Raw genomic sequence first — 72,089 nt, forward strand, 5'->3', positions numbered from 1 at the left:
TGAACTGAACCAGCCACATAAATACCATGGCTACAGGAGCCGATCAGAGGCTAGGAATTCTGTGTCTCCCTAGAGTCTGTCCACCATCTACAAGGCACAAGTCAGGAGTGTGATGGAATACTCTCCACTTGCCTGGATGGGTGCAGCTCCAACAACAGTCAAGAAGCTCAACACCATCCAGGACAAAGCAACCCGCTTGATTGGCACTCCATCCACTACCATTCACTCCCTCCACCACCGATGCACAGTGGCCACAGTATGTACCATCTACAAGATGCACTGCAGCAACTCAAGACTCCTTCCAAACCCACAGCCTCTACCACCTAGAAGAATAAGGGCAGCAGATGCATGGGAACACCACCAGCTGCAAGTTCCCAACCAAGTCACACACCATTCTGTCTTGGATCTGTATCGCCATTCCTTCACTGTCACTGGGTCAAAATCCTGGAACTCCCTTCCTAACAGCACTGTGGGTGTACCTACAGCCCAAGGACTGCAGCGTTCAAGAAGGCAGCTCACCACCACCTTCTCAAGGGCAATTAGGGATGAGCAATAAATGCTGGCCTGGCCAGCGACACCCACATTAAAAAAATATACAGACTCAACCAGTCTATAGAACATAGAACATAGAACAGTACAGGCCCTTCGGCCCACGATGTTGTGCCGAACCTTTAACCTACTCTAAGATCAAACTAACTACCTACCCTTCATTCTACTATCGTCCATGTACCTATCCAAGAGTCGCTTAAATGTCCCTAACGTATCTGCTTCTACTACCACCGCTGGCAGCGCATTCCACGCACCCACCACTCTCTGTGTAAAGCACCTACCTCTGACATCTCCCCGAAACCTTCCTCCAATCACCTTAAAATTATGCCCCCTGGTGATAGCCCTTTCCACCCTGGGAAAAAGTCTCTGACTATCCGCTCTATCTATGCCTCTCATCATCTTGTACCCCTCTATCAAGTCACCTCTCATCCTTCTTCGCTCCAATGAGAAAAGCCCTAGCTCCCTCAATCTTTCTTCGTAAGACATGCCCTCCAGTCCAGGCAGCATCCTGGTAAATCTCCTCTGCACCCTCTCTAAAGCTTCCACATCCTTCCTATAATGAGGCGACCGGAACTGAACACAATATTCCAAGTGTGGTCGAACCAGGGCCTTATAGAGCTGCAGCATAACCTCGCGGCTCTTAAACTCAATCCCCCTGTTAATGAAAGCCAACACACCATACGCCTTCTTAACAACCCTATCAACTTGGGTGGCAACTTTGAGCGATCTATGGACATGGACCCCAAGATCCCTCTGTTCCTCCACACTACCAAGAATCCTGTCTTTAAGCCTGTATTCTGCATTCAAATTCGACCTTCCAAAATGAATCACTTCACAGTTTTCCAGGTTGAACTCCATCTGCCACTTCTCAGCCCAGCTCTGCATCCTGTTAATGTCCCGTTGCAACCTACAACAGCCTTCCACACTATCCACAACTCCAGCAACCTTCGTGTCATCGGCAAACTTGCTAACCCAGCCTTCCACTTCCTCATCCAAGTTGTTGATAAAAATCACAAAGAGCAGAGGTCCCAGAACAGATCCCTGCGGAACACCACTGGTCACTGAGCTCCATGCTGAATACTTTCCATCGACTACCACCCTCTGTCTTCTATGGGCCAGCCAATTTTGTATCCAGACAGCCAACTTTCCCTGTATCCCATGCCTCCTCACTTTCTGAATGAGCCTACCATGGGGAACCTTATCAAGCAGGGTGCAGTGAGAGAGATAACAGCTAAACAGACCAAAGACTTTGTTGTCAGGGAGAGGGGGTCATCTTGACTGAACTGCTCATTGGGAGAGGCAAAAAGAGCCAAGCGCAGTAAAATAAAAGAAAGCTTTGCATTTCTTCATGCCTTTCATGAGCTCAGAATGTCCCAAAGTGCTTTACAGCCAATGAAGTATGTTTTCTGGAGTGTTGTTACTATTATAATGTAGGAAATGCAGGAGCCAATTTGTGCACAGCAAGCTCCCACAAACAGTAAATTGATCATGACCAGATCAGTTTATTTATTTAGTATTTATTTATTTAGAGATACAGCACTGAAACACGCCCTTCGGCCCATTGAGTCTGTGCCGACCATCAACCACCCATTTATACTAATCCTACACTAATTCCGTAGAAAGCGCTAGACTGTGAGGCGTGGAGAAATGAACAGAGAAACTGCCCTTGGGCAGGTCACCACATCATGTGTGGGACTGGAGAAGGTGTGAGCTGGTGCTTGGGGTGGAGATCCCTATCAGTCCTCACCAATCATGTCTACCTACATTTTGTCGTCACATTCTCAGGCCACTGGAGCCTTCTCCTCTTAGCCAGATTTTCCATGCTTCCCTCCCCTTCTGTTATTCAGCTGTAATCATTCAAATCTCTCTAGACACATCATTTGTTTCTTTGCATCATTATTCTTTTTGTCATTTAATCTCTGGTGCCTTCCACCATATCTCCCACTCCTTTTCACTGACTACTTGTATAAAAACTGTTAAATCTCTAATATCTTGCAGTTCTGATGAAAGGCGATCAATCTGAAGTGTTAACTCTGTTTCTTTTCACAGATGCATCTGTACGGAGTCCGTCTGTATGGAGAGGGCAACTCACATAGAATGCACTGCTTGAAAGAGAAGCAATGGTGCCTGGGGTACAGTGATAATATGGGCACCAGGGACAGAATATTAGTGTCGACAACAAGGGCATGGTGATAGTGTCAACACCAGGAGCATGGTGCTAGTGTTGACACCAGGGGCACAGAGACAGTGTGGGCACCATGGGCACGGTGATAGTGTTGACACCAGGAGCACAGAGACAGTGTGGGCATCAGGGGCACGGTGCTTCTTTTTATTCGTTCATGTTATGTGGGCGTCGCTGGCTAGGCTAGAATTTATTGCCCATTCCTAATTGCCCTTGAGAAGGTGGTGGTGAGCCGCCTTCTTGACCTGCTGCAGTCCATATGGTATAGGTAGAGTGCTGTTAGGAAGGGAGTTCTAGGTTTTTGACCCAGCAAAAGTGAAGGAACAGAGATATATTTCCAAGTCAGGATGGTGTGTGACTTGGAGGGTAACTTGCAGATAGTGGTGATCCGATGCGTCTGCTGCCTTGTTCTTCTAGGTGGTAGAGGTTGCGGATTTGGAAGGTGCTGTTGGTGCGTTGGTGCATTGCTGCAATGCATCTTGTAGATGGTACACACTGCTGCTACTGTGCGCCAGTGGTGGAGGGAGCAAATATTTAAGTTTGTGGAAGGGGTGCCAATCAAGCGGGCTGCTTTGTCCTGGATGGTGTTGAGCTTCTTGAGTGTTGCTGGAGTTACACTCATCCAGGCAAGTGGAGAGTATTCCATCACACTCCTGACTTGTGCCTCACAGATGGTGGACAGGCTTTGGGAAGTCAGGAAGTGAGCTACTCGCCGCAGAATTCCCAGCCTCTGACCTGCTCTTGTAGCCACGATATTTACATGCTGGTCTAGTTACGGTCAATCGTGACACCCAGGATGCTAATGGTGGGGGAATTCAGTGATAGTAATACAGTTGACCGTCAAGGGGAGATGGTTAGATTCTCTCTTGTTGGAGATGGTCATTGCCTGGCACTTGTGTGGCGCAAAAGTTACTTGCCACTTATCAGCCCAAGCCTGAATGTTGTCCAGGTCTTGCTGCATGTGGACACGACTGCTTCAGTATCTGAGGGATTATGAATGTACTGAATACTGTGCAATCATTAGTGAACATCCCCATTTTTGACCTTATGATTGAAGGAAGGTCATTGATGAAGCAGCTGAAGACGGTTGTGCCTAGGACACTACCCTGAGTAACTCCTGCAGTGATGTCCTAGGACTGCGATAATTGGCCTCCAACAATCACAACCTTTGTGTTATATATGACTCCAATGTGGAGAGTTTCCCTCTGATTCCCATTGACTCCAGTTTTGCGAGGGCTCCTTGATGCCACACTCGGTCAAATGTAGCCTTGATGTCAATGGCAGCCACTCACCTCTGGAATTCAGCTCTTTTGTCCATGTTTGGGCTAAGGCTGTAATGAGCTCCGGAGCTGAATGCCCCTGACAGAACCCAAACTGAGCATCGGTGAGCCGGTTATTGCTGAATAAGTGCCGTTTGATAGCACCATCGGCGACACCTTCCATCACTTTACTGATGATTAAGAGTAGACTGATGGGGCAGATTTTGGCTGGATTGGATTTGCCCTGCTTTTTGTGGACAGGACATATCTGTGCAATTTCCCACATTACCGGGTAGATGCCAGCATTGTCGCTGTACTGGAACAGCTTGGCTAGAGGCGTGGCTGGTTCTGGAGCAAGTCTTCAGTATTACAGCCGGGATATTGTCATGGCCCATACCTTTGCTACATCCAGTGCCTTCAGCACTGATAGCACGTGGAAGGAATCGAATTAGCTGAAGACTGGCGTCTGTAATGCTTGGGACTTCAGGAGGAGGGAGATGGATCATCCACTCGGCACTTCTGGCTAAAGTTGTTTGCAAATACTTCAGCCTTATCTTTTGCACTGACCTGCTGGGTTGTGCAGTAATTGAGGATGGGGATGTTTGTGCAGCTTCCTCCTCCAGTTAGTTGGGTTTAGTTGTTCACACCATTCACTGGCTGTGGCAGAATTGCAGAACTTGGATCTAATCTGTTGGTTGTGGGATCACTTTTCTCAGTCTATCACATGCTGTGTCCGCTGTTTCACATGCACATAGTCCTGTATTGTAGCTTCACCAGGTTGGCACCTCATTTTTAGGTATACCTGGTGCAGCTCCTGGCATGCTCTCCTGCACTGCTCATTGAACCAGGTTTGGTGCCCTGGCTTGATGGTAATGGTAGAGCGGGAGATATGCTGGGCCGCGAGGTTACAGTTTGTGGTTGAATACAATTCTCCTGCTGCTGATGGCCCACAGCGCCTCATGGATGCCCAGTTTTGAGTTGCTAGATCTGATCTGAATCTATCTTATTTAGCACGGTGGTAATGCCACATATCATGCTGCAGGATATTCTCACTCATCAGGACCAGCGGGCAGTTCAAAACAGCGGTGGCAGAGAGAGAGAGCGAGAGCGAGCAGGACCAGTGCGCAGTTCAAAACAGCAATCCAGTCCAGGCTGCCAGAGTGATCTTGTTCTGAGGAGAGAAAAAAGTGTGACATCACTGGAAAACAGGTAGGTGATTGGCTGGGTGAGACTTCAGAGCTACAAACAGCGCGAGAAAGGAGAGAGAGTGGGGAGGCACAGGTAGCTAGTCAGTGAGTATCTGGTGGGTATATTCTTACTTTTGTATTTATCTTTTTCTGCTGATTTGTATTTTTTCTCTAACATTTAAGTCTATCTACTAAGTAGAAGTTAAAATGCCATAGTCGGTAGGTGGTTACTCGTTTGTTCATTCTATTTATAACAATTTTATTGTGTTTATTTAACTTCCATTTTTAGTGCAGTAAATAAAAAAATTGAGGCATGGCAGGGCTGCTCACACCCGTCAAATGCACATCCTGTGCCATATGGGGACTGCAGGACCCTACCCATATCCTGGACAACTACATTTGCAGATTGCCACCAAATGCAAAAACTCGAGTGCCGAATCATGGAACTTGAGGAGCAGCTGGTGTCACTGAGGTGCATTCACGAGGATGAGAGATACGTAGATAGCACATTTCAGGAAGTGGTCACTCCGCAGATTAAGAGAGCGCAAGCTGAGAGGGACTGGGTGGCTGCCGGACAGACAAGAAGGACAAGGCAGGTAATGCAGGAGACCCCAGAGGGCATCCCACTTTCTAACTGATATTCAGTTTTGAGTACCAATGGGGGAGAGGGTTCCTCTGGAGAATGCAACAAGAGTCATGACCAGAGCATCATGGGTGGCTCAGCTGTGCAGGGAGGGAGGAGAAAAGACAGGAGAGCAATAGTGGTCGGGGATTCTATGGTTCGGGGAACAGACAAGTGTTTCTGTGGTCGCAGACGTGATTCTAGGATGCAAGGGTCATGGATATCACCGAGCGGCTACAGAGCATTCTGGAGGGCGAGGGTACATAGCCAGAGGTCGTGGTCCACATTGGTAACAACGCTATAGAAAGAAAAAGGGATGAATCCCTGCAGGCTGTGTTTAGGAAGTTAGGAAAGAGATTAGCAAGCAGGATCTCAAAGATAGTAATCTCCGGTTTACTCCCAAGGCCATGTGCTAGTGAGTGTAGAAATAGGAGAATGCACCAGATGAATGCATGGCTGGAGAAATGGTGCAGGAGGGAGGGCTTCAGAGTTCTGGGACATTGGGACCGGTTCTGGGGAAAATGGGACCTGTACAAGCCGGATGGTCTACACCTGAACAGGACCGGGATGAATATCCTTGCGGGAAAATTTGCTAGTGCTGTTGGGGATGGTTTAAACTAGATTGGCAGGGGATGGGAACCTAAGGGCAGTTTCAGATAGGACAAATTCAGAGCAGGGAACGGGAGGCAGAAAATTAGTGAGTGACTCTGAAAGACAGAAGAAGCGAAGGTTAAAAAGAGCGCAGCACAGGAATTTGGCAGTGTTAAAAGGTATTTCCTTGAATGCAGAGTCTAGCAGATAGACACATGACAGCATGATATCATTGCCATAACGGAAATTGGCTTAAAGAGGGGCAAAAATGGCAGCTCAACATCCTTGGATATAGTGTTTTCAGGCAGGATAGAGAGAGGGATAAAAAAGGAGGGGGTGTAGCGTTACTGGTTAAAGAATCATTACAGCTGTGAGGAGGGATGATATACTAAATGAATCATCAAGCGAGGCCATATGGGAGCAGCTCAGAAATAAAGACGGGGGCAGCCACACTACTAGGAGTGTACTACAGACCCCCAAATAGTGAGAGGGAGATAGAAGAACAAATATGTAGGCAAATTTCTGAGTGCAAAAACAAAAGGGCAATAATAGTTCGGGATTTCAACTACCCTAATATCAACTGGGATACAGCAGTGTGAAGGGCACAGAGGGCACAAAATTTTTGAACTGCATTCAAGAGAACCTTTTTAGCCAGCACATAACAAACCCAACAAGAGGGGGCACAATTCTAGATTAATCTTAGGTAATGAAGCTGGGCAACTGGATGAAGTAGCAGTGGGGGAACCTTTTGGAGATAGTGACCATAATACAGTTAGACTTAGTATTATTATGGAAAAGGACAAAGATAGAACAGGAGCAAACGTTTCAAATTAGGGGACGACAAATTTTATGAAACTGAGAGGTGATCTGGCGAAAGTGGACTGGATACAGCTACTTGAAGGAAAATCAGTGGCAAACCAGTGGGTGGCATTCAAAAGTGAGATTCTACGGGCACAGTGTAGACATGTCCCCACAAAGAAAAAGGGTGGTATGGCCAAATCTAGAGCCCCCTGGTTATTCAGAAGCATACAGGATAAGATAAAGCAGAAAAAGAAAGCTTATGACGATCACAAAAATCTTAATCCTTTAGAAAGCCTAGAGGAGTATAGAAAGTGCAGAGCTGAAGTAAAAAAGGAAATTAGAAAAGCAAAGAGAGGATGTGAAAAAATATTGGCAAAATCAAGCAAAACCCAAAGATGTTTTATTGGTACATTTAAGAGCAAGAGGATAACTAAGAAAAGGGTAGGGCCTATCAGAGATATACAACGGAATTTATGCATGGATGCAGATGATGTGGGCAACGTTCTTAATGAGTTTTTTTTTGTCTGTCTTCACAACGGGGAGGGATGATGTAGACATTGTAGTTAAAGGGGAGAACTATGAAATATTACATATGATAAGCATAATGAGCGAGGAAGTACTAGAGGGTCTGACATTTTTGAAGGTGGATAAATCATCAAGGCCGGATGGATTGTATCCCAGGCTGTTAAAGGAAGCCAGGGAGGAAATAACGAACGCTCTGAGGATCATCTTCAAATCCTCACTAGATACAGACGAGGTACCAGAGGATCGGAGTTTGCGAACTTTGTACTATTGTTTAAAAAGGGTGAGAGGAATAGGCCAAATAATTATAGGCCGATCAGTCTGACCTCAGTGGTGGGCAAATTATTAGAAGCAATTCTGAGAGAAAGGATAAACTGTCACTTAGACAGGCATGGATTAATCAGGAACAAAAACAAGAAATGCTGGATTCACTCAGCAGGTCTGGCAGCATCTGTGGAAAGAGAAGCAGAGTTAACGTTTCGGGTCAGTGACCCTTCTTCGGAACTGACAAATATTAGAAAAGTCACAGATTATAAACAAGTGAGGTGGATTAATCAGGGATAGTCAGCATGAATTTGTTAAAGGAAGGTCATTTCTTACTAGCTTAATTGAATTTTTTGAGTAAGTAACGAGGAGAATTGACGAGGGTAGTGCATCGGATGTCGTCTACATGGATTTTAGTAAGGCATTTGACAAGATCCCACATGGCATTCTGGTCAGAAAAGTAAAAGCCCATGGGATACAGGATAATGTGACGAGTTGGATCCAAAATTGGCTCAGTGACAGGAAACAAAGGGTAATGATCGACGCATGTTTTTGTGAATGGAAAGCAGTTTCCTGTGGCATTTTTCATGGCTCAGTATTGGACCCCTTGCTGTTTGTGGTATATATTAACCATTTGGACTTAAATATGGGAAGTATGATTGGGAAATTTGCTGATGACACAAAACTTGGCTGTGTAGTTGATAGTGAAGAGGATAGCTGTAGATTCCAGAATGACATCAATGGTTTGGTTGAGTGGGCAGAAAAGTGGCAAATGGAATTTAATCTGGAGAAGTGTGAGGTAATGCACTTGGGGAGGGAAAACAAAGTAATGGAATACACAATCAACAGGAGGATATTGAGAGGGGTAGAATAAGTGAGAGACCTTGGAGTGCATATCTACAGGTCCCTGAAGGTGGCAGGACAGGTAGATAAAGTGGTGAAGAAAGCATATGGACGCATAGTATACAAAAGTAGGGCTGTAATGCTGGAACTGTATAAAATGCTGGTTAGGCCACAGCTGGAGTATTGTGTACAGTTCTGGTCACCACATTACAGAAAGGACAAAATTGCTCTGGAAAGAGTGCAGAGGAGATTTACAAGAATGTTGCCAGGGCCTGAAAATTGCAGCTATGAGGAATGATTGGATCGGCTAGGGTTGTTTCCTCAGAACAGAGGAGGCTAAGGGGTGACTTAATTGAGGTGTACAAAATTCTAAGGGTCCTAGATAGAGTAGACAGGAAGGACCTGTTTCCCCTAGTGGAGAGGTCAATTATCGGGAGCACAGATTTAAGGTGATTGGAAGAAGGATTTGAGGGGACATGAGGAAAATCTTTTTCACCCAGAGGTTGGTGGGTGTCTGAAGTGCTGTAACCTGCAAGGATCTGGACCAGGCGCTGGAAGGTGGAATTTTAATGCGCGGCTAGTTTTTTCAGCTGGCGCAGACACGGTGGGCTGAATGGCCTCTTTCTGTGCTGTAACATTTCTATGGTTTCTATCCAATACTGTCATGGGCAGATGCATCTTTAACAGGTAGATTGGTGAGGTCGACATCAAGTAGGTTTTTCTCTTGTGATGGTTCTCTCACCACCTGCCACAGGGCGCCGAGCAGCTATGTCTTTCAGGACTCATCCAGCTCGGTCAGTAGTGGTACGACTGAGCCACTCTTAGTGATGGACATTGAATTCCCCCACCCAGATTACATTCTGTGCCCTTGCTCTCCTCAGTGCTACTTCCAAGTGGTGATCAACATAGAGGAGTACTGATTCATCAGCTGAGGGAGGGCAGAAGGTGGTAATCGGCAGGAGGTTTCCTTGCCCATATTTGACAAGATGCCATGAGACTTCATGGGGTCTGGAGTCAATGTTGAGGACTCCCAGGGCAACATCCTCTCGACTGTGTACCACTGTGCCGCCACATCTGGTGTATCCGTCCTGCCGATGGGACAGGACATACCCAGGGATGGTGATGCAGGTGTCTGGGACACTGGCTGGAAGGTGTGATGCGGTGAGTATGATTCTATCAGGCTATTGCTTGACTAGTCTGTGGGACAGCTCACTGGACTTGGCACAAGTCCCCAGATGGTAGTGAGGATGGTTTTCTAGTGTTGACTATCACCATGCACATGGTAACCATACTATGACTGTGCCTCTGGTGGCCATGCTGTATCTGTCTGTGCCCCTGGTGTCAACACTATCACCGTGTTCCTGGTGTTGCCAAGGGAATGAGAACATAGTGGTAATGTTACTGGACTAATAATTCAATGGCCAGGACTAATGATTCATAGACATGAGTTCAGATCCCAGCATGGTGACTGGTGGAAATTAAATTCATTTAATTAATAAATCTGGAATAAAATGTTAGTCTCAATAATTGTGATCATGAAATCGCCAGATTGTGGTTAAAAACCCATTTGGTTCACTAATGTCCTTTAGGGAATTAAATCTGCCGTCCTGACCTGGTCAGATGTATGTGAATCCAGGCACACAGCAATGTGGTTGACCCTTAAATAGCAAGCCCCTCAGTTGTATCAAACTACTACAAGAAAGTCAAAAAAAGAATTTTAAGAAGCAGATGGGCCACCTGGTATCGACCTAGGCACCAGATACGACAGCGGTCGAAGAGATCTTCTTAGTTCTTGGACTCTGTTCATTTGGACCTGACCTCAGAGGGGTGGAGGAGGAGGAGGAGGAGGGGTCTCTCGACTGTGCAGGGTGGCGAAGTACTCACGGGTGGCCACGTTGCCCAGTGATTAACTGGTCGACCTTGAACTGTTAGGATCATATAGCCCAGAAAGAGGTAATACAACCCATTGTGCCTGAGCTATATCTTTGAAAGACCTATGCAATTAGTCCCACTCCTCTGCTCTATCCCCAAAGCCTTGAAAATGTTTTCATTTTCGAATGTTTGTCCAATTCCCTTTTGAAAATTAGCATTGAATCTGCTTCCACCGCTTTTTCAGACAGCGTATTCCAGATTGTAACAATTAGCTGTGTGAAAAAAAATTATTTTGGCAATTGTCTTAACACTGTGTCCTTTGGTTACTGACCGTACTGCCAGTGGAAAAAGTTTGTCTTCATTAACTCTATCAAAACCTTTACAATTTTGAAAAAAGGTTTTAACTTGATTGAGCTTGACCTGCTTTATCAAAAACAAACATTGCAACACTGCTGGTGAGACCGGGGAAGTGCACAATATCAGCGAGACTCTGGTGTCGACACTAACAGCACCTTACTGTCCACACTTCCACCATGTTGCTGATGTCGATACTATCACCGTGTCCCTGGTCACAGTATCACTGTGTCATTATTAGCACTATCACCATGTCACTGTCGCACTGTCGGCACTATCACCATGTCCCTCTCGACACTATCACCATGTCACTGTCGACACTATCACCATGTCACTGTCGACACTATCACAGTGTCACTGTCGCACTGTTGGCACTATCACCATGTCATTGTTCACACTATCACCGTGTCACTGTCGACACTATCACCATGTCCCTCTCAACACTATCATCATGTCAGTGTTGACACTATCACCGTGTCACTGTCGACACTATCACCATGTCAGTGTTGACACTAACACCGTGTCACTGTCAACATTATCACCGTGTCACAGTCAACACTATCACCATGCCCCTCTCAACACTATCACCGTGTCCCCGGTGTCGACACTATCACCATGTCATTGTTGACACTGTCACCGTATCACTATCGACACTATCACCATATCCCTCTCGACACTATCACCATGTCACTGTCAACACTATCACTGTATCACTGTTGACACTATCACCGTGTCCCGGTGTCGACACTATCACCGTGTCCCGGTGTCGACACTATCACCATGTGCCTCTTACATTACCACCATGTCACTGTCGGCACTATCAACATGTCACTGTCGACACTATCACTGTGTCACTGTCGACACTATCACCGTGTCTCTCTCGACACCATCATCGTGTCCCTGTTGACAGTATCACCGTGTCCCTCTCGACACTTTCAGCATGTCCCTGTCGACACTATCATCGTGTCCCTGTCGACACTATCACCGTGTCCCTGTCGACACTATCACCTTGTCCCTGTCGACATGATCACCGTGTCCCTGTCGACACTATCACCGTGTCACTGTCGACACTATCACTGTGTCAATGTCGACACTATTACTGTGTCACTGACAACACTATCACCTTGTCCCTCTCGACACTATCACTGTGTCAATGTCGACACTATCAACGTGTCACTGTCAACACTATCACCATGTCAATTTCGACACTATCAGCATGTCCCCGGCGTCAATACTATCACCACATCCCCGGTGTCAAACACTATCACCATGTCCCTCTCGACACTATAACCGTGTCCCCAGTGTTGACACTATTTCCGTGTCCCCAGTGTTGACACTATCACCATGTTCCCGGTGTTGACACTATCACCGTGTCTCCGATGTCGACATTATCACCATGTCCCTCTTGACACTATCACCGTGTCTCCGATGTCGACATTATCACCATGTCCCTCTTGATACTATCACCATGTCCCTGGTGTCAACACTATCACCATGTCCCTCTCGACACTATCACTGTGTCCCCCGTGTCCACACTATCACTGTGTCCCTTTTGACACTATCACTGTGTCCCTGGTGTCGACACTATCACCGTGTCCCTGGTGTCGACACTATCACTGTCTCCCCGGTGTCGACACTATCAACATGTCCCTCTCGACACTATCACTGTATCCCCAGTGTCGACACTATCACCATGTCCCTCTCGACGCTATCACCATGTCCCCAGTGTCGATACTATCACCGTGTCCCCGGTGTCGACACTATCACCATGTCCCTCTCGACACTATCACTGTGTCCCCAGTGTCGACACTATCACCACGTCCCTCTCAACACTATCACCGTGTCCCCTGTGTCGACACTATCACTGTGTCCCCCGTGTCCACATTATCACCTTGTCCCCAGTGTCGACACGATCACCGTGTCCCTGGTGTTGACACTATCACCATGTCCCTCTTGACACTATCACCATGTCCCCGGTGTCAACACTATCACCATGACCCTCTCGACACTATCACCGTGTCCCCGGTGTTGACACTATCACCATGTCCTTCTCGACACTATCACAGTGTCCCCTGTGTCAACACTATCACTGTGTCCCCCGTGTCCACACTATCACTGTGTCCCCAGTGTCGAAACGATCACCGTGTCCCTGGTGTTGACACTATCACCATGTCCCTCTTGACACTATCACCATGTCCCCGGTGTCAACACTATCACCATGACCCTCTCGACACTATCACCGTGTCCCCGGTGTTGACACTATCACCATGTCCTTCTCGACACTATCACCGTGTCCCCGGTGTCGATACTATCACCGTGTCCCTGGTGTCGACACTATCACCATGTTCCTCTTGACGCTATCACCATGTCCCCAGTGTCGATACTATCACCGTGTCCCTGGTGTCGACACTATCACCATGTTCCTCTCGACGCTATCACCATGTCCTCAGTGTCGATACTATCACCGTGTCCCTGGTGTCGACACTATCACCATGTTCCTCTCGACGCTATCACCATGTCCCCAGTGTCGATACTATCACCATGTCCCTGGTGTTGACACTATCACCATGTCCCTGGTGTCGACACTATCACCATGTCCCTCTCGACGCTATCACCGTGTCCCCGGTGTTGACACTATCACCGTGTCCCTGGTGTCGACACTATCACCATGTCCCCGGTGTCGACACTATCACCATGTCCCTGGTGTTGACACTATCACCGTGTCCCTGGTGTCGACACTATCACCATGTCCCTCTCGACGCTATCACCATGTCCCCGGTGTTGACACTATCACCATGTCCCTCTCGACACTATCACTATGTCCCCGGTGTTGACACTATCACCACGTCCCTCTCGACACTATCACCGTGTCCCCTGTGTCGACACTATCACTGTGTCCCCCGTGTCCACATTATCACCTTGTCCCCAGTGTTGACACTATCACCGTGTCCCTGGTGTTGACACTATCACCATGTCCCTCTTGACACTATCACCATGTCCCCGGTGTCAACACTATCACCATGACCCTCTCGACACTATCACCGTGTCCCCGGTGTTGACACTATCACCATGTCCTTCTCGACATTATCACCGTGTCCCCTGTGTCAACACTATCACTGTGTCCCCCGTGTCCACACTATCACTGTGTCCCCAGTGTCGACACTATCACCATATCCCTTTCGACACTATCACCGTGTCCCCGGTGTCGATACTATCACCGTGTCCCTGGTGTCGACACTATCACCATGTTCCTCTCGACGCTATCACCATGTCCTCAGTGTCGATACTATCACCGTGTCCTGGTGTCGACACTATCACCATGTTCCTCTCGACGCTATCACCATGTCCCCAGTGTCGATACTATCACCATGTCCCTGGTGTTGACACTATCACCATGTCCCTGGTGTTGACACTATCACCATGTCCCTGGTGTCGACACTATCACCATGTCCCTCTCGACGCTATCACCGTGTCCCCGGTGTTGACACTATCACCGTGTCCCTGGTGTCGACACTATCATCATGTCCCCGGTGTCGACACTATCACCATGTCCCTGGTGTTGACACTATCACCGTGTCCCTGGTGTCGACACTATCACCATGTCCCTCTCGACGCTATCACCATGTCCCTCTCGACGCTATCACCATGTCCCCGGTGTTGACACTATCACCATGTCCCTGGTGTCGATACTATCACCGTGTCCCTGGTGTCGACGCTATCACCATGTCCCTCTCGACACTATCACTGTGTCACCAGTGTCAACACTATCACCATGTCCCTCTCGACAATATCACCGTGTCCCCGGTGTTGACAATATCATCATGTCCCTCTCGACACTATCACCATGTCCCCGGTGTTGACACTATCACCAAGTCCCTCTTGACACTATCACCAAGTCCCTCTCGACACTATCACCATGTCCCTCTTGACACTATCACCAAGTCCCTCTTGACACTATCACCAAGTCCCTCTCGACACTATCACCATGTCCCTCTTGACACTATCACTGTGTTTCTGGTTCTGAACTGACAAACGTCTAAATCTAAATGAGACCATTCAGAACCTTGGTGTCATATTTGACCCTGAGAAAAACCTCCGACCATATATTCACCCCATCATTATGTCTGCCTATTTCAAACTCGATAACATTGCCCGAGTTCGCCTCTGTGTCAGCTCATCTGTTGCTGAAACCCTCCTTCCTTTGTTTGTTACCTCTAGTCTTGACTATTCCAATGCACCCCTAGCTGGTCTCCCACATTTTACCCTCTGTATACTTGAACTCATTCAAAACTCTGCTGCCCGTGTCTTAACTGGCACCTAGGCCTGTTCCCCTATCATCCCCTGTGCTCACTGACCTACATTTGCTCCCGGTCAAGCAATGCCTCGATTTTAAAATTCTCATTCTTGTTTTCAAATCCCTCCATGGCCTCGCCCCTCCCTATCTCTGTAATCTCCTCCAGCCCCACAACCCTCCAAGAAGTCTGCGTTCCTCTAATTCTGTCCTCTTGAGCATCCCTGATTTTAATTGCTCCACCAATGGTGGCCGCGCCGTCAGATGCCTCGGCCCTAAGCTCTGGAATATCCTCCCCACACCTTTCGGCCTCTCCATCTCACTTTCCTCCTTTAAGATTCTCCTTAAAACCTACCTCTTTGACCAAGCTTTTGGTTATCTGACCTAATATCTCTTCATGTAGCTCGATGTCATAATTTGTTTTATAATGCCTCTGTGAAGTGCCTTGGGATGCCTTATTACAGTAAAGGTCCCAAATAAATATAAGTTGTTATTGTTGATTCCATCTGCTGAGTCCCAGACAGAGATACAACATAGTAAAGTTTTACACGCAGCTGGCTGAGAACTGATGATCCCGTGTTCCTACCGACACTGTGCTCTTTAATAAGGGCAAGGGATGCGTGTGTATGTGAGTAATTTTGTGATAGTGAGTATCTGTGTGTGTGACTGAGTGAGTATGTGTGAGATAGTGAGTATCTGTGTGTGTGACTGCGAGTATGTGTGAGATAGTGAGTATCTGTGTGTGTGTGTGTGTGTGTATGTGTGTGACTGAGTGAATATGTGTGAGATAGTGAGTATCTGTGTGTGTGACTGAGTGAGTATGTGTGAGATAGTGAGTATCTGTGTGTGTGACTGCGAGTATGTGTGAGATAGTGAGTATCTGTGTGTGTGTGTGTGTATGTGTGTGACTGAGTGAATATGTGTGAGATAGTGAGTATCTGTGTGTGTGACTGAGTGAGTATGCGTACATTAGTGTGAATGTGTGAAATGCAGGGCAGTCTGGCAGATCCTACGTTTCTGTGTCTAATGGTTGTGCGAGTTGAAAGGCAGGAATTGGGAGCGGGTTGAGATACAGAGATGCCGAGCTAACTGTCCAGAGCCAGGACTTCACCCAACAACCACTCAGTAACTCACAGACCCTGAGGGGGAGGGGACACAATCACCAACAAATGCTTAGCAACAGGCAAAGTCACTATAAGAAATAGGAGCAGTAAACCATTCAGCCTCTCAAGCCGGCTCAACCACTCAACAAGGTCATGGCTGATCTGATTGAGGCCTTAACTCCACTTTTCCGCCTGCTCTCCAACACCCTTGACCCCTTTGTGTTGAGTGTGGCTACAAGATCATGTTAGTCATGTAAAAGCTATGATGTAACACGCCAGTTGATTCAGAGTGTTTCGCGATCTTGAAGAAACACCTGTACAGTGAACATCTTGATGTAATAGCTGCTCCACTCATTACTCAATAAAGAACCCACAATATTGTGTTACTGAAACCATCTGAAGCGCGAGTGGGAGAGTACAGTCTATACTAACGCAGAGTTTCAAGGAACACACAAAATGGTGGATTTCTGAAGGCCAAAGACGCAGCACCGCTGGGTTTTTAGAAGAACTAGACACATTACATGCTGATAACGGTGTTAGGATTCGAAGAGAACACATTTCTTTTCCTCATGGGAGATCAAACCATGTTGCAAGCCACTTTTTTTTCTGAAGTCTACTCAGCGCTGGACTGGATCTCCAAAACCCCAACCCTTCCAACTTTCTTACCTTCGAAGCAGTGCAGTCAGCAGCAGCTAGGTAAGCTTTTCACTCCGGGCTGTGAAGTCGGGTGGCTGCAGACTCCGGTTGACTCAACTGAAACAGGGTTTCTGAGGTCAGTTTCTCATGTCAGGAACAACTTGAGGAAGTCAAACAAGGGAACTCTGTGCAGAGGTAACAGACCCCATTACGTTTGCGAGGTACGTCAGACAGTTTAACGCCATCATGGCAGTGGGCTACAGGGTCAAGCACAAAATTGGCATAGTTTTGATACGGGCAGCACCGTGATCTGTTGGTGAACAGCGGAACGGGTGACAGTCAGGACACAGAGTGGAGGAGAGTTTTCATTGTTGTTTCAAGAGGAGCAATGGCTCTTGCTATTTTTCGAAGGAAAATCACAATTACAGTTTTGGGTCTTTGTGATTTTCCTTCCTGCCTCATCCAGCCTTTGTGGGTGGGGCTAAGCCAAAAGCGCATAAGTTTGGTAATAGCACCACAACCTCCTGGCATGTCCATTAGTGGTATTACACTAAGTCTCCACAGCAAGTGATAGCACCACAACCTCCAAACCAGTTCACCAGTGGAACTGCAACTATTTTATCATTGCAGAAGACAGCACCACACTATCCAAGTTCCGAAGAAGGGTCACTGACCCGAAACGTTAACAAAGAACAGTACAGCACAGGAACAGGCCATTCGGCCCTCCAAGCCTGTGCCGATCTTGATGCCTGCCGAAACTAACACCTTCTGCACTTCCGGGGCCCATATCCCTCTATTCCCTTCCTATTCATTAACTCTGTTTCTCTTTCCACAGATGCTGCCAGACCTGCTGAGTGGTTCCAGCATTTCTTGTTTTTATTACCACACTATCCAAGTCTGTTCAGAAGTGGTACTGCAAGTCTATTATTTGCCTTCACAGCTCATCTTTTCTTCTGTAGGTGCAATGACATAGAGTCATTGCAATCATGGCAGCACTTTCCCCCTACTATTAATCGGAAAGTATCTGACCTGCTTTCAGAATTTCTTCTTTTCAAGCAGAGAGTCAAGCCTTGTTTCGACGACTTAGCCATTACTGATCCACAGAAGCAAGCAGTAAAGATACGCATAGCCATTGACAATGAAGAACTACATCGTCTCAACACCTCCGTTCTCAATGACCAAGAACAGAAGGACCCTGCAAAGATTTGGTCCACTCTAGAAGACCAATTACACCTCCAGCTCAATTTTTGAGTACACCGACTCTAAGTCATGCCTTTCAGACAAAAGTCTAGCGAATCCATAGACCAGTTTATCAGTCATTGTTGTGCCAAAGGCGGAGAGTGTGATTTTACTGACACTGAACTGGCAGATTGCATCCACACCGATGGAACTCTACCAAAAGGATCTTTTGGACAAACCCAAAGAGTACACGGTTGACAGCTTATTGCAGAATGGTGCAAATTTGAGTCCATCATCGTGGGTCAACAAAGCCTTCAATCTCTATGTGTTACAAATACCATAGGTGCATTGAATAGGAATTCCAAATTCAAGACACAATGTACAAAGTGTGGATTTTTGCATTCGCCTAAAGCCTGTCCAGCACTTAACTCCATATGCAAAGCATGCAGTGTTCTTGAGACACTGGAAATAACAATGTCACAAAGCCAAGATAGACACTGCAAGTAGAGCCCTGAACACAAGCAGTTGAACTGCAGGATAGCGTCACCCCCAACAAGCCTCACAACTTTTGTTCATGACACAACCGATTCATCAACGAAGTTTCGGGTGACACGAACACAACTGATCCCGAAGATCAGAGTACAAGCAGAAGTGAACGAGCGAAACAGACATTCCATGTCGTCAATGTTGCCAAGCACATTGATACGATTACTCCGCTAGAAGCATTTGCATCCATTCATATTTCCTGTCCAGGAAAGGAGGGCACACATTTGCTCTGGGCAAAAGTGGACACAGGTGCCAGTGCAAACATTTTACCCCTACGCATCCTAAAATGCATGTATCCGGGTAAATGGAATGCCACGATGATTCTGACCAACACTCAGCTAACTGCTTACAATGGGTTCTCAATCCCATGTCTTGGACCCATTAAGATTAAGTGTTTTATAATGATTCAGATTGGAAACCCCAACTTTTCTACATTGTTCAAACAACTGGACCTTGTATCGCTAGACTGCGAAAATGCAGTGACCTAACCTTGATAACCATCCACGGTATCGGGCCACACCAAGCACTATCTCCCTCCAGTCAGTGACCAGAAGGAGCCTTGCAACCCAGGAGTGCAATGCGGGCCATGGTTTCCTCGGTTTTCCGATGGTTTTCCAACTTTGCCCATATTGTGGCCAGAAGATGGGAGCTTTATTCAATTGCTGCGCATCTTGTGGTTTCAAGATTCCTGAGAGTGAGAATGAGGATGAGGCACAGCCTATTACATCTGACATGCAGCGCCTCCGTGCAAACTGTATCCAGTGCAGATGTTAAAGATGTTCTTCTAGAACGGGGCAGGAAGATGAAAGAAATGCAAGACCATCATGCTGGGAGCAAACTTCCCAAATTAGCTATTGGTCAGCAAGTTACCATCCAAAACCCTATCACTGGTACATGGAATTCACAACAGTCTCTAAAGTTTGACCATGTTCTTATGAAGTATCTACACCTACTGGCGCCAAACTGTGACGTAACTGATGTCAAATCAGAGCTGCTCATAATTCCAAGTCTATGGAAGACTCCATTACAACTCATACAAGATCGAAGACTATACCTCAGGCAGAGTCTACACAGTCTACTACCATGAAATTAAATTCACAAACATCAGTCCCAGTATCCGAGGACTGCTACCCTGTTTTGAAATCTGGCAGAGTTATCAAACCACCTTTTATGTTTTTACAATTGATGTTCGCGCGTATTCTTACTTTTTCTTTGTTTTTCTGTACATGTACTTTTCTGTACATGTATATAGTTAAGTTCTACTTGCCTAAAGGAGATGTTTAAATTTATAAATATGCTCCTCTTTTCCTTTTGGGCAAAGGGGGAAGTTGTGTGTACACCTTTAAGAGGTGTGGCTTCAAGATCATGTTAGTCGTGCAAAAGCTATGATGCAACACATCCTTCTGAGTGTTTCGCAGTTTTGAAGAGACTCTTGAACATCTCAGTGTAATAGCTGCTCTGCTGTTACTCAATAAAGAACCCACAATATTGTGTTACTGATCCCATCTGGAGTGGTCAGTCTTTGTGTACATTCTCTACTAATACAAAGGTTCAAGGAACACAAAACATGTTGTTGATAAAACATTTGCCAAACGGAGTCCACGCAGCCTTTGTCTCCTAGCTCACTCCCACTCAGCACAGCCCCTGATTCACCCCCCGCCCCCCACCCTCCGGCCCCCACCTCTCCATGAACACAGTGAATTGTCACTTTTTCTAACTGAGGGCAACTCAATTCCACCCTTTGTCTTAACAGATTTCGCTATCCCCTAACGTTCTAATGTTTAATTTGTGTTTCCAGGGATTCTGACCCGTCGCCACAAGTGAGATTAAGCTGAAATAAATCAAAAATGCTGGAAACAAAAGACAGCAGCTGGGAGGACATTTTCAATGGGATCCCGTCCCCTTGACTGGTCTCTCCCAAATCTTCATCTCAGCATTTCCCTTTTCCAATGCTCCCTATTCCTGGTATTGTTGTCGGAGGGGCAAGTTTGTCTGGAAACACATGGCAGGGCGGTTTCTGAGTGACAGAGACATTTATCAAAATCCCCAAGGCAGTGACAGAGGCTCCCAGAAACAAGAGGAAACAATAAGCAAGGGAACAAAATAGGGAGCAAGGAGAGCAGATAGAGAGGGAGCAAGCAGAGCAAAGAGAGAGTGAGAAGGGCAGAGAGAGAGAGAGGAAAGCAGAGATAGAACTAAGAGAACAGAGACTGTGGGGAGAGCGAAGGGAGTGGGGAGAGCAGAAAGGGAGCAAATAGATCAGAGAGAGTGAGGAGCAGAGAGAGTAAGGAGATAAGAGAAAAAGCATAAGGAAGCAGGGAGAGAGTGAGGGGTGCAGGGAGAGACAGCATGGATTGCTGAGAGAGAGAGAGGGGAGCAGAGAGAGAGAGTGAGGACAGCAGAGAGAGAGAGAGTGAGGAGAGCAGAGAGAGAGAGAGTCAGGAGAGCAGCGAGAGAGCAGGGAGAGCAAAGAGAGAGCGAAGAGAGCAGAGAGAGAGGGGAGAGCAGAGAGAGAGGAGAGCAGAGAGAGGGAGCGATGAGACAGAGTGGGGAGAGCAGAGAGCACAGGGAGAGCAGAGAGAGAAGAGAGCAGAGAGAAAGGAGAGCAGAGAGAGAATGGGCAAGGAGAGCAGAGAGAGAGAGAGAGAGTGGGGAGAGCAGAGAGCACAGGCAGAGCAGAGAGAGAAGAGAGCAGAGAGAAAGGAGAGCAGAGAGAGAATGGGCAAGGAGAGCAGAGAGAGAGAGAGTGGGGAGAGCAGAGAGCGGGGAGAACAGAGAGAGGGAGAGGGAGTTAGGACAGCAGGGAGAGATAATGAGGGGAGCAGAAAGAGAGTGATGAGAGCAGAGAGTGAGAGCAAGCGCAGCGAGTGAGTGAGTGAGGAGAGCAGAGAGAAAGAGAGAGAACAATAGTGAACAAGCAAGGATTGCAGGGAGAGAGCGCAGAGAGAGTGTAGACACCAAAGAGTGAGCAAGTGAGAGCAGAGAGAGAAGAGAGAGGGGAGCAAAGAGGCCATAGAGTCATAACGACACAGAGGGAGGCCAAGCAGTACATGGCGATCAGAGGGTGCGATTTTGTCACATTCTTCCTTATTGTTAACTATATCCCCAATTTGGTAACAATTACAGATTTTGATATTGTGCTGCAGATTCCTGGGTTCAAATCATTGGTCTAAATGGTGAACAACAGTGGTCCCAGCACCCATCCTTGTGGAACATTACTTCCCACTAGCCTGAGTAATGACCTATAACCCCTAAGCTCTGTTTTGTAGCCAGCTTGTTATCCATTCTGCTTCTTGGCCCCTAATTCCACATGTTTTTAGTCATGTGTCTCCCATCAAGAACCTTATCAAAGGCCTTTTGAAAAGTGATGTAGGTGACATCTGCTGCATTAATCGTATCTGCTCTTTCTATTATCTCTTCAAATAATTCAACCAGAGATGGCAGGCGGGGCCTTGGTTTAAAGTCTTATCTGAAAGATGGCACTTCTGACAGTGCAGCACTCCCTCAGTACTACACTGGAGTGTCAGCCTAGTTTACATGCTCAAGTGTCTGGAGTGGGGCTTGAACCCACAATCTTCTGATTCAGAGGTGAGAGTGGTCCCACTGAGCCATGGCTGAAACACTCTGCCAGTTGGTTCTCTTACCCACAGTCATTTCAGGCCTCTTCTTCAGGCTCTGGGGGTGGGGGAGGGGAGAGCTTCCTCGACTCCGCACTTGGTCCATGTCTGATGAGAGCAGGAGCAGCACAAAGCGAGAAGTGACAAACCACATCTAACAAAGTAAGCTGCTGCTCCTTCCCCTCCAGGATCGCCATGGAGACCCCAAGAATTGAACGTTCATCTCCAGGACAGGGCTGTCAAAAATTGTTTTTTTTTTTTCATTTTCTATCAGTACTTCTGTTTGTAAAAATATTGACCACGAGGAAATAGAGTAATTGGAGCAGGATGGTTAGGGGCAACAGGTCATGTGATGAAACCTCCAGGAATACGCCCAGCCCGAGTTGGCAGGCGGGCATCAACCTACTCAATATGGAGATGCTGACAGCCGACAGCCTCAGTCTGTACTGAACTGAACTGGCCGTTCGAAGGATTCCCCCCACCTTGCTTCTTGACCGTGACCAACATCGGTCGCGTTGTGTTTGAAGAAGATTTCAATCCAGGCAGGGGAGGGGAAGTCGACTCATGACACTTTCGGAAGTGTGGCTCTGACTGAGTCTTGTTAATAGAAGTCACATTTAGATTGCAGATGTTTGGATCTGTTTAGAACTACAATTGAGGGCAGGGTCATTTATAAATAGCTAAACGGCCATGCAGTGAGTGCCGCGAGGAACTCTTCCCCTCTCCCCTCCCCGCTTCCCCAGGCTCTGATTCTCTCCGGATCCAAACAGATCAATCACTCTCAGCCTGCTTTGGATTAACTGAAGTAAAACTGAAACTGGTGCCTAATGGATCCCAGCTGTTGCACTGAGTCACAATCAGCAGTCAGACCCTGACCTACGTCTTTGTGGGCAAGGGCAAAGGACTCTGGGAATTGACATGCGTTGCCAGGGACAATGTCAACTTATTTGGCAATGGGATGGATCATGCCTAATCTGTGTGGCCAATCAGGTCGCTGCTAAATATGGTGTGCCTGTCTTTGAGACATCCCTGGTACTAGGCACCTCACTGAAGTCAGTTGGTGTTGAGCATCCCAAGAACTGAGACTACTCCGCCCAAGATCCTTCAGTGGACACTATGCCAAATACACAGCTAGTTTATGTTATAAAAATAAAATCCAGAAAGGTTGTTACCAACACAGGAGAAACAGGAGTGCCCCTGGCCTCCACAATGTCACAGCACTTGCACTTGCCTCTCCCCCACTGTTGTTGCTATTCCCCACACCCACCACCGCATCCTGAGGTGAGGCAAGCGACCTGACATTCATCTCAGTAAAATGCCTGTGGAATGATGGCAGGATCTAGCAGTTCATACAAGTCATGTCAATGAGGCCTGAGGGCCAATATGAGGAAGACCTTAGGCCTACTGCTTGCGACACGTGCTGTTGGCGCACCATTGCCTACAAGCCTGAAAACAGGATGTAGCCAATGTCCACCCCTCTGTCTCCATGGCGAACTGACCCCGGGGACTTCAACAAGGTCACACCAGGTGTGTGACTCATTCGTATTTCACCCAACGAACTGGGTGAACTGGGAAGCAACACAATTCAATGCTCAGATCTCAGCCATGCCTCCCTCAGTGGTGACGCTCTCACCTATGAGTCAGAAGGCTGTGTGTTCAAGCCCCACTCCAGAGACCTGAGCACACAATTCAGGCAGACACTCCAGCACCATACTTACAGAATTCTGCACTGTCAGAGGTGCCATCTTTAGGATGAGGCGTTAAACTGAGGCCCCACCTGCCCTCTCAAGATCCTATGACAGTGTTATGTCACTACTCGAAGAAGAACAGGGGAGTTATCCCTGATGTTCTGGCCAATATTTATCCCTAACCAACATCACTAATACAGATTATTTGGTCATTTTCACACTGCTGTTGTGGGAGCTTGGTGTGTGCACATTGGTTGCTGCATTTCCTACATTACAACAGTGACCACACTCCAAAAGTTCTTCACTGATGTGAAGTTCCTGGGATGTCCTGACATCGTGCAAAACTTAAAATAGATGCAATTTCTTTATCTTGGTGTCCTTCAGACGAGGTGTCTGTTCAGTATTTGAAGCAGTATAGCACCAGGGTGAAGGACAGATAGAGTCATAGAGTCATAAAGTCATACAGCACAGAAACAGGTCCTTCGGCCCATCGTGTCTGTGGCGGCCATCAAGCACCTACCTATTCTAATCCCATTTTCCAGCACTTGGCCCGGAGCCTTGTATGCTATGGCATTTCAAGTGCTCATCTAAATACTTCTTAAATGTTGTGATGGTTCCTGCCTCTACCACCTCTTCAGGCAGTGCGTTCCAGATTCCAACCACTCAATATCTTTTCCTCAAATCCCCACAAACCTCCTGCCCCTTCCCTTAAATCTATGCCCCCTGGTTATTGATCCCATTGTTAAGGGAAAAAGTTTCTTCCTATCTAATCTATCAATGCCCCTCATAATTTTGTATACCTCAATCATGTCCCCTCTTAGCCTTCTCTGCTCCAAGGAAAACAACCCTAGCCTTTTCAGTCTCTCTTCATAGCTGAAATGCTCCAGCCCAGGCAACATCCTGGTGAATCTCCTCTGCACCCTCTCCAGTGCAATCACATCCTTCCTACAGTGTGGTGCCCAGAACTCCAACTGTGGCCTAACTAGTGTTTTATACAGCTCCATCATAACCTCCCTGCTCTTATATTCTATGCCTCGGCTAATAAAGGCAAGTATCCCATATGCCTTCCTAACCACCTTATCTACCTGTGCTGCTGCCTTCAGTGATCTATGGACAAGTACACCAAGGTCCCTCTGACCCTCTGTACTTCCTAGGGTCCTACCATCCATTGTATATCCCCTTGCCTTGTTAGTCCTCCCAAAATGCATCACCTCACACTTCTCAAGATTAAATTCCATTTGCCACTGCTCTGCCCATCTTACCAGCCCATCTATATCGTCCTGTAATCTAAGGCTTTCCTCCTCACTATTTACACCACCAATTTTCGTGTCATCCACGAACTTACTGATCATACCTCCTATATTCACGTCTAAATCATTAATGCACACCATGGGCACAGGTCTGTCACTGGAAGTGTATTACCAAATATTATGGGTTTGGATGTGATATAATCCAAACCAGTACACTAAAGATGCCCAGTCGCAACACGGATGCACCGACCAGCACATCTCTCAACTTGTACTCGGATCCAATCACCAGTCAGGTGGCAGGAACAATGGCTGATGTCTCAAATGGATCCTACAACAAGCCCACATATGGATAGATCCGCTGGTTTTACAAACACAATTTAAAACGCTGTCAGCTTGTCCACCAATCAGCATCTGAGTGCTTCCTCCAAGCCCGGCCCCCTGTGCTCCTTCTCGAGCTCCGCCTCTGAACTCCTCCTTCAGCTCCACCCCTGAGCTCCTCCTCCAGCTCCACCCCTGAGTTTCTCCTCCAGCTCCACCCCTGAACACCTCCTCCAGCTCCGCCCTTCAGCTCCTCCTCCAGCTCTGCCCCTGAGCTCCTCACCCAGCTCCGCCCTAGAGCCCCTCCTCCAAATCTACCATGGCGCTTCTCCTCCTACAGCATGCACTCAGCTCCTCAACCTCCTCCAGCCCCACAAAACCCCAGGATCAGTGTCCCACTCTGTCCCGAAACCTCAGGATCATTGTCCCACTCTGATCCAGACCTTGGGATCAGTGTCCCACTCGGACCCAGACCCCGGGATCAGTGTCCCACTCTGACCCAGACCCCGGGAACAGTGTCCCACTCTGACCCAGACACCGGGATCAGTGTCCCACTCTGACCCAGACCCCGGGATCAGTGTCCCACTCTGATCCAGACCTTGGCATCAGTGTCCCACTCTGACCCAGACCCTGGGATCAGTTTCCCACTCTGATCCAGACCTTGGGATCAGTGTCCCACTCTGACCCAGACCTTGGGATCAGTGTCCCACTCTGACCCAGACCCAGGGATCAGTGTTCCACTCTGACCCAGACCCTGGGATCAGTGTCCCACTCTGATCCAGACCTTTAGATCAGTGTCCCACTCTGATCCAGACCCTGGGATCAGTGTCCCACTCTGATCCAGACCTTGAGATCAGTTTCCCACTCTGATCCAGACCCTGGAATCAGTGTCCCACTCTGATCCAGACCTTGGGATCAGTGTCCCACTCTGACCCAGACCCCGATATAATTGTCCCACTCTGATCCAGACCTTGGGATCAGTGTCCCACTCTGATCCAGACCTTGGGATCATTGTCCCACTCTGACCCAGACCCTGGGATCAGTGTCCCACTCGGACCCAGACCCCGGGATCAGTGTCCCACTCTGACCCAGACCCTGGGATCATTGTACCACTCTGATCCAGACCTTGGAATCAGTGTTCCACTCTGACCCAGACCCTGGGATCAGTGTCCCACTCTGTCCCTAAACCTCGGGATCATTGTCCCACTCTGACCCAGACCCCGGGATCATTGTCCCACTCTGATCCAGACCTTGGGATCATTGTCCCACTCTGACCCAGACCCTGGGATCAGTGTCCCACTCTGACCCAGACCTTGGCATCAGTGTCCCACGCTGATCCAGACCTTGGGATCAGTGTCCCACTCTGACCCAGACGCTGGGATCAGTGTCCCACTCTGTCCCTAAACGTCAGGATCAGTGTCCCACTCTGATCCAGACCTTGGGATCAGTGTCCCATTCTGACCCAGACCCTGGGATCAGTGTCCCTCTCTGACCCAGACCTTGGGATCAGTGTCCCACTCTGACCCAGACCCTGGGATCAGTGTCCCACTCTGACCCAGACCTTGGGATCAGTGTCCCACTCTGATCCAGACCTTGGGATCAGTGTCCCACTCTGATCCAGACCTTGGGATCAGTGTCCCACTCTGATCCAGACCTTGGGATCATTGTCCCATTCTGATCTAGACCTTGGGATCAGTGTCCCACTCTGACCCAGACCCTGGGATCAGTGTCCCACTCTGACCCAGTCCTTGGCATCAGTGTCCCACTCTGATCCAGACCTTGGGATCAGTGTCCCACTCTGACCCAGACCTTGGGATCAGTGTCCCACTCTGATCCAGACCTTGGGAGCAGTGTCCCACTCTGATCCAGACCTTGGGATCATTGTCCCACTCTGATCCAGACCTTGGGATCATTGTCCCACTCTGATCTAGACCTTGGGATCAGTGTCCCACTCTGATCTAGACCCTGGGATCAGTGTCCCACTCTGACCCAGACCTTGGCATCAGTGTCCCACTCTGATCCAGACCTTGGGATCAGTGTCCCACTCTGACCAGACCCTGGGATCAGTGTCCCACTCTGTCCCTAAACGTCAGGATCAGTGTCCCACTCTGATCCAGACCTTGGGATCAGTGTCCCATTCTGACCCAGACCCTGGGATCAGTGTCCCACTCTGACCCAGACCTTGGGATCAGTGTCCCACTCTGACCCAGACCCTGGGATCAGCGTCCCACTCTGACCCAGACCTTGGGATCAGTGTCCCACTCTGATCCAGACCTTGGGATCAGTGTCCCACTCTGATCCAGACCTTGGGATCAGTGTCCCACTCTGATCCAGTCCTTGGGATCATTGTCCCACTCTGATCCAGACCTTGGGACCATTGTCTCACTCTGATCCTGACCTTGGGATCAGTGTCCCACTCTGACCCAGACCTTGGGATCAGTGTCCCACTCTGACCCAGACCCTGGGATCATTGTACCACTCTGATCCAGATCTTGGGATCAGTGTTCCACTCTGACCCAGACCCTGGGATCAGTGTTCCACTCTGTCCCTAAACCTCGGGATCATTGTCCCACTCTGACCCAGACCCCGGGATCAGTGTCCCACTCTGATCCAGACCTTGGGATCAGTGTCCCACTCTGATCCAGACCCCGGGATCATTGTCCCACTCAGATCCAGACCTTGGGATCATTGTCCCACTCTGACCCAGACTCTGTGATCAGTGTCCCACTCTGCCCCAGACCTTGGGATCAGTGTCCCACTCTGACCCAGACCCTGGGATCAGTGTCCCACTCTGATCCAGACATTGGGATCAGTGTCCCACTCTGACCCAGAGCTTGCGATCAGTGTCCCACTCTGTCCCTAAACGTCAGGATCAGTGTCCCACTCTGATCCAGACCTTGGGATCAGTGTCCCATTCTGATCCAGACCTTGGGACCATTGTCTCACTCTGATCCAGACATTGGGATCAGTGTCCCACTCTGTCCCTAAACGTTAGGATCAGTGTCCCACTCTGATCCAGACCTTGGGACCATTGTCTCACTCTGATCCAGACATTGGGATCAGTGTCCCACTCTGTCCCTAAACGTCAGGATCAGTGTCCCACTCTGATCCAGACCTTGGGATGAGTGTCCCATTCTGATCCAGACCTTGGGACCATTGTCTCACTCTGATCCAGACATTGGGATCCGTGTCCCACTCTGACCCAGACCCTGGGATCAGTGTCCCACTCTGTCCCTAAACGTCAGGATCAGTGTCCCACTCTGATCCAGACCTTGGGCTCAGTGTCCCATTCTGACCCAGACCCTGGGATCAGTGTCCCACTCTGTCCCTAAAAGTTAGGATCAGTGTCCCACTCTGATCCAGACCTTGGGTTCAGTGTCCCACTCTGATCCAGACCTTGGGATCAGTGTCCCACTCTGATCCTGACCTTGGGATCAGTGTCCCACTCTGATCCAGACCTTGGGATCAGTGTCCCACTCTGATCCAGACCTTGGGATCAGTGTCCCATTCTGATCCAGACCTTGGGACCATTGTCTCACTCTGATCCAGACCTTGGGATCAGTGTCCCACTCTGACCCAGACCCCGGGATCATCGTCCCACTCAGATCCAGACCTTGGGATCAGTGTCCCACTCTGACCCAGACCCTGGGATCAGTGTCCCACTCTGCCCCAGACCTTGGGATCAGTGTCCCACTCTGACCCAGACCCTGGGATCAGTGTCCCACTCTGATCCAGACATTGGGATCAGTGTCACACTCTGACCCAGACCTTGGATCAGAGTCCCACTCTGTTCCGAAACGTCAGGATCAGTGTCCCACTCTGATCCAGACCTTGGGATCAGTGTCACACTCTGACCCAGACCTTGGGATCAGTGTCCCACTCTGTTCCGAAACGTCAGGATCAGTGTCCCATTCTGATCCAGACCTTGGGATCAGTGTCCCACTCTGTCCCTAAACGTTAGGATCAGTGTCCCACTCTGATCCAGACCTTGGGACCATTGTCTCACTCTGATCCAGACATTGGGATCAGTGTCCCACTCTGTCCCTAAACGTCAGGATCAGTGTCCCACTCTGATCCAGACCTTGGGATCAGTGTCCCATTCTGATCCAGACCGTGGGACCATTGTCTCACTCTGATCCAGACATTGGGATCAGTGTCCCACTCTGACCCAGACCCTGGGATCAGTGTCCCACTCTGTCCCTAAACGTCAGGATCAGTGTCCCACTCTGACCCAGACCTTGGGCTCAGTGTCCCATTCTGACCCAGACCCTGGGATCAGTGTCCCACTCTGTCCCTAAACGTTAGGATCAGTGTCCCACTCTGATCCAGACCTTGGGATCAGTGTCCCATTCTGACCCAGACCCTGGGATCAGTGTCCCACTCTGATCCAGACCTTGGCATCAGTGTCCCACTCTGACCCAGACCTTGGGATCAGTGTCCCACTCTGATCCAGACCTTGGGATCAGTGTCCCACTCTGATCCAGACCTTGGGATCATTGTCCCACTCTGATCTAGACCTTGGGATCAGTGTCCCACTCTGACCCAGACCCTGGGATCAGTGTCCCACTCTGACCCAGACCTTGGCATCAGTGTCCCACTCTGATCCAGACCTTGGGATCAGTGTCCCACTCTGATCCAGACCTTGGGATCATTGTCCCACTCTGATCCAGACCTTGGGATCAGTGTGCCACTCTGATCCAGACCTTGGGATCATTGTCCCACTCTGATCTAGACCTTGGGATCAGTGTCCCACTCTGATCCAGACCTTGGGATCAGTGTCCCACTCTGATCCAGACCTTGGGATCAGTGTCCCACTCTGATCCAGACCTTGGGATCATTGTCCCACTCTGATCCAGACCTTGGGATCAGTGTCCCACTCTGATCCAGAACTTGGGATCATTGTCCCACTCTGATCTAGACCTTGGGATCAGTGTCCCACTCTGATCTAGACCCTGGGATCAGTGTCCCACTCTGACCCAGACCCTGGGATCAGTGTCCCACTCTGATCCAGACCTTAGGATCAGTGTCCCACTCTTATCCAGACCTTGGGATCATTGTCCCACTCTGATCCAGACCTTGGGATCAGTGTCCCACTCTGATCCAGACCTTGGGATCATTGTCCCACTCTGATCTAGACCTTGGGATCAGTGTCCCACTCTGATCTAGACCCTGGGATCAGTGTCCCACTCTGACCCAGACCTTGGCATCAGTGTCCCACTCTGATCCAGACCTTGGGATCAGTGTCCCACTCTGACCCAGACCCTGGCATCAGTGTCCCACTCGGTCCCTAAACGTCAGGATCAGTGTCCCACTCTGATCCAGACCTTGGGATCAGTGTCCCATTCTGACCCAGACCCTGGGATCAGTGTCCCACTCTGACCCAGACCTTGGGATCAGTGTCCCACTCTGACCCAGACCCTGGGATCAGCGTCCCACTCTGACCCAGACCTTGGGATCAGTGTCCCACTCTGATCCAGACCTTGGGATCAGTGTCCCACTCTGATCCAGACCTTGGGATCAGTGTCCCACTCTGATCCAGTCCTTGGGATCATTGTCACACTCTGATCCAGACCTTGGGACCATTGTCTCACTCTGATCCTGACCTTGGGATCAGTGTCCCACTCTGACCCAGACCTTGGGATCAGTGTCCCACTCTGACCCAGACCCTGGGATCATTGTACCACTCTGTTCCAGATCTTGGGATCAGTGTTCCACTCTGACCCAGACCCTGGGATCAGTGTTCCACTCTGTCCCTAAACCTCGGGATCATTGTCCCACTCTGACCCAGACCCCGGGATCAGTGTCCCACTCTGATCCAGACCTTGGGATCAGTGTCCCACTCTGATCCAGACCTTGGGACCATTGTCCCACTCTGATCCAGACCTTGGGATCAGTGTCCCACTCTGATCCAGACCTTCGGATCAGTGTCCCACTCTGACCCTAAACGTCAGGATCAGTGTCCCACTCTGATCCAGACCTTGGGATCAGTGTCCCATTCTGATCCAGACCGTGGGACCATTGTCTCACTCTGATCCAGACATTGGGATCAGTGTCCCACTCTGTCCCTAAACGTCAGGATCAGTGTCCCACTCTGATCCAGACCTTGGGATCAGTGTCCCATTCTGATCCAGACCGTGGGACCATTGTCTCACTCTGATCCAGACATTGGGATCAGTGTCCCACTCTGACCCAGACCCTGGGATCAGTGTCCCACTCTGTCCCTAAACGTCAGGATCAGTGTCCCACTCTAACCCAGACCTTGGGCTCAGTGTCCCAGTCTGACCCAGACCCTGGGATCAGTGTCCCACTCTGTCCCTAAACGTTAGGATCAGTGTCCCACTCTGATCCAGACCTTGGGATCAGTGTCCCATTCTGACCCAGACCCTGGGATCAGTGTCCCATTCTGATCCAGACCGTGGGACCATTGTCTCACTCTGATCCAGACATTGGGATCAGTGTCCCACTCTGACCCAGACCCTGGGATCAGTGTCCCACTCTGTCCCTAAACGTCAGGATCAGTGTCCCACTCTAACCCAGACCTTGGGCTCAGTGTCCCAGTCTGACCCAGACCCTGGGATCACTGTCCCACTCTGTCCCTAAACGTTAGGATCAGTGTCCCACTCTGATCCAGACCTTGGGATCAGTGTCCCATTCTGACCCAGACCTTGGGATCAGTGTCCCACTCTGATCCAGACCTTGGGATCAGTGTCCCACTCTGATCCAGACCTTGGGATCATTGTCCCACTCTGATCTAGACCTTGGGATCAGTGTCCCACTCTGATCTAGACCTTGGGATCAGTGTCCCACTCTGACCCAGACCCTGGGATCAGTGTCCCACTCTGATCCAGACCTTGGGATCAGTGTCCCACTCTGACCCAGACCCTGGGATCAGCGTCCCACTCTGACCCAGACCTTGGGATCAGTGTCCCACTCTGATCCAGACCTTGGGATCATTGTCCCACTCTGATCCAGACCTTGGGATCAGTGTCCCACTCTGATCCAGTCCTTGGGATCATTGTCACACTCTGATCCAGACCTTGGGACCATTGTCTCACTCTGATCCTGACCTTGGGATCAGTGTCCCACTCTGACCCAGACCTTGGGATCAGTGTCCCACTCTGACCCAGACCCTGGGATCATTGTACCACTCTGTTCCAGATCTTGGGATCAGTGTTCCACTCTGACCCAGACCCTGGGATCAGTGTTCCACTCTGTCCCTAAACCTCGGGATCATTGTCCCACTCTGACCCAGACCCCGGGATCAGTGTCCCACTCTGATCCAGACCTTGGGATCAGTGTCCTACTCTGATCCAGACCTTGGGACCATTGTCCCACTCTGATCCAGACCTTGGGATCAGTGTCCCACTCTGATCCAGACCTTCGGATCAGTGTCCCACTCTGACCCAGACCCCGGGATCATTGTCCCACTCAGATCCAGACCTTGGGATCATTGTCCCACTCTGACCCAGACTCTGGGATCAGTGTCCCACTCTGCCCCAGACCTTGGGATCAGTGTCCCACTCTGTCCCAGACCCTGGGATCAGTGTCCCACTCTGATCCAGACATTGGGATCAGTGTCCCACTCTGACCCAGACCTTGCGATCAGTGTCCCACTCTGTCCCTAAACGTCAGGATCAGTGTCCCACTCTGATCCAGACCTTGGGATCAGTGTCCCATTCTGATCCAGACCTTGGGACCATTGTCTCACTCTGATCCAGACATTGGGATCAGTGTCCCACTCTGTCCCTAAACGTTAGGATCAGTGTCCCTCTCTGATCCAGACCTTGGGACCATTGTCTCACTCTGATCCAGACATTGGGATCAGTGTCCCACTCTGTCCCTAAACGTCAGGATCAGTGTCCCACTCTGATCCAGACCTTGGGATCAGTGTCCCATTCTGATCCAGACCTTGGGACCATTGTCTCACTCTGATCCAGACATTGGGATCAGTGTCCCACTCTGACCCAGACCCTGGGATCAGTGTCCCACTCTGTCCCTAAACGTCAGGATCAGTGTCCCACTCTGATCCAGACCTTGGGCTCAGTGTCCCATTCTGACCCAGACCCTGGGATCAGTGTCCCACTCTGTCCCTAAAAGTTAGGATCAGTGTCCCACTCTGATCCAGACCTTGGGATCAGTGTCCCATTCAGACCCAGACCCTGGGATCAGTGTTCCACTCTGATCCAGACCTTGGGATCAGTGTCCCACTCTGATCCAGACCTTGGGATCAGTGTCCCACTCTGAACCAGACCTTGGGATCAGTGTCCCACTCTGATCCAGACCTTGGGATCAGTGTCCCATTCTGATCCAGACCTTGGGACCATTGTCTCACTCTGATCCAGACCTTGGGATCAGTGTCCCACTCTGACCCAGACCCCGGGATCATTGTCCCACTCAGATCCAGACCTTGGGATCAGTGTCCCACTCTGACCCAGACCCTGGGATCAGTGTCCCACTCTGCCCCAGACCTTGGGATCAGTGTCCCACTCTGACCCAGACCCCGGGATCAGTGTCCCACTCTGATCCAGACATTGGGATCAGTGTCACACTCTGACCCAGACCTTGGGATCAGTGTCCCACTCTGTTCCGAAACGTCAGGATCAGTGTCCCACTCTGATCCAGACCTTGGGATCAGTGTCACACTCTGACCCAGACCTTGGGATCAGTGTCCCACTCTGTTCCGAAACGTCAGGATCAGTGTCCCATTCTGATCCAGACCTTGGGATCAGTGTCCCACTCTGTCCCTAAACGTTAGGATCAGTGTCCCACTCTGATCCAGACCTTGGGACCATTGTCTCACTCTGATCCAGACATTGGGATCAGTGTCCCACTCTGTCCCTAAACGTCAGGATCAGTGTCCCACTCTGATCCAGACCTTGGGATCAGTGTCCCATTCTGATCCAGACCGTGGGACCATTGTCTCACTCTGATCCAGACATTGGGATCAGTGTCCCACTCTGACCCAGACCCTGGGATCAGTGTCCCACTCTGTCCCTAAACGTCAGGATCAGTGTCCCACTCTAACCCAGACCTTGGGCTCAGTGTCCCAGTCTGACCCAGACCCTGGGATCAGTGTCCCACTCTGTCCCTAAACGTTAGGATCAGTGTCCCACTCTGATCCAGACCTTGGGATCAGTGTCCCATTCTGACCCAGACCCTGGGATCAGTGTCCCATTCTGATCCAGACCGTGGGACCATTGTCTCACTCTGATCCAGACATTGGGATCAGTGTCCCACTCTGACCCAGACCCTGGGATCAGTGTCCCACTCTGTCCCTAAACGTCAGGATCAGTGTCCCACTCTAACCCAGACCTTGGGCTCAGTGTCCCAGTCTGACCCAGACCCTGGGATCACTGTCCCACTCTGTCCCTAAACGTTAGGATCAGTGTCCCACTCTGATCCAGACCTTGGGATCAGTGTCCCATTCTGACCCAGACCTTGGGATCAGTGTCCCACTCTGATCCAGACCTTGGGATCAGTGTCCCACTCTGATCCAGACCTTGGGATCATTGTCCCACTCTGATCTAGACCTTGGGATCAGTGTCCCACTCTGATCTAGACCCTGGGATCAGTGTCCCACTCTGACCCAGACCCTGGGATCAGTGTCCCACTCTGATCCAGACCTTGGGATCAGTGTCCCACTCTGACCCAGACCCTGGGATCAGCGTCCCACTCTGACCCAGACCTTGGGATCAGTGTCCCACTCTGATCCAGACCTTGGGATCATTGTCCCACTCTGATCCAGACCTTGGGATCAGTGTCCCACTCTGATCCAGTCCTTGGGATCATTGTCACACTCTGATCCAGACCTTGGGACCATTGTCTCACTCTGATCCTGACCTTGGGATCAGTGTCCCACTCTGACCCAGACCTTGGGATCAGTGTCCCACTCTGACCCAGACCCTGGGATCATTGTACCACTCTGTTCCAGATCTTGGGATCAGTGTTCCACTCTGACCCAGACCCTGGGATCAGTGTTCCACTCTGTCCCTAAACCTCGGGATCATTGTCCCACTCTGACCCAGACCCCGGGATCAGTGTCCCACTCTGATCCAGACCTTGGGATCAGTGTCCTACTCTGATCCAGACCTTGGGACCATTGTCCCACTCTGATCCAGACCTTGGGATCAGTGTCCCACTCTGATCCAGACCTTCGGATCAGTGTCCCACTCTGACCCAGACCCCGGGATCATTGTCCCACTCAGATCCAGACGTTGGGATCATTGTCCCACTCTGACCCAGACTCTGGGATCAGTGTCCCACTCTGCCCCAGACCTTGGATCAGTGTCCCACTCTGACCCAGACCCTGGGATCAGTGTCCCACTCTGATCCAGACATTGGGATCAGTGTCCCACTCTGACCCAGACCTTGCGATCAGTGTCCCACTCTGTCCCTAAACGTCAGGATCAGTGTCCCACTCTGATCCAGACCTTGGGATCAGTGTCCCATTCTGATCCAGACCTTGGGACCATTGTCTCACTCTGATCCAGACATTGGGATCAGTGTCCCACTCTGTCCCTAAACGTTAGGATCAGTGTCCCACTCTGATCCAGACCTTGGGACCATTGTCTCACTCTGATCCAGACATTGGGATCAGTGTCCCACTCTGTCCCTAAACGTCAGGATCAGTGTCCCACTCTGATCCAGACCTTGGGATGAGTGTCCCACTCTGATCCAGACCTTGGGATCAGTGTCCCACTCTGATCCAGACCTTGGGATCAGTGTCCCATTCTGATCCAGACCTTGGGACCATTGTCTCACTCTGATCCAGACCTTGGGATCAGTGTCCCACTCTGACCCAGACCCCGGGATCATTGTCCCACTCAGATCCAGACCTTGGGATCAGTGTCCCACTCTGACCCAGACCCTGGGATCAGTGTCCCACTCTGCCCCAGACCTTGGGATCAGTGTCCCACTCTGACCCAGACCCTGGGATCAGTGTCCCACTCTGATCCAGACATTGGGATCAGTGTCCCACTCTGATCCAGACCTTGGGATCAGTGTCCCACTCTGATCCAGACGTTGGGATCAGTGTCCCACTCTGATCCAGACCTTGGGATCAGTGTCCCACTCTGACCCAGACCCTGGGATCAGTGTGCCACTCTGATCCAGACCTTGGGATCAGTGTCCCACTCTGATCCAGACCTTGGGATCAGTGTCCCATTCTGATCCAGACCTTGGGATCAGTGTCCCACTCTGTCCCTAAACGTTAGGATCAGTGTCCCACTCTGATCCAGACCTTGGTACCATTGTCTCACTCTGATCCAGACATTGGGATCAGTGTCCCACTCTGTTCCTAAACGTCAGGATCAGTGTCCCACTCTGATCCAGACCTTGGGATCAGTGTCCCATTCTGATCCAGACCGTGGGACCATTGTCTCACTCTGATCCAGACATTGGGATCAGTGTCCCACTCTGACCCAGACCCTGGGATCAGTGTCCCACTCTGATCCAGACCTTGGGATCAGTGTCCCATTCTGATCCAGACCGTGGGACCATTGTCTCACTCTGATCCAGACATTGGGATCAGTGTCCCACTCTGACCCAGACCCTGGGATCAGTGTCCCACTCTGTCCCTAAACGTCAGGATCAGTGTCCCACTCTGATCCAGACCTTGGGCTCAGTGTCCCATTCTGACCCAGACCCTGGGATCAGTGTCCCACTCTGTCCCTAAACGTTAGGATCAGTGTCCCACTCTGATCCAGACCTTGGGATCAGTGTCCCATTCTGACCCAGACCCTGGGATCAGTGTCCCACTCTGACCCAGACCTTGGCATCAGTGTCCCACTCTGACCCAGACCTTGGGATCAGTGTCCCACTCTGACCCAGACCTTGGGATCAGTGTCCCACTCTGATCCAGACCTTGGGATCAGTGTCCCACTCTGATCCAGACCTTGGGATCATTGTTCCACTCTGATCCAGACCTTGGGATCAGTGTCCCACTCTGATCCAGACCTTGGGATCATTGTCCCACTCTGATCTAGACCTTGGGATCAGTGTCCCACTCTGATCTAGACCCTGGGATCAGTGTCCCACTCTGACCCAGACCTTGGCATCAGTGTCCCACTCTGATCCAGACCTTGGCATCAGTGTCCCACTCTGTCCCTAAACGTCAGGATCAGTGTCCCACTCTGATCCAGACCTTGGGATCAGTGTCCCACTCTGTCCCTAAACGTCAGGATCAGTGTCCCACTCTGACCCAGACCCTGGGATCAGTGTCCCACTCTGTCCCTAAACGTCAGGATCAGTGTCCCACTCTGATCCAGACCTTGGGATCAGTGTCCCATTCTGACCCAGACCCTGGGATCAGTGTCCCACTCTGATCCAGACCTTGGGATCAGTGTCCCATTCTGACCCAGACCCTGGGATCAGTGTCCCACTCTGATCCAGACTTTGGGACCATTGTCTCACTCTGATCCAGACCTTGGGATCAGTGTCCCACTCTGACCCAGACCCTGGGATCAGTGTCCCACTCTGTCCATAAACGTTAGGATCAGTGTCCCACTCTGATCCAGACCTCGGGACCATTGTCTCACTCTGATCCAGACATTGGGATCAGTGTCCCACTCTGACCCAGACCCTGGGATCAGTGTCCCACTCTGTCCCTAAACGTTAGGATCAGTGTCCCACTCTGATCCAGACCTTGGGATCAGTGTCCCATTCTGATCCAGACCTTGGGACCATTGTCTCACTCTGATCCAGACATTGGGATCAGTGTCCCACTCTGACCCAGACCCTGGGATCAGTGTCCCATTCTGACCCAGACCCTGGGATCAGTGTCCCACTCTGTCCCTAAACGTCAGGATCAGTGTCCCACTCTGACCCAGACCCTGGGTTCAGTGTCCCACTCTGACCCAGACCTTGGCATCAGTGTCCCACTCTGATCCAGACCTTGGGATCAGTGTCCCACTCTGACCCAGACCCTGGGATCAGTGTCCCATTCTGATCCAGACCTTGGGACCATTGTCTCACTCTGATCCGGACCTTGGGATCAGTGTCCCACTCTGATCCAGACCTTGGGATCAGTGTCCCACTCTGATCCAGACCTTGGGATCAGTGTCCCACTCTGATCCAGACCTTGGGATCAGTGTCCCATTCTGATCCAGACCTTGGGACCATTGTCTCACTCTGATCCAGACCTTGGGATCAGTGTCCCACTCTGACCCAGACCCCGGGATCATTGTCCCACTCAGATCCAGACCTTGGGATCAGTGTCCCACTCTGACCCAGACCCTGGGATCAGTGTCCCACTCTGCCCAAGACCTTGGGATCAGTGTCCCACTCTGACCCAGACCCTGGGATCAGTGTCCCACTCTGATCCAGACATTGGGATCAGTGTCCCACTCTGACCCAGACCTTGGGATCAGTGTCCCACTCTGATCCAGACGTTGGGATCAGTGTCCCACTCTGATCCAGACCCTGGGATCAGTGTCCCACTCTGACCCAGACCCTGGGATCAGTGTGCCACTCTGATCCAGACCTTGGGATCAGTGTCCCACTCTGATCCAGACCTTGGGATCAGTGTCCCATTCTGATCCAGACCTTGGGATCAGTGTCCCACTCTGTCCCTAAACGTTAGGATCAGTGTCCCACTCTGATCCAGACCTTGGTACCATTGTCTCACTCTGATCCAGACATTGGGATCAGTGTCCCACTCTGTTCCTAAACGTCAGGATCAGTGTCCCACTCTGATCCAGACCTTGGGATCAGTGTCCCATTCTGATCCAGACCGTGGGACCATTGTCTCACTCTGATCCAGACATTGGGATCAGTGTCCCACTCTGACCCAGACCCTGGGATCAGTGTCCCACTCTGATCCAGACCTTGGGATCAGTGTCCCATTCTGATCCAGACCGTGGGACCATTGTCTCACTCTGATCCAGACATTGGGATCAGTGTCCCACTCTGACCCAGACCCTGGGATCAGTGTCCCACTCTGTCCCTAAACGTCAGGATCAGTGTCCCACTCTGATCCAGACCTTGGGCTCAGTGTCCCATTCTGACCCAGACCCTGGGATCAGTGTCCCACTCTGTCCCTAAACGTTAGGATCAGTGTCCCACTCTGATCCAGACCTTGGGATCAGTGTCCCATTCTGCCCCAGACCCTGGGATCAGTGTCCCACTCTGACCCAGACCTTGGCATCAGTGTCCCACTCTGACCCAGACCTTGGGATCAGTGTCCCACTCTGACCCAGACCTTGGGATCAGTGTCCCACTCTGATCCAGACCTTGGGATCAGTGTCCCACTCTGATCCAGACCTTGGGATCATTGTTCCACTCTGATCCAGACCTTGGGATCAGTGTCCCACTCTGATCCAGACCTTGGGATCATTGTCCCACTCTGATCTAGACCTTGGGATCAGTGTCCCACTCTGATCTAGACCCTGGGATCAGTGTCCCACTCTGACCCAGACCTTGGCATCAGTGTCCCACTCTGATCCAGACCTTGGCATCAGTGTCCCACTCTGTCCCTAAACGTCAGGATCAGTGTCCCACTCTGATCCAGACCTTGGGATCAGTGTCCCACTCTGTCCCTAAACGTCAGGATCAGTGTCCCACTCTGACCCAGACCCTGGGATCAGTGTCCCACTCTGTCCCTAAACGTCAGGATCAGTGTCCCACTCTGATCCAGACCTTGGGATCAGTGTCCCATTCTGACCCAGACCCTGGGATCAGTGTCCCACTCTGATCCAGACCTTGGGATCAGTGTCCCATTCTGACCCAGACCCTGGGATCAGTGTCCCACTCTGATCCAGACCTTGGGACCATTGTCTCACTCTGATCCAGACCTTGGGATCAGTGTCCCACTCTGACCCAGACCCTGGGATCAGTCTCCCACTCTGTCCCTAAACGTTAGGATCAGTGTCCCACTCTGATCCAGACCTCGGGACCATTGTCTCACTCTGATCCAGACATTGGGATCAGTGTCCCACTCTGACCCAGACCCTGGGATCAGTGTCCCACTCTGCCCCTAAACGTTAGGATCAGTGTCCCACTCTGATCCAGACCTTGGGATCAGTGTCCCATTCTGATCCAGACCTTGGGACCATTGTCTCACTCTGATCCAGACATTGGGATCAGTGTCCCACTCTGACCCAGACCCTGGGATCAGTATCCCATTCTGACCCAGACCCTGGGATCAGTGTCCCACTCTGTCCCTAAACGTCAGGATCAGTGTCCCACTCTGACCCAGACCCTGGGTTCAGTGTCCCACTCTGACCCAGACCTTGGCATCAGTGTCCCACTCTGATCCAGACCTTGGGATCAGTGTCCCACTCTGACCCAGACCCTGGGATCAGTGTCCCATTCTGATCCAGACCTTGGGACCATTGTCTCACTCTGATCCGGACCTTGGGATCAGTGTCCCACTCTGATCCAGACCTTGGGATCAGTGTCCCACTCTGATCCAGACCTTGGGATCAGTGTCCCACTCTGATCCAGACCTTGGGATCAGTGTCCCACTCTGATCCAGACCTTGGGATCAGTGTCCCATTCTGATCCAGACCTTGGGACCATTGTCTCACTCTGATCCAGACCTTGGGATCAGTGTCCCACTCTGACCCAGACCCCGGGATCATTGTCCCACTCAGATCCAGACCTTGGGATCAGTGTCCCACTCTGACCCAGACCCTGGGATCAGTGTCCCACTCTGCCCCAGACCTTGGGATCAGTGTCCCACTCTGACCCAGACCCTGGGATCAGTGTCCCACTCTGATCCAGACATTGGGATCAGTGTCCCACTCTGACCCAGACCTTGGGATCAGTGTCCCATTCTGATCCAGACCTTGGGTTCAGTGTCCCACTCTGTCCCTAAACGTTAGGATCAGTGTCCCACTCTGATCCAGACCTTGGGACCATTGTCTCACTCTGATCCAGACATTGGGATCAGTGTCCCACTCTGTCCCTAAACGTCAGGATCAGTGTCCCACTCTGATCCAGACCTTGGGATCAGTGTCCCATTCTGATCCAGACCGTGGGACCATTGTCTCACTCTGATCCAGACATTGGGATCAGTGTCCCACTCTGACCCAGACCCTGGGATCAGTGTCCCACTCTGTCCCTAAACGTTAGGATCAGTGTCCCACTCTGATCCAGACCTTGGGATCAGTGTCCCATTCTGACCCAGACCCTGGGATCAGTGTCCCATTCTGACCCAGATCCTGGGATCAGTGTCCCACTCTGACCCAGACCTTGGCATCAGTGTCCCACTCTGACCCAGACCTTGGGATCAGTGTCCCACTCTGACCCAGACCTTGGGATCAGTGTCCCACTCTGATCCAGACCTTGAGATCAGTGTCCCACTCTGATCCAGACATTGGGATCATTGTTCCACTCTGATCCAGACCTTGGGATCAGTGTCCCACTCTGATCCAGACCTTGGGATCATTGTCCCACTCCGATCTAGACCTTGGGATCAGTGTCCCACTCTGATCTAGACCCTGGGATCAGTGTCCCACTCTGACCCAGACCTTGGCATCAGTGTCCCACTCTGATCCAGACCTTGGCATCAGTGTCCCACTCTGTCCCTAAACGTCAGGATCAGTGTCCCACTCTGATCCAGACCTTGGGATCAGTGTCCCACTCTGTCCCTAAACGTCAGGATCAGTGTCCCACTCTGACCCAGACCCTGGGATCAGTGTCCCACTCTGTCCCTAAACGTCAGGATCAGTGTCCCACTCTGATCCAGACCTTGGGATCAGTGTCCCATTCTGACCCAGACCCTGGGATCAGTGTCCCACTCTGATCCAGACCTTGGGACCATTGTCTCACTCTGATCCAGACCTTGGGATCAGTGTCCCACTCTGACCCAGACCCTGGGATCAGTGTCCCACTCTGTCCCTAAACGTTAGGATTAGTGTCCCACTCTGATCCAGACCTCGGGACCATTGTCTCACTCTGATCCAGACATTGGGATCAGTGTCCCACTCTGTCCCTAAACGTCAGGATCAGTGTCCCACTCTGATCCAGACCTTGGGATCAGTGTCCCATTCTGATCCAGACCTTGGGACCATTGTCTCACTCTGATCCAGACATTGGGATCAGTGTCCCACTCTGACCCAGACCCTGGGATCAGTGTCCCACTCTGTCCCTAAACGTTAGGATCAGTGTCCCACTCTGATCCAGACCTTGGGATCAGTGTCCCATTCTGATCCAGACCTTGGGACCATTGTCTCACTCTGATCCAGACATTGGGATCAGTGTCCCACTCTGACCCAGACCCTGGGATCAGTGTCCCATTCTGACCCAGACCCTGGGATCAGTGTCCCACTCTGTCCCTAAACGTCAGGATCAGTGTCCCACTCTGTCCCTAAACGTCAGGATCAGTGTCCCACTCTGACCCAGACCCTGGGTTCAGTGTCCCACTCTGACCCAGACCTTGGCATCAGTGTCCCACTCTGATCCAGACCTTGGGATCAGTGTCCCACTCTGACCCAGAACCTGGGATCAGTGTCCCATTCTGATCCAGACCTTGGGACCATTGTCTCACTCTGATCCGGACCTTGGGATCAGTGTCCCACTCTGATCCAGACCTTGGGATCAGTGTCCCACTCTGATCCAGACCTTGGGATCAGTGTCCCACTCTGATCCAGACCTTGGGATCAGTGTCCCACTCTGATCCAGACCTTGGGATCAGTGTCCCATTCTGATCCAGACCTTGGGACCATTGTCTCACTCTGATCCAGACCTTGGGATCAGTGTCCCACTCTGACCCAGACCCCGGGATCATTGTCCCACTCAGATCCAGACCTTGGGATCAGTGTCCCACTCTGACCCAGACCCTGGGATCAGTGTCCCACTCTGCCCCAGACCTTGGGATCAGTGTCCCACTCTGACCCAGACCCTGGGATCAGTGTCCCACTCTGATCCAGACATTGGGATCAGTGTCCCACTCTGACCCAGACCTTGGGATCAGTGTCCCATTCTGATCCAGACCTTGGGATCAGTGTCCCACTCTGTCCCTAAACGTTAGGATCAGTGTCCCACTCTGATCCAGACCTTGGGACCATTGTCTCACTCTGATCCAGACATTGGGATCAGTGTCCCACTCTGTCCCTAAACGTCAGGATCAGTGTCCCACTCTGATCCAGATCTTGGGATCAGTGTCCCATTCTGATCCAGACCGTGGGACCATTGTCTCACTCTGATCCAGACATTGGGATCAGTGTCCCACTCTGACCCAGACCCTGGGATCAGTGTCCCACTCTGTCCCTAAACGTCAGGATCAGTGTCCCACTCTGATCCAGATCTTGGGATCAGTGTCCCATTCTGATCCAGACCGTGGGACCATTGTCTCACTCTGATCCAGACATTGGGATCAGTGTCCCACTCTGATCCAGACCTTGGGATCAGTGTCCCATTCTGACCCAGACCCTGGGATCAGTGTCCCATTCTGATCCAGACCTTGGGACCATTGTCTCACTCTGATCCAGACCTTAGGATCAGTGTCCCACTCTGTCCCTAAACGTTAGGATCAGTGTCCCACTCTGATCCAGACCTTGGGACCATTGTCTCACTCTGATCCAGACATTGGGATCAGTGTCCCACTCTGTCCCTAAACGTTAGGATCAGTGTCCCACTCTGATCCAGACCTTGGGATCAGTGTCCCATTCTGACCCAGACCCTGGGATCAGTGTCCCATTCTGATCCAGACCTTGGGACCATTGTCTCACTCTGATCCAGACCTTAGGATCAGTGTCCCACTCTGACCCAGACCCTGGGATCAGTGTCCCACTCTGATCCAGACCTTGGGATCAGTGTCCCACTCTGATCCAGACCTTGGGATCAGTGTCCCACTCTGATCCAGACCTTGGGATCAGTGTCCCACTCTGATCCAGACCTTGGGATCAGTGTCCCACTCTGATCCAGACCTTGGGATCAGTGTCCCATTCTGATCCAGACCTTGGGACCATTGTCTCACTCTGATCCAGACCTTGGGATCAGTGTCCCACTCTGACCCAGACCCCGGGATCATTGTCCCACTCAGATCCAGACCTTGGGATCAGTGTCCCACTCTGACCCAGACCCTGGGATCAGTGTCCCACTCTGCCCCAGACCTTGGGATCAGTGTCCCACTCTGACCCAGACCCTGGGATCAGTGTCCCACTCTGATCCAGACATTGGGATCAGTGTCCCACTCTGATCCAGACCTTGGGATCAGTGTCCCACTCTGATCCAGACGTTGGGATCAGTGTCCCACTCTGATCCAGACCTTGGGATCAGTGTCCCACTCTGACCCAGACCCTGGGATCAGTGTGCCACTCTGATCCAGACCTTGGGATCAGTGTCCCACTCTGATCCAGACCTTGGGATCAGTGTCCCACTCTGTCCCTAAACGTTAGGATCAGTGTCCCACTCTGATCCAGACCTTGGTACCATTGTCTCACTCTGATCCAGACATTGGGATCAGTGTCCCACTCTGTTCCTAAACGTCAGGATCATTGTCCCACTCTGATCCAGACCTTGGGATCAGTGTCCCATTCTGATCCAGACCGTGGGACCATTGTCTCACTCTGATCCAGACCCTGGGATCAGTGTCCCACTCTGATCCAGACCTTGGGATCAGTGTCCCATTCTGATCCAGACCGTGGGACCATTGTCTCACTCTGTCCCTAAACGTCAGGATCAGTGTCCCACTCTGATCCAGACCTTGGGCTCAGTGTCCCATTCTGACCCAGACCCTGGGATCAGTGTCCCACTCTGTCCCTAAACGTTAGGATCAGTGTCCCACTCTGATCCAGACCTTGGGATCAGTGTCCCATTCTGACCCAGACCCTGGGATCAGTGTCCCACTCTGACCCAGACCTTGGCATCAGTGTCCCACTCTGACCCAGACCTTGGGATCAGTGTCCCACTCTGACCCAGACCTTGGGATCAGTGTCCCACTCTGATCCAGACCTTGGGATCAGTGTCCCACTCTGATCCAGACCTTGGGATCATTGTTCCACTCTGATCCAGACCTTGGGATCAGTGTCCCACTCTGATCCAGACCTTGGGATCATTGTCCCACTCTGATCTAGACCTTGGGATCAGTGTCCCACTCTGATCTAGACCCTGGGATCAGTGTCCCACTCTGACCCAGACCTTGGCATCAGTGTCCCACTCTGATCCAGACCTTGGCATCAGTGTCCCACTCTGTCCCTAAACGTCAGGATCAGTGTCCCACTCTGATCCAGACCTTGGGATCAGTGTCCCACTCTGTCCCTAAACGTCAGGATCAGTGTCCCACTCTGACCCAGACCCTGGGATAAGTGTCCCACTCTGTCCCTAATCGTCAGGATCAGTGTCCCACTCTGATCCAGACCTTGGGATCAGTGTCCCATTCTGACCCAGACCCTGGGAGCAGTGTCCCACTCTGATCCAGACCTTGGGATCAGTGTCCCATTCTGACCCAGACCCTGGGATCAGTGTCCCACTCTGATCCAGACCTTGGGACCATTGTCTCACTCACATCCAGACCTTGGGATCAGTGTCCCACTCTGACCCAGACCCTGGGATCAGTGTCCCACTCTGTCCCTAAACGTTAGGATCAGTGTCCCACTCTGATCCAGACCTCGGGACCATTGTCTCACTCTGATCCAGACATTGGGATCAGTGTCCCACTCTGTCCCTAAACGTCAGGATCAGTGTCCCACTCTGATCCAGACCTTGGGATCAGTGTCCCATTCTGATCCAGACCTTGGGACCATTGTCTCACTCTGATCCAGACATTGGGATCAGTGTCCCACTCTGACCCAGACCCTGGGATCAGTGTCCCACTCTGTCCCTAAACGTTAGGATCAGTGTCCCACTCTGATCCAGACCTTGGGATCAGTGTCCCATTCTGATCCAGACCTTGGGACCATTGTCTCACTCTGATCCAGACATTGGGATCAGTGTCCCACTCTGACCCAGACCCTGGGATCAGTGTCCCATTCTGACCCAGACCCTGGGATCAGTGTCCCACTCTGTCCCTAAACGTCAGGATCAGTGTCCCACTCTGACCCAGACCCTGGGATCAGTGTCCCACTCTGACCCAGACCTTGGCATCAGTGTCCCACTCTGATCCAGACCTTGGGATCAGTGTCCCACTCTGACCCAGACCCTGGGATCAGTGTCCCATTCTGATCCAGACCTTGGGACCATTGTCTCACTCTGATCCGGACCTTGGGATCAGTGTCCCACTCTGATCCAGACCTTGGGATCAGTGTCCCACTCTGATCCAGACCTTGGGATCAGTGTCCCACTCTGATCCAGACCTTGGGATCAGTGTCCCACTCTGATCCAGACCTTGGGATCAGTGTCCCATTCTGATCCAGACCTTGGGACCATTGTCTCACTCTGATCCAGACCTTGGGATCAGTGTCCCACTCTGACCCAGACCCCGGGATCATTGTCCCACTCAGATCCAGACCTTGGGATCAGTGTCCCACTCTGACCCAGACCCTGGGATCAGTGTCCCACTCTGCCCCAGACCTTGGGATCAGTGTCCCACTCTGACCCAGACCCTGCGATCAGTGTCCCACTCTGATCCAGACATTGGGATCAGTGTCCCACTCTGACCCAGACCTTGGGATCAGTGTCCCATTCTGATCCAGACCTTGGGATCAGTGTCCCACTCTGTCCCTAAACGTTAGGATCAGTGTCCCACTCTGATCCAGACCTTGGGACCATTGTCTCACTCTGATCCAGACATTGGGATCAGTGTCCCACTCTGTCCCTAAACGTCAGGATCAGTGTCCCACTCTGATCCAGACCTTGGGATCAGTGTCCCATTCTGATCCAGACCGTGGGACCATTGTCTCACTCTGATCCAGACATTGGGATCAGTGTCCCACTCTGACCCAGACCCTGGGATCAGTGTCCCACTCTGTCCCTAAACGTCAGGATCAGTGTCTCACTCTGATCCAGACCTTGGGATCAGTGTCCCACTCTGATCCAGACCTTGGGATCAGTGTCCCACTCTGATCCAGACCTTGGGATCAGTGTCCCATTCTGATCCAGACCTTGGGACCATTGTCTCACTCTGATCCAGACCTTGGGATCAGTGTCCCACTCTGTCCCAGACCCCAGGATCATTGTCCTACTCAGATCCAGACCTTGGGATCAGTGTCCCACTCTGACCCAGACCCTGGGATCAGTGTGCCACTCTGATCCAGACCTTGGGATCAGTGTCCCACTCTGACCCAGATCCTGGGATCAGTGACCTACTCTGACCCAGACCCCGGGATCAGTGTCCCACTCTGACCCAGACCCCGGGATCAGTGTCCCACTCTGTCCCTAACCGTCAGGATCAGTGTCCCACTGTGATCCAGACCTTGGGATCAGTGTCCCACTCTGACCCAGACCCCGGGATCAGTGTCCCACTCTGACCCAGACCCCGGGATCAGTGTCCCACTCTGACCCTAACGCTTGGAGCAATCCCACTCTGTCCCACCAATCTCTGGGATTAGGAATCTATACTGCCACGTACTGACTCATCCTGTCCTGGAGCTCGATAGCCACATTAGCTGCTCCGGATTCTCCAATTCCAGAGAGCGGTATGGCAGAGATATCCGTCACCAGCCTGTACAGCCAGGACCATCTCATAGCAGTCCTATCCCCAAGTGTGCATTTGCTGCCAGTTTGAGCTGCCCGCAGGCTGAGTTCTTGTTCTTATGAGGTTGGCAACTTTACCACATGGTGCGTCACTGAGCTGTAACCTGATCCCTCACAGCCCTAAGATATTAACAAGACAGTACAAATACAGAGCCTTTAAGTAAACAACTGCAGGGAGCGAATGGGGAAGTTCTGAAGCATTTAGTAATGTCTCTATTCAAACTCAACCAGTCCAATGTACCCAATCACTTGCCATGTTAATTGTGCAGTGTGACTGTTTATAGCCTAGGTAATGAACTGCCCTCCCCTGCTCCCAGCCCCACCTTTACTGAAACTGTTGGTCCTTCCTGTGGCCCAGATCCAGGGACACTATCAGCCCTTTGGCACCCCTCTCAATTCGTGTGTGTCTTTATAGGCAGAATCAGTGGACCATCAACCATGAAGGCCATTATCATGGAGTCTAATCCAATTAATTTCAGCAAAGGTCACTGGATAGAACAAGAAAAGGAACTGAGATTGAATTGTCTCTTACTACTAAACTCGAAAGAGGTTCAATAATTATTCACCTGAACTGTGCAACTGTCTGTTATACATCCTGTTCAATATTCACTGGATCAGTGTCCAACGCCCAAACATCTTCAGCTGCTTCATCAATGACCTTCCTTCCATCATAAGGTCAGAAGTGGGGATGTTCGCTGATGGTTGCACAGTGACTCCTCAGATACTGAAGCAGTCCTTGTAGAAATGCAGCAAGATCTGGACAACATTCAGGTTTGGGCTGATAAGTGGCAAGTAACATTTGTGCCACACAAGTGCCAGATAATAAAAGCAAAATACTGTGGATGCTGGAAATCTGAAATAAAAACAAGAAATGCTGGAACCACTCAGCTGAGTGGTTCCAGCATTTCTTGTTTTTATGCCAGATAATGACCATCTCCAGCAAAAAAGAATCTAACCATCTCCCCTTGACATTCAATGGCTTTACCATCACTGAATACCTCACGATCAACATCCTGAGGGCTACCATTGACCAGAAACTGAACTGCAGCAGCCATATAAACATCGTGGCTACAAGAGCTGATCAGAGGCTGGGAATTCTGCGGTGAGTAACTCACCTCCTGACTCCCCAAAACCATCAATAAGGCACAAGTCAGGAGTGTGATGGAATACTCTCCACTTGCCTGGACGAATGCGGCTCCAACAACACTGATAAATTTTAATTCCATCCAGGACAAAGCACCCACTTGATTGGCACCCCATCCACCACCTTAAACATTCGCTCAATCCACCATTGGGGCAGTGGCAGCAGTGTGTACCCAATACAAGATGCACTGAGGCAACTCGCCAAGTCTTCTTCAATAGCATCTTCCAAACCCACGACCTCTACCACCTAGAGCAGCAGTAGCATAGGAACACCACCACCTGCAAGTTCCCCTCCAAGTTACACACCATCCAGACTTGGAATTATAACACCATTCCTTCAATATCACTGGGTCAAAATCCTGGAACTCCCTCCCTATTAGAACTGTGGGTATACCTACACCAGATGGACTGCAGCAGTTCAAGAAGGCAGCTCACCATCACCACCTCAAGGGCTATTAGGGATGGGCAACAAATGCTGGCCTTGCCAGCGATGCCCACATCCCATGAAAGAAATTTTAAAACTGTGATACTGTCTATTAAACAGCCTGTCTGTTATCCAATGAAACTGTGATACCTCTTATTACGCGATGCCGCCCAGGCTGAATTTCCACCTATAAGGATCACATATGGTGCTTCCCAGTGACAGAGCAAAAAACTCAGCGCATGAATTCACTAAGGCAGAGGCCAGACTGAGTTTCAAATCGTTGGTTGTAAGTTGCAAAAATATAGCAATGAAATGCAGAGGAGGAAGCTTAGTAAAGACAACGGCAGTGACACCTCACCCATTGTGTAACACACAGCTCATCGCACTGTCCTCATTGTGTAGCGTACACCATTTATCATGGGGGGTGCAGTTTGCTAAACCCCAGAGCTGGGCTGCAGGACAAGGGGCTAAATGGCTATGGGAACAGGGAATGGAAATATAATTAGGATTATTTGCTTGCATGGAGGTGAAGCATCCCGGCTTGGGTTGGGTTGAATGACCTGCTTGGGTGTTGTGACTGCTATGTATTCCTATGGTGTTACTGTGTCGTTGTCCCAACCGCAGGTTGTATCCCAGCCATCAGCAGCCTGAGAGCAATGGAGATCATCTCTTCCAAAGCACTCTGTTCTGGGGCAATGTACACACTGGGTCCGCAGTGTTACGACCAGGTGAGAAAGACGTCTAAGGTTCCCTTTTAGCCTTCACCTGGTCTTACTGTAACATGGTTTAATTTTAGCTCCCCCTTGGTGAATCCTTGTTCACCGTTTTCCAATTATAAGGCAAAGAAACCAGCGCAAACAGGTTTTCTTAGGTTTAAAGAAGAAAAGTTGGAACATATGAAACTTCATGTTAAACTCTAATTCAGTTAATGCCTACGGATACACAACACACCCACCCGAGCATGCACACACGATACACACTTGCAGATAGAGACAGAAAAGAGCAGAAGAAAATAAAGTGGAAAAGTTTGAGGCAATATCTGAAGAATTGTTGTTACAGTTGTTCGAATTCACTTGATTGTAGGTAGCTTTTGCTTTTCACTGGGGCCCAGTATTCTTCTTAAACCTTGTTCGCTATAGGAGACTTTTCTCTCCTGGGGGTTCGTGTATCTTCAGTGGATTCAGAGGCTTGTGAGAAAGAGATGGGAGCAGGCAGACAGGAGAGAGATCTTCTTAGTCCAGGACCAAAGAAACACTGCCCCAAACAGTTTGTACAAATTCAAAAAACTCAGGTTGCCCAGCAGATTAGTCATGTGACCATGTCCGTTTGTGTATTCGGCCATTTTAGCAGTCAACCTGGAATGTGAGCTCCCCCACCTTCAATGTCTGGTGATCAAAAGTCCATTGTGGGTTGAATGTGTCAGGGAATGACTGCATTGCCCTTCCAAACACTGCTATTAATATGCAAATGTCTTTTCCAGCCACGGCTGATCAGTTTAACAAGTCCTTTCTTCACTCCAGTCACAGTTTAAAATCAATGTTCATTGCAAAAGTAATGTGCCATATTCTCATCATGACACCTCCACACCCAGTGGAATGAAATGTGATTTGAGAAAAGGCACATTTCATTAAAAGAGTCGAGAGAAAAATGTAAGATACAGAAAAGCCCATGCACGTCTCTCATTCATTCCCATTCATTCATAAATCCTAAAACTTATTACAGCCTGTCTTCTCTTGCTGCCAGTGCTGCTTTAATTGACCCCTTTTGGCATCCCAATAAACATGTGGATTTTTTGTGGGGGGGGATGTTTCTCTTCTGTTTGCCAATTTCCATGGCTGCCTAGGATCTTTGTTCCTGCTGAGGTAATTTTTAAAAAATGTTAGTAGTGGGCAGGTCTATCCTGAACTCTCTTTCAGTGCTTTGCTGAGTCATGCAAAGGCTTGTGACTTCAGGAGATGAGTGGTTCTCTTTTTTCTGACTGTGGGGGAGGATTCTTTGTTAATCTCCCCTTTGTCCGAGAGGGCACTGCTGCCTGCCGGTACTTGTGCAGACTCTACTGTACTCCCCTGTGGCACTTCGACAAGGTGAGGCATCATCCTCACGATTTCTCTGCCCCCCCCTTCGAGGTCTTTCTTTGTTTCTGCAGGTTCCTGTAAATGCTGTGAGCAACTCTGGTGGGGTGCTTCTAGTGTCTGCATTTACATAGGAGGATGTGGGGTCTAAATGTTTACATTTTTGGGGTTGGCTGACCGGACAGTAGGGGTTTTCGTCTGGGATTCTTTCCCGGACTTCCTTTAACCTGCCCTCTTGGTTACTTTTTCCCCTTCTCTGTCTAACCATTTGCTAACCTCGTGCATGCCTGTCCCCTTTTGTTCTCAGTGGGGATCCCTTACAGTTCACCAACCTCTGCTGAAGGGTCCTCCTAACACTGGTACAGGACTTAGGGGTGCAGGTTTCACTGTAGGGTGTGGTTTCCCCTCAACCTGGCACATGTGGCAACTCCTGCAGTACTCCACCACATCTTTGTGGAGTTTTGGCCAATCAAACTGCTGTCTTAAGCGGGCTTCGGTCTTTCGTATACTGGCATGTACAGCCACTGTAGTCTCATGGACCCTTCTTAATATTTCTCTCCGGTACCTCTGCAACACCACTAACTGATGAACTACTGTCCACTGCTTGCTCTCAGGTCTGTGAGGAGAACTCCATTTCCTCATCAGTACTTCATTCTTTAAATAGTAGCAATCAGGGACTCTCTCTGCTTCACTTTCAGACTGGGCAGCCTGTGCAATACTGGGTCGGCTCGCTGAGCCTCAGCTTGGGAAAATCCATTTAATTCATTCTCTGGATCTCCTAACTTTCCAAAGAAAGTCTCGGATGGACAGACCTCATGGTCATCTGCCTGCAGTGCCAATGCAGTCTCCTCTGGGGAAGCTGGTATGATCATGGCCTGATCCACTGCACATTCAGGGACACTGCAGAGGTCTGTCTCCTGCCACTGCCCTGTCTCTCTGACCTCCTGCGGTCCTTCTTTCACTACTGTGGAGGCTACCACCATCAACCCTGCCAGATCATTACCTATGAGCAGGTCAACCCCATCCACAGACAAACTAGGGCCAATCCCTGTGGTCACCGGTCCTGAAACTAGGCCGCACTCCAGGTGAAACCGGTGTACAGGCACAGCATACACTGCCCTCCAATACCATTCACCACCATTCCGCTCTTCACTGCACTCTCTGGAGGAAAGGTCAGGCTTTTTCCCAGTAAAAGGGATCTCGTGGTCCCCGTGTCCTGAGAATCACTATGGGCTTGCTTGCCCCACTTGAGGGGAATGGGGTTACTTTCCCTTCAGACACTAAACCCTGATAACCCTCAGGAACCCTATAGAATTTTCCTGCACTTGCAGCAGTAGACTTCCTGGGTCTCACTCTTACTGCAGTTAAAGCCACAGCTTGTTCTGCTGTGCTTTCCATCAGGGTCCCGTCTTCACTGAGCGGATGTGCCCTGATTAACCCGATAGGTTTTCCCTTTAGTTTCCAGCAGTCAGCTTTTAAATGCCCTGCTTTATTACAACGGAAGTCACAGGTCTCCGGGTCTCACTCTTGCTCACAGCACCTTCCTTTTTGGCTAGAGGAGGGCCTCATGTGTCTCCTGCTTTCCTTTCTCCCTAGGACTGCTTGAGCTCCTATCACCTTCCCACTCTTTGTCCTTTTCAGATCTGTGGTGGTGATTAGGAAAGGTTCTCCCCTGGGAAACTGAATTATAAATTAAAGCAAACTCATCAGCTAGAACGGCTGCTTGCCAGGCTCCCTGAACCCACTGCTCCTCTACATGTGTCTTTATGGAGAATGGGAGAGTGTTTAAATTCCTCTAACAGAATTACTTCTCTGGGATTCTCATAGCTGAGCTGTACTTTAACAACCCTCAGCCACTGGTCAAAAGCCAGCTGCTTACTTCTTTCAAACTCCAGATAAGTTTGATTAGCTTGCTTCTTGAGAGTTCTAAACTTTTGGCAATAGGCTTCGGATACTAATTCATTTGCCCCGAGGTTAGCATTTTTGGTCAGTTCATAATTTGATGAACTTTCATCTGGCAACAGGGAATAAACCTCATTAGCTTTTCTAGTTAGATTGCTTTGCAGTAAAAGAGGCCAGGTCTCAGATGGCCATTTTAGCTGCCTTGCCAGTTTCTCAAAGGAGACAAAGATGTTTCTACATCTTCCTCATTGAATTTTGGAATTATTTGAGCTAGTTTGAACTATTCTGTACCCAGCCCTGAATTACACTCCTCCGTATTGGCTATGCTTTCACTGGGGTTACTCTGTCGCAGCGCCCCCGCTACTCCCACCCCCCACCCCCCGTTAACTCAAGCCACTTCAGCTCTCTTTTTTCTGATTCCTTCCGGAATATTCTTTCTTTCTCTCTCCTCTTTCTTTCTCTTCACGTTCCTTCTGGAAGCTCTCTCTTTCTCCCTCTCCTGGGTCTCTCTCTCTCTCTTTCTTTCCCTGTCTTCTAATTCAAGTTTCCTTTGTTCCAATTGTATCTTTGCTAACAATACCCTCTCTGGGTCTGCTTCTAACACTGTTTCTGCTCCTTCAGATTCAAGGAAAAAATGGTTGGCCTCTACACTTAGAAGTTCAGACTTCCTCGCCTTGCCACGTACAGTGATCCCACACTGCTCAGCCATTTTCCTCAACTCCTCTATTGACAGTGCTTTTAACTTATCCCAAGTTACTTCACCCTGGCTTGGAGAGCTACTAGCTTCAGTTGCAGACATGTTAGTATTCAATCACACACAACCACAAGAAAATCTCTTGCTCTTTTTTGATTGGGAACAATTTGGCTTCCCACTTCCAATTTCTCTCGTTTGTCTGTGGGTCAATTCCAGACGCTAGCAGCCGAATTTCTGTTACGACCAGGTGAGAAAGGGGTCTAGGGTTCCCTTTCAGCCTTCACCTGGTCTTACAGTAACTGGGTTTAATTTTAAACACACCATGTTTTTAGCTCCCCCGTGGTGAATCCTCGTTCACCACTTTCCAATTATAAGGCAAAGAAACCAGCACAAACAGGCTTTCTTAGGTTTAAAGAAGAAAGGTTGGAACATATTAAACTTCAAGTTAAACTCTAATTCGCTTAATGCCTACAGATACAGGACGATCCCACACGTGCATGCACACACGATACACACATGCAGATAGAGATATAAAAGAGCAGAAGAAAATAAAGTGGAAAAGTTTGAGGCAATATCTGAAGAGTTGTTGTTACAGTTCTTCGAGCTCACTGTGGAGTCCTTGCTTGTAGATAGATCTTGCTTTTCTTTGGGGTCCAGTATTCTTCTTAAGCCTTGTTCACTGTAGGAGACTTTTCTCTCTTGGGGTTCATTTCTCTTCAGTGGATTCAGAGGCTTGTGAGAAAGAGATGGGAGCAGATAGTCAGGAGAGAGAGATCTTCTCAGTCCAGACACTCTGCCCCAAACAGTTTGTACAAATTCAAAAAGGTACACACTACTGCCACTGTGCGTCAGTGGTGGAGGGAGTGAATGTTTGTGGGTGGGGTGCCAATCAAGCGGACTGCTTTGTCCTGGATTGTGTTGAGTCTCTTGAGTGTTGTTGGAGCTGCACCCATCCAGGCAAGTGGAGATTATTTCATCACACCCCTGACTTGTGCCTTGTAGATGGTGGACAGGCTTTGGGGAGTCAAGAGATGAGTTACTCACTGCAGGATTCCCAGCCTCTGACCTGCTCTTGTAGCCATGGTATTTATATGGCTACTCCAGTTAGTTTCTGGTCAATGGTGATCCCCAGGATGTTGATAGCGGGGGAGTCAGCGATGGTAATGCCATTGAATGTCAAGAGGAGATGGTTAGATTCTCTCTTGTTGGAGATGGTCATTGCCTGGCATTTGTGTGGCATGAATGTTACTTGACACTTATCAGCCCAAGGCTAGATATTATCCAGGTTTTTCTGCATTTCTACACGAACTGCTTCAGTATCTGAGGAGTCTCAAGTGATGCTGAACATTGTGCAATCATCAGCGAACATCCCCATTTCTGACCTCATGATTGAAGGAAGTCATTGATGAAGCAGCTGAAGATGGTTGGGCCTAAGACACTACCCTGAGGAACTCCTGCAGTGATGTCATGGAGCTGAGATGATTGACCTCCAACAACCACAATCATCTTCCTTTGTGCTAGGTATGACTCCAACCAGCGTAGAGTTTTCCCCCGATTCCCATTGACTTCAGTTTTGCTCGGGCTCCATGACACCATACTGGGTCAAATGCTGCCCTGATGTCAAGGGCAGCCACTCTCTCCGCCCCTCTGCAGTTCAGCTCTCTTGTCTACATTTGAACCAAGGCTGTAGTGAGGTCAGGAGCAGAATGGCCCTGGTGGAACCCAAACTGAGCGTCACTGAACAGGTTATTGCTGAGCAAGTGCCGCTTGATGGCACTGTCGATGATACCTTCCATCACTTTACTGATGATTGAGAGTAGACTGATGGGGCGGTAATTGGTCGGGTTGGACTTGACCTGCTTTTTGTGTACAGGACATACTGGGCAATTTTCCACATTGCAGGGTAGATGCCAGTGTTGTAGCTATACTGGAACAGCTTGGCTAGGGGCATGGCAAGTTCTGGAGCACAGGTCTTCAGTACTATTGCCAGAATATTGTCAGGGCCCATATCCTTTGCAGTATCCAGTGCCTTCAGTCGTTTCTTGATATCACACAGAGTAAATCGAATTGGCTGAAGTCTGTCATCTGTGATGCTGGGTACTTCAGGGGGAGGCCGAGATGGATCATCAACTCAGCACTTTTGGCTGAAGATTGTTGCAAATGCTTCAGCCTTATCTTTTTCACTGATGTAATGGGCATCATTGAAGATGGGGATATTTGTGGAGCCACCTCCTCCATTTAGTTGTTTAATTGTCCACCACCATTCACAGCTGGACGTGGCAGGACTGCAGAGCTTATATCTGATCTGTTGCTTATGGGATCGCTTAGCTCTGTCTATCACATGCTGCATACGCAGTTTGGCACGCAGATAGTCCTGTGTTGCAGCTTCACCAGGTTGACACCTCATTTTGAGGTATGCCTGGTGCTGCTCCTGGCATGCCCTCCTGCACTCTTCATTGAACCAGGGTTGGTCTCCTGGCTTGATGGTAATGGTAGAGTGGGGGATATGCCAGGTCATGAGGTTACAGATTGTGGTTGAGTACAATTCTGCTGCTGCTGATGGCCCACAGCGCCTCATGGGTGCCCAGTTTTGCATTGCTAGGTCTGTTCAAAATCTATCCCATTTAGCATGGTGGTAGTGCCACACAACACAATGGAGGGTATCCTCAATGTGAAGGCGGGACTTCGTCTCCACAAGGACAGTGCGGTGGTCACTCCTACCAATACTGTCATGGACATATGCATCTGCGGCAGGCAGACTAGTGAGGACGAGGTCAAGTATGTTTTTCCCTCTTGTTGGTTCCCTCACCATCTGTCGAAGACCCAGTCTAGCAGCTATGTCCTTTAGTACTCAGCCAGCTCGGTCAGTAGTGGTGCTACCGAGCCACTCTTGGTGATGGACAATGAAGTCCCCCACCCAGAGTACATTCTGTGCCCTTGCCACCCTCAGTGCTTCCTCCAAGTGCTGTTCAACATGGAGGAGTACTGACTCATCAGCTGAGGGAGGGCGGTAGGTGGTAATCAGCAGGAGGTTTCCTTGCCCATGTTTGACCTGATCTGTTTGATCTGTTTAACAATTCCTTTCTTAACTCCAGCAACAGTTTAAAATCAATGTTCATGACAAAATTAATGTGCCTCATTCTTGGCAGGTGGGGGCCTAGCCTGACAACAGAGATCAGCTTCTTGACTGTAAAAACAAATCACAAAACATTACATGCTTTGCTGCTTCAAGAGCACACTCTTCCTGCTCCCATCAGTCTCCCATTGTTCACTCTGGTTGGAATCCATCCAGGAATTCTTTGGCCACATTCCCAGCCGCATCCTCCAACAACCACAGCAACATCACATAATCTCAGCTGTGTTCTTCAGCAGAAACAAATAGAGCACTCCCAGCAGAGACCAGCGCAGCAATACACTCCCGGCTTTGGAGCCCAGCAGAGACCAGCACAGCAATACACTCCCAGCTTTGGAGCCCAGCAGAGACCTGCACAGCAATACACTCCCAACCTTGGTGCCCAGCAGAGACCAGCACAGCAATACACTCCCAGCTTTGGAGCCCAGCAGAGACCAGCACAGCAATACACTCCCAGCTTTGGAGCTCAGCAGAGACCAGCACAGCAATACACTCCCAGCCTTGGAGCTCAGCAGAGACCAGCACAGCAATGCGCTCCCAGTTTTGGAGCCCAGCAGAGACCAGCACAGCAATACATTCCCAGCCTAGGACTCTCACAGATATCAGCAACCAGCAAAGCAACACATTCCCAATACTAGATTCCAGCAGAGAAGGGCAATGTACCCTCTGCTATGAATTCCAGCAGCGACAAGCACAGCAATACAATTCTATCCTTAGATTTCAGCAAAGACCACCACATTAACACGCTCCCAGCCTAGGATCCCGATTCCAGCTGTTTAAACGGGGGCCAGGAAAGGCTAAATCCCACATCCAGATGTTTTCACAGGGTCCAGGAAAGACTGACTCCTAATTCCAGATGTAGATACTGGGGCCAGTAGAGATTTCCCTTCATTCCAGCCAATTACAATTCAGGGAAATGCTAATGCCAATTCCAATTATAGAGATACTGGGACAGAACAACCCCAATCCCAGGCATATATATACAGGGATCAGTAGAATCTGATCCCAACTCTTGATGTTTGCACAGGGACCCGGAGACTAATCCCAGTTCCAATGGTATACACAGACTCTTTCTCTCTCACACTACAACCAAACACACACACACACGGTTAGGTACAAATAGCTCAACGTCACCTGCTCCTGGGCAATTAGGGAATGGGCAATAAATGTTGGCCCTGCCAAGCGATGCTCACATCCCAAAAACAAATGTAAAAAACACACAGAGTCTCACACACAAACACACACAGTGTGCAAGATAGTGAGCTTGAATGAGAATGACAGTAAGAAACTGTGAGAATTATATATATGAGTGAGATTTAGTGAGTGACAATGTGAGACTGAGTGAGAGTTGGAGTGAGCAGGAAGTGGGATGAATCCACATGGGAGTTCCAGGCAACAGCAGCATCTCCACTCCAACAAAATTGTGCATATTTAGCCTGGTGTTTGTGTTCAACCAACAGATTGTCTCCAACAGTTAGCACCCTTGTCCTACAGACAACCTGATTGGCTCCAACAACCTGTCTTCCCCAATCTGATTGGTCCTAACTGAGAGGGGCAGTACTGAGGGAGCACTGCACTGTCAGAAGGCCAGTAATGCAGGAGCTGAGACTCCAGTGCAATACTACGGGAGTGCAGTGATGGAGGTGCTGTCTTTCAGATGATAAGTTAAACTGAGGGCCCCAACTGCCCTCTCAGGTGGACATAAAAGATCCCATGGCTCTATTTCGAAGAAGAGCAGGGGAGTTCTCTCCGAAGTCCTAGCCAATATTTGTCCTTCAACCAACATCATTAAAACAGATTATCTGGTTGTTATCACATGTCGGTTTGTGGGACCTTGCTACACAGTTTGGCTGCTATGTTTTCTACATTATGACAGCGACTACATTTCAAACGTCACTGGTGAAAGGTCACTGACCTGAAACGTTAACTCTGTTTCTCTCTCCACAGATGCTGCGTGACCTGCTGAGTATTTCCAGCACTTTTTTGTTTTTATTTCAGATTTCCAGCATCCGCAGTATTTTACTTTTATTACACTTCAAAGGTGTTTCACTGGCTGTAAAAGAATGTCCTGTGGACATGAATGGCGCAATATAAAGTCAAGTCCTTCTGTGAATGTTTTCCCAAACCTTTAGAACTTTTCTTGAAAGCTCTGGGAGTTTTTTATTTTCACTGGCTGGGTCTGTAATCAGCAATGAGACAGTAGCCACAGCGACTAGTCATGTTTCTGGGCAGACAGCTGTTCACCATGAACTTGGGTCCATGGTCATTCCCAGTGTATGATGTGTGGAGACTTAATGTCTTCCCACAACAAGCCTCTAATGGCCTGTGGTATTCTCAGTATGGGTCTGCTGTTAAAGGAAGTTGCAGTTACAATGTCTGACACACTGTTAATTATGGTCTGGTTGAAGCGCTGGTTTAAATGTTTCTCAATGTTTCAATATGCCAATTAAATGAGGACTGAAATCTGAGAAAACACTGGAAGGTCCGTCACCTCAGTGGTGAGGTGCCCTCTGGTGGCTGACAGTAGGTTTAGCTGAGTTATACACCGAGGTCATTAAAGTGATCCAGCGTGATGCCATCACCACTATCATCTTCCCCTCTCTCACTTTCAATACTCCGACATCTTCCATCATTCCCAAAACCTGCTCATCTTCCCATGACACTTTCCCATGCAAGTGCAGGCGATGCCACACCTGTACTTTCACCTCCTCCCTTCTCATCATCCACAGCCCCAAACATTCCTTCCAGGTGAAACAGCAATTTATTTGTACTTCTTTCAATTTTTAGCATACTGTATTGGCTGCTCACAATGCGGTCTCCTCCACAACAGGGAGACCAAACGCAAATTGGGTGACTGCTTTGCAAAAAACCTCTGTTCAGTCTGCAAGCGTGACTCCCAGCTTCCAGTCACCTGCCATTTTAATTCTTCACCCCTCTGCCACACTGACCTGCCTGTCCTCAGCCTCCTACACTGTTCCAATGAAGCTCAGTGCAAAGAGGAACAGCACCTCACAGCCTTCCAGACCTTGAAGAGGTTGGGTCGATTAGGCTTGTATTCGCTAAAGTTTAGAAGAATGGGAGGGGATCTCATAAAAACCTACAAAATTCTAACAGGACTGGACAGAGTAGATGCCGGAAGGATGTTCCCGATGGCGGGGGGAGTCCAGGACCAGGGGTCACAGTCTAAGAATAAGGGGTAAGCCATTACGGACTGAGATGAGGAGGGATTTCTTCACCCAGAGAGTGGTGAACCTGTGGAATTCTCTACCACAGAAAGCAGTTGAGGCCAAATCATTAAATATATTCAAGAAAAAGTTAGATATAGTTCTTAGGGCTAAAGGAATCAAAGGATACGGGGAGAAAGCAGGAACAGGGTACTGAGTTTGGACGATCAGCCATGATCGTATTGAATGGCGGAGCAGGCTCGAAGGGCCGAATGGCCTACGCCTGCTCCTATTTTCTATGTTTCTATGTTTCCAGATAGTAGGAGTTTCTACAAGTATTCAAAAAGGAAAAGAGTAACTAAAGCAAGTGTTGGTCCTCTAAAGAGTGAGTGTGGGGAATTAATAATGGAAAACAAGGCAATGGCAGAATATTTGAACAGGTATTTTGTGTCTGTCTTCACTGTAGAAGACTTAGAAAACTTCCCAATCTGCTGCGGAAACCCTCATCCATTTCTTTGCTACTTTTTGAATTGACTATTCCAATGCTCTCCTTGCCAGCCTCCCATTTTCTACCTAAACCTGAGCTCATCCAAAACTCTGCTGCCCACATTCTAACTTACATCGAGTCCCATTCACCCATCACTTCTATGCTTGTTGACATGAGCCTTTATCACAAGAGGATTCGAGTACAGGAGTAGCAAAGACTTGCTTCAATTGTATAGAACCTTGGTTAGACCACACCTGGAGCACTGTGTGCAGTTTTGGTCTCCTTACCTTAGGAAGGATATTATTGCCATGGAGGGAGTGCAACAAAGGTTCACCAGACTTGTTCCCGGGATGACGGGACTGTCCTATGAGGAGAGATTGGGGAAACTGGGCCTGTATTCCCTAGAGTTTTGAAGAATGAGAGGTGATCTCATTGAAACCTACAAAATACTTAAAGGGATAGACAAGACTGGTTGGGGAGTCTAGAACCAGGGACACAATTTCAAAATAAGGGAGAAGCCACTTAGGACCGAGATGAGAAGAAATTTCTTTACTCAGAGGGTCATGACTCTTTGGAATTCTCTACCCCAGAGGGCTGTGGAAGCTCAGTCATTGAGTATGTTTAGAGAGTGACAGATTTCTAAATAGCAATGACATAAAGGGATATGGGGATAGTGTGGGAAAAAGGCATTGAGGTGGATGATCAGCCATGATCGCATTGAATGGTGGGGCAGGCTCATTGGGTTGAATGGCCTACTCCTGCTCCTATGTTCCTATAAATTGAGGCAATGCCCAAATTTCTCATTCATTTCAAATCCCTCCATGGTTTTGCCACTCCCTATCTCTGTAACCTCCAACTCCAGCCCTACAACTCTCCAAGGTATCTGCATTCTCCAACTCAGGACATATGGGCACCCCCAATTTTCATCGCTCCACCATTGGCTGTCATGCCTTTAGCTGCCTAGTCCCTGAGATCTGGAATTTCTTCCTTAAACTTCTCTGTCTCTCAACCCCTCTCCTCCTCTTTTAAGATATTCCTAAACCCTGTCTGATTATCCAAGCTCTTGGTCAACTGTTCAACTGTTCTAAAATCTTCTTTTGTGGCTCACTGTCAAGCTTTCTTTGATAATGCTTCTGTGAAACATTTTGGGATGATTCACCAATCTAACAGCACTATATAAATGCAAGTTGTTGTTATTTTAACCAACACCACTTAAAATAAATTATATGGTCATTATCTCATTGCTGCTTGAGGGACCCTGTATGCTGGCTGGTTGCTGCATTTACCAATTTATCAACAGGGACATCATTTCAAAAATAGATTCACTTACCGTAAAATGCTTTGAGACGTTCCATGGAGATTAAATCTGTTCTATGTAATGCCAGCTTTTTCCTTCTTTAAACTCATGTTTGTAGTACATTTCTTATTGACTAGTGACAATCTCTCAATGTGGAGAGACTGGAGAAGCTGGAATTGTTCTACTGAGAGCAGAGATGCTTAGGGGAGATTTAATACAGATGTTCAAAATTAGGAAGGGGTTTGATACAGTAGATAAGGAGAACACGGGGCCATTGGGAATAGAAATTGGACATTCAGCCCCTCAACGTATAAATGGGTGGTTGTCGGTCGACACAGTCTCGGTGAGCCAAAGGGTCTGTTTCAGTGCTGTGTCTCTCTATGACTCTATTAAATTAGATCATGGCTGAGCCTTTCCTTAATTCCATTTACCCGCCTTGCTTCCATAACCCTTAATACCCTTTACCCAATAAAAATCCATCAATCTCACTTTTGAAATTTTCAATAGACCCCCACCTTTAACAGCTTTTTGGTGGAAAGAATGCCCGATTTCCACTACCCTTTGTGTGAAGAAATTCCTCCTGACATCACCCCTGAACAGCCTAGCTTTAATGTTAAGGTTATACCCCCTTGTTCTGGACTCCCCCACCAGAAGGAATTGTTTCTCTCTATCGACCCTATCAAATCCTTAAACACCTCAATTAGTTCACCCCTTAATCTTCTATACTCAAGGGAATACGAGTCTTGTCTATGCAACCTGTTCACATAATTTTACCTTTTAAGCCCAGGTATTATTCTGATGAATCTGCACTGCACCCTCTCCAACCCCAATATCTCCTTCCTGAGGTGCAGTGCTGGAACTGAACACAGTTACTCCAGATGCAGTCTAACCAGAGCTTTATAAACTGGAACATGACGTCCGCCCCTTTGTATTCCAACCCCCCAGAGATACAGGTCAACATTCTATTAGCCTTTTTAATTACTTTTTGTACCTGTTCACCAGCTTTGTGCTTTCTGCACTTCAAGACCTAAATCTCTCCCCTCCTACACAGTTCCTAGCATTTAGAAAATACTCCGATCTCTTTTTCTTAGGCCCGAAGTGGACAATAATTTTCACTGGCAGGAGGATCAGTAACCACTGAACACAAAGTTAAGGCACTTGGCAAAAGAACCAGGGTAGAGGAGGAAACATTTCTTCACGTAGCAAGTTGTTGTGATCTGGAATGCACTGCCTGAAAGCAGATTCAATAATAACTTACGGAAGGGAAAGCACAGGGCAGTGGGACAAAGAGCCGGCACAAACCTCCTCCTGTGCAGTAAGATGCTATGACAATCTGTGATGCTGCAACACTTTTAACAGAACGGTTTTGAATCTGCATGCAGTTGCAAGCTCTGGTCACTGGGCGGGGCTGTGGAGCAGACTTGCAGCCACAATTCAATCCTTTCTACCCTGAGCTAAGTCAGTTTTGGAGTCAGCTTTCAAACTTGCAGTTTTTAATTTTCTATTGCTATTTATATTCTATATAAATATATTTAAAATTCTATATAAATATATAGATAGTTCTATATGTTTGATTTTATTTCTATATCTTATTGTTTTTATTTGCTGACTCTCTTACCCCCACATTAGCTCTGGTCTTGGTTTTTATAGAGTTCCATTAAAAAGAACAAATTACACTTTTATGGCACCTCAAACTTTACAGCCAATGGAATACTGTTGTAGTATAGCCACTGCTGTAATGTCAGGAAATGCAGCAACCAGTTTGTGCACAGCAAGCTCCCACAATCAGCAATGAGATTCTTCTTTTTTTTCTTTTGGGCTTCCTTATCTCGAGAGACAATGGATACGCGCCTGGAGGTGGTCAGTGGTTTGTGAAGCAGCGCCTGGAGTGGCTATAAAGGCCAATTCTGGAGTGACAGGCTCTTCCACAGGTGCTGCAGAGAAATTTGTTTGTTGGGGCTGTTGCACAGTTGGCTCTCCCCTTGCGCCTCTGTCTTTTTTCCTGCCAACTACTAAGTCTCTTCGACTCGCCACAATTTAGCCCTGTCTTTATGGCTGCCCGCCAGCTCTGGCGAATGCTGGAGATAATGACCAGATAATCTGATTTTGGTTCAGGGCTAAATTAATTTTTTTTTAGAGATACAGCACTGAAACAGGCCCTTCGGCCCACCAAGTCTGTGCTGACCAACAACCACCCATTTATACTAACCCTACAGTAATCCCATATTCCCTACCTACACTAGGGGCAATTTACAACGGCCAATTTACCTATCACCTACAAGTCTTTGGCTGTGGGAGGAAACCGGAGCACCTGGGGAAAACCCACGCAGACACAGGGAGAACTTGCAAACTCCACACAGGCAGTACCCAGAATCGAACCCGGGTCCCTGGAGTTGTGAGGCTGCGGTGCTAACCACTGCACCACTGTGCCGCAGGGCCCTGGCAATAACTCCCCTGCGCACTTCAGAATAGTACCATGGGATCTTTTACATCAGCTTAATAAAAGCAAAATACTGCAGATGCTTGAAATCTGAAATAAAAACAGAAAGTGCTGGAAATACTCAGCAGGTTTGGCAGCATGTGTGGAGAGAGAAGCAGACTTAACGTTTCAGGTCTGTGATCTTTCATCAGAATTCACAAAGGTTAGAAATGTAATAATGGAACATTCCTTGTTCCAGTGCTACGCAGACCCCCTTCCCCAACTCTTTTTCCAGTACGTTGGTGACTGTATTGGTGCCGTTCCCTGCTCCCGCCCTGAACTGGAAAACTTCATCAACATTGCTTCCAACTTCCACCCTTCTCTCACCTTTACATGGTCCATCTCCGACACTTCCCTTCCTCGGCTTCTCTGTCTCCTTCTCTGGGGATAATCTGTCCACTAATATTCATTATAAGCCCACCAACTCCCACAGTTACTTCGTATACACGTCCTCACACCCTGCCTCCTGTAAGGACTCCATTCCATTCTCCCAGTTTCTCTGTCTCTGATGCATCTGCTCTGATGATGCAACCTGTAGTCTATTCCCACTACTGGTCTGGGGGTTTACTCTGGGTATCAATGACTCAAGACTACCAAATTATTGTTCACACATAGCACGTTTATTCAGCGTTTCTAAATCTTATCTTCAACAGAGATTATACTCACGCGTCCATGTAAGCTCGGTTATTTAGGTTCGCCTGAGAGTCGGAACAGAGCAGGTGATCAGTCCTCCCCTTCCGATTCTCCAAGTAGTTGATCAGACTACTTAGTCCTGAGCTAGCTGGCCAGCACTTCGGAACATGCTTTCTTATACCCTGTTTCGTGCAGGCTGCCTGTGTGATCAGCTCGGGATGGGCCGGACCTGACTGCCCGATGTACAGTGATTGGTTGGTCAGCTGTTGCTAACGCCACGGGTGTGCTACGTCAACCACAGTCGGTCAACCTTTCACCGGCTTTGACATCTGCTTATTTTTGGTAGCTTCATCCCTCAAGTTTCGACCACATTGCATAGCTAGTTCCCTGTTCGCCAGCCCTTGTCTGATAACAAGGCATTACTTCACTCCGCCGACCCGCGGTCTCCAAGCAACCAGCCCACATGGCGTGTCTGTTACAAATTTAGCAGTAAGTTTAGACCTGTCTTCATCAGACCTCGCAGGAGTTAGTACATCCCCTTCGGCAGTTAAGTTACACCAGATTGTTGTCTCAGCACATCCCTAAATCCCTGCGGTGGGCTTATTTACACTTTTAGCCACACACATTACTTTCCCCACATACCAGGTTACATACAGTTCACGGGTCGGATGGTGCTTGCCTACAAACCTTCCACGACAGCGCTTCTGATATGTCTTCCTTTTTCCTCAACCGATGATTCCCCCCCACTGTGGTTGACAGGGCCCTCAACTGTGTCCGGCCCATTTCCCGCACCTTTACCCTCACCCCTTCCCCTCCCTCCCAGAACTGTGACAGGGTTCCCCTTGTCCTCACTTTCCACCCCACCAGCCTCTACATCTGAAGGATCATCCTCCACCATTTCCACCACCTCCAGCATAATGCCACCATCAAACACATCGTCCCCTCTCCTCCCCTGTCAGCATTCCGAAGGGACCGTTCCCCCTGCAACACCCTGGTCCGCTCCTCCATCAACCCTGACACCTCGTCCCCTTCCCATGCAATCGCAGGAAGTGTAATACCTGCCATTTACCTCCTCTCTTCTCACTACCCAAGGCCCCAAACTCTCCTTTCAGGTGAAGCAGTGATTTACTTCTACTTCTTTCAAATTTGCTGCTCACAACGCGGTCTCCTCTACAGTGGGGAGACCAAACGCAGATTGGGCGACCACTTCGCAGAATATCTCTGCTTGGTCCGCAAGCCTTATCCCAAGCTTCCAGTTGCTGGCCATTTTAATTCACCACCCTGCTTTCATGCCCACATTTCTGTCCTCGGCCTGCTGCAGTTTTCCAGTGAACATCAACGCAAGCATGAGGAACAGAACATCATCTTCTGATTGGCTGCGTTTGCTGACAACACAACCACTAGGTGGCGCAGTACTTGCACATGCACAAATGCAGCCTCATGCACTGAATCGTCACTGCCTGCGAAGTTTTAGGCAGCTGCCAGGATTAAAGATGGAGCTGTTCAATTTATCATAAAAATGAAAACAAATGATACCCAAATGGCCACAGTGTCTGCAATCGCCACCTCTGTCCCACCCCCAACAGTATCCTGCTCCCTCCTGCCATTGCGCTTCTCTTTGCCGCTGCCTCCCGCCCTCATCTGCTTGCTGCTCACTCCCCGCCTCACCACTTCGCCCCCCTTGGCCGCTTGCTCCCTGCTTCACCCACTCCCACCCCACCACCTGTCATCAACTCTCTCCGGGCCTCGTCACTTCCTCTCCTCTGCTCTGCCTCTGCTCCGCACTCCCTCCTGTTTCTACTCCCGGCTCCCTCCCGCCCAGAGTCTTCCCTCCCTTCCCCTGCCTGTCTTGTCACTCTCTTTCTCCCCCACTTCCTCCGTGCAAAGAAGAAAGGTGAAGATCGCAGGAGGGAGCAGGCACCAGAAGCAGGAGGGTGCAGGGAGCAGAGGCAGAGCAAAGGGGAGGAAGTGGTGAGGCCACGGGCGAGTGATCCAAAGGTAGGTGGTGGGGGGCGCGGGGGGGGGGGGTGGGGCGGGTGGTGGAGTTGGATGGCGGGGGGTGAAGTGGGCAGTGAGCGGCTAAGGGGGGGGGGGAGAAATGGCAAGGCGGGGAGTGAGTGGCCGACAGATGGAGGGGGTGAAGCGGGGAGCGAGCGGCCAAAGGGGGAGAAGTGGCGAGGTAGGGAGAGAGCAGCGAGCAGATGTTGCAGTATGCGATGACGTTATCGCACGCATGCACAAATTAGTCCTGGCAAGCCCGGTGCTGACATAGGCTGCGAATGTGTCACACCATACTGACAGCAAGAGCATGTTCTGCCCATGTGCAAAGCTGGGAGCACTCTGATGACGCCAGCACTGGCCTGCGTTGTCAGGAGTCACTTTGCTTCTGATTAGGCACTCTCCAGTCCTCTGCCTCAACACTGAGTTCAACAACGTTACAGCATGAATCCCATTTCGATTTTATTTTTAACCATGTTTTAAACTTGTTTTTCATGTTTTTGCTTTTGGACAGAGGTCTTAATTATTCTGTCACAAAAACTCACTCTGGACAAATGCTTTGGCTTTTATTACCATTATTACCACTCCCTCCCTGCACTGTGATCCCTTCCCTCCCTCCCTCCCTTTCCAGAAGGCGTTTGATAAGGTACCACATAAAAAGTTATTGCACAAAAGAGGAGCTCAGGGTATTGGGGGTAATGTGTTGGCATGGATTGAGGACTGGTTAACACACAGAAGGCAGAGAGTCAGGATCAATGAGTCTTTTTCAGGTTGGAAAGCTGTAGCAGTGGGGTGCCACAAGGATCGGTCCTAGGGCCTCAACTATTTACAATCTACATTAATGACTTGGAGGAAGGGACAGAGTGTAGTGTATCCAAATTTGCTGAAGATACAAAAATAGGTGGGAAGGCATGTTGTCATGAGGACACAAAGAATCTGCAAAGGGATATAGATAGGTTAAGTGAGTGGGCAAAAACTTGGCAGATGGTGTTCAATGTGGGAAAGTGTGAGGTAATCCATTTTGGTAGGAAGAATAAAAAGGCAGATTATTATTTAGATGGAGAAAGACTACAAAATATGGCAGTACAGAGGGATCTGGGTGTTCTTGTACATGAAACACAAGAAGTTAGCATACAGGTGCAGCAAGTAATTAGGAAGGCAAATGGAATTTTGGCCTTTATTGCGAGGAGCTAAGAGTTTAAAAATAGGGAAGTCTTGTTACAACTGTACAGGGTGTTGGTGAGGCCACACCTGGAGTACTGCGTACAGTTTTGGTCCCCGTATTTAAAGAAGATATACTAGCGTTGGAGGCAGTTCAGAAAAGGTTCACTAGGCTGATTCCTGGGATGGAGAGGTTGTGTTATCAAAAACCGCTAAACAGGTTAGGCCTTTATTCATTGGAGTTTAGAAGAATGAGGGGTGATTTTACAGAAACATATAAGATTCTAAGGGGGCTGGACAGGGTAGATGTTGAGAAGATGTTTCCACTAGTGGGGGACTCTCAAACTAGGGGATATAATTACAGAATAAGGGGGCACACATTTAAAACTGAGATGCAAAGGAATTTCTTCTCTCCGAGGGTGGTGAATCTCTGGAATTCCCAGCCTCAGAGAGTTGTGGAGACTAGATCAGTAAATGCATTTAAGGAGGAGGTAGATAGAATTTTGAAATCTCGGGGAGTCGAGGACTATGCGAAGCAGGCCTGAAAGAGATGCTGAGAACTGGGACAGATCAGCCATGATCTTATTGAATGGCGGGGCAGGCTTGAGGGGCTGAATGGCCTACTCCTGCTCCTATTTCTTATGTTCTTATGTTTTCCCAGCACTGTGATCCCCTCCCTCCCTTCCTCCCAGCACTGTGATCCCCTCCCTCCCTTCCTCCCAGCACTGTGATCCCCTCCCTCCCTTCCTCCCAGCACTGTGATCCCCTCCCTCCCTTCCTCCCAGCACTGTGATCCCCTCCCTCCCTCCCATGTTCCATGACATCTTTGTCATTTAATCTCTCCTGCCCCCTGCCCTATCACTCACCTTCCCTTTTGTTCTCCTGTCCCTTCCCACCTTTCACTTTCTCAAAGCCTGTTACATTTCTAACCTTTGCCAGTTTTGATGAAAGGTCACAGACCTGAAACGTTAACTCTGCTTCTCTCTCCACACATGCTGCCCGACCTCAGCTTAACATCTCATGAAAAAAACAGCACAGCACTCCCTCAGTACCGCACTGGAGGCTCAACATGGATTACTTGGTCAAGTCTCTGGAGTGGAACTTGAACTAGAAGCACTGGACACAGAGGCGACAGTGTTATGCACTGAGCTACATTTTTTTAATTTCCAAAATATACTTTATTCATAAAAATCTGTACAAAATACATTACAAAACAGTTCAAACAGCACCAAGTCAAAAAATACAAACAGTGTAAAAGCAGATCAGTTTCCTTCAAGACAGCAGTGAGTTGCCTCACCACCCTTCCATTTCATTTTTCATGCCATATACAATTTACAGCAAACAAAGATTTTCCGGATACAGTTCGAGGGGTTTTCCACGGATCCAGCCCCTCAGTTCAGCTTGGTAGGGGGACCTTACACGGTGGTCTTTCCCCATTGAGCCTTTGCTGCAGCTGCCTCAAGCTTTAGTGCATCCCTCAGCACGTAGTCCTGGACCTTGGAATGTGCCAGTCTGCGACATTCGGTGGTGGACAACTCTTTGCGCTGGAAGACCAGCAAGTTTCGGGCAGACCAAAGAGCATCTTTCGCCGAATTGATAGCCCTCCAGCAGCAGTTGATGTTTATCTCGGTGTGCGTCCCTGGGAACAGCCCGTAGAGCACAGACTCCTGTGTTACAGAGCTGCTTGGGATGAACCTCGACAAAAACCACTGCATCTCTTTCCACACCTGCTTTGCAAAGACACATTCCAGGAGGAGGTGGGCAACCATCTCTTCCCCACCACAGCCACCGCGGGGGCATTGTGCAGAGGGGGCGAGACTTTGGGAATGCATGAAGGATCTGACGGGGAGGGCCCTTCTCACCACCAGCCAAGCTACATTTTGGTGCTTGTTTGAAAGTTCTGGTGATGAGGCATTCCGCCAAATGACTTTGGCGGTCTGCTCGGGGAACCATCTGACAGGATCCACCAGCCCCTTTTCCCGTAGGGCCTTGAGGACATTCCGTGCAGATCACTGCCTGATGGATCGGTGGTCAAAGGTGTTTTTCCGCAGAAACATTTCCACGAAGGATAGGTGGTATGGCACGGCCCAACTGCATGGAGCGTTCCACGGCAATGTGACCAGGCCCATCCTTCGCAACACCGGGGACAGATAGAACCTCAGCACGTACTGACACTTGGAGTTTGCGTACTGGAGATCTACACACAGCTTGATGCAGCTGCACACCAAGGTGATCATCAGGATGAGGGCCACGTTGGGTACATTTTTCCCACCCTTATCCAGAGGTTTGAACATCGTGTCCCTCTGGACCTGGTCCATTTTGCATTCTCAGATGATGTGGAAAATGGCTGGGGTGACCGCCACAGCGCAGGAGTGGGGACTGGGCCAGACTTGCGCCGCGTACAGCAACAACGTGAGCGCCTCGCACCTGATGACCAGGTTCTTACCCACAATGGAGAGAGATCGCTGCTCCCACATGCTCAACTTGTGTTGTATCCTGGCTACTCGCTCCTCCCAGGTTTTGGTGCACACTCCGGACCTTCCGAACCATATCACCAGCACCTTCAGGTAGTCTAACCTAACGGTGAAGGGGACAAAGGATCGGTCAGCCCAGTTCCCAAAGAACATGGCCTCGCTCTTGCCGTGGTTAACTTTGGCTCCCGAGGCCAGTTTGAACTGGTCACAGATGCTCATCAGTCTGCGCACGGACAGCGGATCTGAGCAGAAGGTGGTGATGTCATCCATGTACAGGGAGGTTTTAACCTGAGTGCCACCGCTGCTTGGGATTGTCACCCCTCTTATGCCTGCATCCTTCCTAATAGACTCAGCACAGGGTTCAATACAGCAAACATACAAGACAGGGGAGAGAGGACAGCCCTGTCTGACTCCAGATTGGATCGGGAAACTTTCCGATTCCCACCCATTGATTGAGACTGCGCTACTGATGTTTGTGTAGAGCACGCACTGTGCTACATGTTTAACTCTGTGTGTGTGTGTGTGAGTGACAGGTTTATGATGCTGGGGCAGTAATTCAACCACAGTGAAAACAAAACCCATCAGGGTGCATTCGGAAATCGAATTCAATACTTTGCGTGCTGGAATCAGCCAAAAGATAGACCATTAAAGCTGTCAGCTTGTCGTAAAAACCCATCTGTTCAATATTGACCTTCAGGGAGTAGAAACTGCTGCTTGGACTGCTCTGGGCTTGTCTCCCTGTGCACCAGTCCGCACTGCCTCCCTGTGCACCAGTCCAC

Source organism: Heterodontus francisci, chromosome 32 (genome assembly GCF_036365525.1).
Source record: "Heterodontus francisci isolate sHetFra1 chromosome 32, sHetFra1.hap1, whole genome shotgun sequence".
NCBI lineage: Eukaryota > Metazoa > Chordata > Chondrichthyes > Heterodontiformes > Heterodontidae > Heterodontus > Heterodontus francisci.